Below are 68942 nucleotides of genomic sequence, written 5' to 3' on the forward strand. Positions count from 1 at the left end.
GTTTTCCCAATACCATTTTTTGGAGAGACTGTCTTTTTTCCATTAGATAGTCTTTCCTGCTTTGTTGAAGATTAGTTGAGCATAACAGTTGTGGGTCCATTCCTGGGTTCCTTAGAATTTACTAGAATCATTTTATTTTTCAAAGCAAGAAAGTCAGGCAAGAATGCAGAAAAACATTCTACTGGAGTGAGAACCAAAATTGACCATATGAAAATGACCATATTGAAAGGCAGGGAAGATACTTGGATTCAATTATACCTGGAAAAGCTGTCCTTTTTAAAATGAAAATAGCAAGTTAATGGCATTTTAATAATTGCAAAAACATTTATAGTTCTCATGGCACTTTACATCTATAGTCTCATTTTATTTTCACAAGAAACTTATGAAGTAGTATTTTTTTTTAAGGAAGTAGATACTATAATACCCATTTTACTGATTAAAAAAAAAACAACTGAAGCACAGAAAAGTTAAGTATCTTGCTAAAGTCACACAGCTAGTAAGCATTAAAATGGGGATTTAGAGGTAGCAGTCTCCAGAGGGTGCTTCTAAGAACTATATTTTATCTCAACACAAATCACTCAAAACAAACTTTATGCTTTTTAACTGACCATAGAGTGGACCACAGTGAAAGACAGGCCATTGTTGGTGATTTAATCTTACTGTATCTTATATCCATGGCCAAACACTAGAGAGAGGTGGTATAAGTCTATGGATATTGCTGAGTTTCACAAGTTCCTTTGTGCATTCAAAATTGATTATTATATTGTTTTCTGTTGCTGTTTCTCTCCAATAACATGTGTTCCTCACCATGTGTGTGTTTTAAGGAAGGTTATTAACCTCAGTTAACCCATGTCATTAAAGAGTTATTATTCATCATGGGCATTACCAGAAATGAAGGCTTTTTGGCAAGAAGTCGAGAGAACTGTTCCCAAACAGAATATCTAATGTGTATCTGTGCTTCAGGTTGAATACAAATGAGTTAAGACATGTGGAAGACACAAAGAGAATTTCCCCTCAGGGTTCCTCAGAACACCCGATTAGCACATAAATATGTCTGCTGCACATGGAGGAGTGTACATCATTTACCTTAAACTTGTTTATTTGCATTTCTTCAGTACCAAGGATAATCAAAGATTTAAATTCTCATTCGGTGGCATCAACTATCTGATAGAGTCACTTCATCCACTTCAAATTAATTTTAGAGGGTTTCTTTGTAACATTTAATGACATTAAGAACAAACACAGAGATAATGCCCAATGAGGAAGTTATGTGAAGGTGATAAAAAAGATTGAATAATATTGGTCATACTCATAAAGAATGTTTATATAATCCCCACAAAATAACTTCTCTTTTGTTACTTAAACCCTTAGCCAACTCTTTCCCCTTTTCTTTATGTTACTGAGTCAAACTAACCTTATTGAACATAAATTCTTGGCTCTGTATCTAATTTTGAGAGGCATCACTTATGTGGTTGATTTCAATCAAAGTCAAAGCCTTAAATTCAGAATGAAAAAAAGCATATTTTTAAAGTTATAAAGTTCTCGGGGATCTGTGCTTTCATCATTTATATTCACCTATTATATAGTTCCTACTAATATTTTTTTTTAATTCTTAAAAGATTTTTGGGAAATGCTTTCTCAACCCATTCCTAACTGTCTTCCCTAGGCAGTAAGGACATTTAATCCTTTGGTTTGGCCAATGGGTGGAAAAACTGGAAGTCTTCACCCAATTTTAATTTACGTGACAACAGGGAATTAGGTTTGTTAATCAGACCTATAATGGTGCTGGGCATACAGTAAGTGCTCAGTAAGAACCTGTTGAATGAATTACATGTTACAGAAGGATTAGATCCATTTTACGTAATCCTAAGAAAACTCAACAAGTGTGATAGATGTAATGTTTAGGAATGTATTCCTAAAAACTATCATCAGGTTACTTAAAGGTGAGAGGAGCTTCCTCAAAGAAGTTAAGAAGGAAGGGTTTTGGTTCTGTTTTTGTTTTTTTAAGATTTTATTTATTCATTTGACAGAGAGAGACACAGTGAGAGAGGGAACACAAGCAGAGAGAGTGGGAGAGGGAAAAGAAGTCTTCCCACTAAGCAGAGACCCCCATGTTGGGCTGGATCCCAGGACCCTGGGGTCATGACCTGAGCTGAAGGCAGACACTTAATGACTGAGCCACCCAGGCACCCCAAGAAGGAAGGGTTTTAAGAACAGGTTGGGCCAGAGTAGTGATACGATAAAGGGAACTTTAGCATTGATAAGTGAAATGGACTAATAATAAGTTATATTTAACTAGGAATTCTGAGAATCCATATATTCCTGGGTAAAGTCAAAAAAGGAGTCTTCATGTCCCTATCCCCATACTCACAAATACCTTTGTATCTACAACCAGTTTCAGAGGAAGCAGGTCTCTTGATCAAGACTTTATTCTCTAGAATCCCAGCTTTGCTTTATCTCTTCTGAGGCCCTCTGACAGAAAGGGAGTAATTGGCTCAAGTCTGTGTCTACCACCTGATTCCTTACAGGTCAAAGCCTGCTCAGGAGTTTCCTATGTTGAAAAGACTTTATAGAGGTGTCACTTGAAAAAGTGTTCCTTGGGTGCGTGACAGGTAGAGGCGGGAGAAATCAAAGTGAGGGAGATGATTAGGGGCTGTGTGACAGCTGTTGAGGGCTCCATCATAGGGAATCTTCAGGCTTATGTTAAAGAATTCATATGTCAGTGTGACATTTAGCAGTTGATTCTTGTGAATGTGTCTCAGTGAGGAAATTACATACTGGTAGAGTTCCATATATCCTCTCTCTTACAGAACAGCTCTGTTTTAAATCAGTGTTATACAGTAGAGTTCCATGAAGCATTAATTTGAGAAAGGGTTTTCAGCCTCTTCAAAATGTTTCTTTCCCCTGCTCAGGCTAAACATGGTGGAATCCTCAACACTTTCTTTCACATTCTGCACCAAATTCATCGGCAACATCTGTCAGCAAGGACTTCAAAATATATTCTGAATCCAATTATATATTTTGATCTCCTCACCAATTCATCAGCAACATCTGTCAGCAAGGCCTTCAAAATATATTCTGAGGCCAATTATATATTTTGATCTCCTCACTATTAGCATCCTAGTCCAAGCCACCATCATGTCCCACCTGAACTTCTGCAGTGGTCCCCTAACAAGCTTCCCTACTTTTACCCTTCATGCTACCTTCTCCCTCTACCACTGTCTATTCTCTACAGAGTGATGCTTTTAAAAAGATCTCTCCATCCCACTGATCAAAACTCTATAATGGTTTCCCTTCTCACTCAGGATAACATAAAAGGGTCCTTATAGTGGCTGGTTAGGTTATGAACAGTTACGTGACCTCGGCTTCTCTCCTCTGCTTGCTCACTGCATCCTCGTCACACTGACCTTCTCACACGTCTGTCAACATACCAAATCTGCTCCCACTTCAGGATACTCATACTTACTGTTCCCTTTGTTTATAGTACTTTTCCCTCAAACATTTGCATGACTCCATCTTCACTTTGTTGTGTCTCCATGGATGCCATGTTTGCAGAGATATCTCCTCTGATCACCTTAATCCCACCGCACCCCCATATTTATATATAGATTTTGTGTTGTTCACTGTCTGTCTTCCTAACCAGGAGACATGAGGGCAGAGAATGCATCTTTAGTCCCTACTACCTAAAATAGTGCCTGAAACAAGTAGATGCTGAATGAACATATGTTGACTGAATGAATTGAATCAAAGGTGTCTTATTTAACAGTGTGTTTGGCAATCATAATAACCACAAAATCTTTTTCAGGCAGAAGATGTGATCATTCTAATGCAATTTTTTAGTCATCCAGAAAATAAAAGATTTTGAAGAGCCTGGTGTGTTTTTGAAGGACACACAAAAACTATGGAAATGTTTTCCATATTTGTAAGAATTAAATTACCAAATATTATTGTTCATGTAGCTGCTTTCACAGAGGTGGACCTGACCTTGCCAATATTATAGTATGGGAAGAGCTTGCCTTTGGGTGCTTAGAAGATGGCAACCATGATTTTGAAGATAAGCTATAAAGGGGAATAGATCTTATGCTGGATCTAGAAATCATAGGTCTAAAAAAAAATTTTTAAAGACGTTTTGGAAAGCTCATGAAATTATCACAAATATCCTAGAATGTCCTATATGCTTTTGTATTCTATTACATTATGTAAAGAGTATTTAATGGGGTTAACATACCCATCCCCCTGCAATGTACAGACTTATTACACATTACAATCAAGGAGCAGGGTGCTATCTGATTTCTGCCTACACTCTGAAACTTTGCCCTTCTCCATTACCTGCCAAACCAGTAATCTCTAGCTGATAGAGAACCCAATTTTGATGACTAACTCATACTTGAAATTCCCCCATTTTCCCACCACTTTGCTAGTTCTTTACATTGCCGTAGTCATTTACTATCACAGTTTTAAGATATGTTCTCATGGGCCTTTTGAACAAAACCAAGGGCATTTCTTGTCAGAGTCCTTGCATTTGTGTTCCTAGTCTTTAAAATTCTTATCAAGTCTAAAGCATCATGAAAGTACGTGTCATCACTATTTAAATGACTGTACTACTGATTGATTGATTGTAATTTCTTTACTTAAGTACAGCTCACATACAATGTTACAGTAATTTCAGGTATACAATATAGTGAGAGTCAGCTTCTCTATATATCGTGCTGTGCTCACCACAAGTGTAGCTACCATCTGTCACCATGAAACACTGTTACAACTGTATCATTGACTATATTCCCAATGCAGTGTCTTTTATTCCCGTGACTTAACTCATTCCTTGCCTGGAAACCTGTATCTCCCACTCCCCTTAACCCATTTTGTCCCACCCCCTGTCCTCTGGCAAACTTCAGTTTGTTCTCTATATTTATAGGTCTGATTCTGCTATTATTTCTCTGTTTATCCATTTGTTTCGTTTTTCAGATTCCACATATGAGTGAAATCATATGGTATTTGTCTTTCCCAGTCTGACTTATTTTATTTAGCATAATATTCTTTAGGTTCATCCGTGTTGTCCCAAGTGGCATGTCCTCATTCTTTTTTATGACTGCAAAATATTCCATTATACATACACACACACACATAAACACACACCATATCTCCCTTGTCCACAATAATATATCTGATAAGAGTTTAAAAAGTAAAATAGATAAAAAATTTATATAACTCAACATTAAAAAAAAAACCCACCATTTGATTTAAAAATGGGCAGAGGAGTTGAATAGACATTCTTCCAAAGACATATGAATAGACACATGAAAGATGCTCAACATCATCACTAATAATCCAGGAAGTGCAAATCAAAACTGTAATGAGATATCACCTTATACCTGTCAGAGTGGCTAAAATCAAAAAGACAAGAAATAACAAGTGTTGTTAAGGATGTTTCAAAATGGAACCCATGTGCATTGTACTGGAAGAAATGTAAATTGGTGCAGACACTGTGGAAAAGAGCAGGGCTATTCCTCAAATTAAAAATAGAAATACCATATGATCCAGTAATTCCACTACTGAATATTCATTCACCCAAAAAAAAACCTCTAATTCAAAAAGATATATGCACCCCTATGCTTATTTTAGCATTGCTTAAAATAGCCAAATTATGGAAGCAGCCCATGTGTCCATCATAGATGTCTGTATTATTTTAAATGCTGCAACAACACAATGAGGACAAAGGAGAGTTCCTCTTCTTTACTACCCACAATCTGAAGAGGTTTTGATTCACATTTTCTAGCATTGGCAAGTCTTCCCATAAAAAGAGATTTCCCAAAAAGAACCGCACTACCATCAGCTAAACTAAATTAGACTGTTTAAGTCATTAACATGGTATTCCAAAATCTCCTAAACTCTTCTAACTTCTCATCTTCTATCCAAAATGCATGAGTTGTTTTCTTTTGTTGATTTTACCAAGTTTTTATTAGCATGGTGGTGAAAAATACTATTCATTGGTTTTCTTTGACTTCCCAATAAATTCTGTGGTCATATACCTATTTAAAAAGGTGCTTTTATGATAATGAGAAGTTGTTCTACTTGCAAGCAAGGAGGAAACAGGAGTAGGATGTATTTAACCACTATCACATGCTGGAGAACGCCCTTGACCTTCAAAGGCCCTGATCAGTCATCACATCTTCTAAGAAGTCTTTCCTGTATGCCTTTTTGTCCCTTTCCTAAACAACCTTTATTATTCAATCCTCCATGTTTACTCTGTAAATCTGTTATTTTTTCTATGACACTGTATTGATTTTATTATTTTATACTTTTCTACTCTATCATAATCTCCCTGAATACAAAGTATATTTGTTTTTAAATTCTTATATCCCGGGGCACCTGGGTGGCTCAGTGGGTTAAAGTCTCTGCCTTCAGCTCAGGTCATGATCCCAGGGTCCTGGGATTGAGCCCCACATCGGGCTCTCTGCTCCGCGGGGAGCCTGCTTCCTCCTCTCTCTCTGCCTGCCTCTCTGCCTAGTTGTGATTTCTCTCTGTCAAATAAATAATAAAAAATTAAAATTAAAATTAAAATTAAAAAAAATTCTTATATCCCCACTGCTAGGAATATATTAGGTACATAATAAAAGTTTCTTAAGTAGAATTGAATTAAGTATAGCAAAAGGACATATAACAATCCAGCTGACCAAATCATGCATCATGTGGGTCTGGGTACAGTCCAAATTCAGTACTAGCTTTGTCTAAAAATACTTGACATATTTTATATCAATAAACTAATTATAATTATTATGGTAGTGTGATAATGTAACTTTGGGACCTTTAACCATGAACTCAACAGTCACATAGTAAGACTACGGGAGACTAAAAGTACTGGAAAAGTTTCTAGTCTATGTGGAGGTCAGAGAACTTAGATAATAACTGAGTTTACAAGGAATGGAACAAGCTTTGCTTCTGCATCAACAAATAAAATACTACAGTATAAATAATAGAGACATTTCATTTATGTAATATTTCTATTAGTTATTGTTAAATACCTATTACATATATATGTATGTGACCTGAAAAGCAGATTACAATTAGTAATTAGTAATTAGAGAAGCTGAGAATTAGTCTATCAATGTTAACACCAAGAGTAACACCAATGGTAAACCAACAAATACTTATTCAATAATAGCACAAATGCTTTCCAGTGGTATAACCTTAGAGAATCAAGCACACACACACACACATACATACACACACACACATCAACTGTAATATGAAGTCTAGAAATGGGAAAAGTAATGTCAATGTATTTCAGTAATGAACTGTTTCAAATCCCAATTTCATAACTGAATTAACTAAAACAGATTAAAGTTTTAAAAGAGACAGTGTAGGGCACCTGGGTGGCTCAGTTGGTTAAGTGACTGCCTTCAGCTCAGGTCATGATCCCAGAGTCCCGGGATTGAGTCCCGCATCAGGTTCCCTGCTCAGCAAGGAGTCTGCTTCTCCCTCTGACCTTCTCCCCTCTCATGCTCTCTCTCTTTCTGTCCAATAAATAAATAAAATCTTTAAAAAGAGACAGTGTACTGTACCAAAACACATGCTGCAAAGTGTCTCAAATTAATGGCTTAAGTTATATCAAGCAAAATGACAGGCAAAATATAAATCCCAATTATGAACTTGAATATTAATTATTTTAATTATTCCATCTCGATAATGTCCAGTAGCTGTGTTTGGTGATTAAGGAAGTTTTACTCTAGCTTAGGAGTATCTCTTACCTTGTGAGTGCCCTCTTGTGACTGGTACATTCCACCTGAACCATATATGCTTACATATATTTCTTTAAAAAAAAATATTTTATTTATTTATTTTGATAGAGAAGGAGAGAGAGAGCACTTGCAGGGGGAGCTGCAGGCAAAGGGAGAGGGAGAAGCAGACTCCCCACTCAGTGGGGAACTCAATCCTAGGACTCTGAGATCATGACCTGAGCCAAAGGCAGATGCTTAACCAACTGAGCTACCCAGATGTCCCCGCTTACATATATTTCAATTTAACTCTTTAAAAGGATACAAATGGATTAACTTTGAGAATTCTGGAATAAGAATAATTTAGGCACAAATAGACTATCTTCATTTTTTTACTATTTAACATAAAAAACATACATGCCATTTAATGTGCAGAAATATAATAAAGGGGGCCTACTTCCTTCTGCATACTTCTGCTTAAACTATGCTACTTAGAACTGCAATTTATCTGCTGTAAAAGTCCCTATTTTAAGAAAAGTTCTGTAAAAGCAACTGGGAAAAGCAACTCAATTTCAACTGCTTAAATAAACTTCCAAAAAGTTCAAGACTGAACTCTCTGAGAAGTGTCATATGTCCAATAGTCAGCCATCTTCTATACAATAATCTTAGAGCTAAGTTATTGAGAGGAAGCAAGCTTTCTCACCTATTTATTTAGGTATGACTACAGTGCTTATCATCAAAGAAACCACCTTTAAAATAAGACGTAACTCTGAGACTTAATTGTTAATTCTACACAAGTGGCATGTTGTAGGGGAGGCTGTATTAGAGGTTGTGTTTGTTCTCTTCATCAGACCATTTGTGAGACTGTCTGCAGAGAAAGGTGTAAGATTGAACTTTTTTATGTACATCGTTTCGGTCTGGGATAATGTACTTAGTCTGCCATATATACCAGAGTTAAATTATGAGAATGAAATAGCTGGTCTCTGGCGGAGAAGTTCCCAGGGAACTCTTTAGAGCCATTATCTGTTTGCTACAAACTCGTGAGTCTTGTGAAGGTGAGCCTGGCTGGTTTTCAAAAGCTAGATGTTTTGGGGACTCCTCTCTCAGGTTTTTAAAAGTTGGGATGCTCAATGTGGGATTTAAACCATTTGCTCCTCAAGAAAAAGCTCCAGGTTTTGCATTCTCTCCCAGTTGTGGGTTGCCATGCCAGGGCTAGGGTTTATGGTGAGATTATATCTCAGCTTCTCCTACCCACTTCCATGAGGTTTCCTTCTCACTTTCTGAAGTGCCGTAGTTGCTCAAGTAGTTTTCAGGTTTTTTCAGAGTCCATTGTTCCATATGTAGCTGTAGGTTGTGTGTGTCAGTGAGAGAAGATGAGCTCAGGATCCTCCTGGGTCGCCATCTTGAACTGGAACCAAGAGTTGCGTCTCAGAATTCTTTAGCTTTTGCATGCAAATGATTATTCGGATCTAGAATCTGGACTGTGTTCCTCTCATTCATCTTTCATACATTCAAAGAACAGCAACATTTATGTCAGGAATAAAAAATCTTCTTTACCATGATGCAATGTTATCATGATTTACTGTGTGTCTATAACCCCCCAAATTTGACAGAATTTTATTCTTGTCATTTTTTGCATCTTGAAGGGCTCAGATAAAAACAACCAAATCGCCAAAACTTAGGAAAAAAACGAAGTGAGAAAAAAAATGTGACAACCAAAATATCCACAAACTAAATAATCAAGAATACTTAATACCACAGATTTTATATATGGAGACTTCAATTAGGGTGAGGAAGGAGGTATTGTATATGGGGATACTAATAAATTTTTGTTTGTTCTGGGCTGTGTGGTGTCAACTTTAACAGTTGTTTTTATTAGAGTCATGCAAACAGGTGTCAGTGACACAACTGAAATAAAATAAGTCAAAGAGAAAAAGGCATTAAATGTGTACTTTCCATTTGGCTCAGACCCAAGTGTAAGGATAGCACATTGGTCATTATTAACAACATTGATGTCTGAATTGAAATCACTGTCTTTTCCTTTAATCTTTCTCATCTTTCCAGGAGGCACAATCATTTGGACATCAAAACAAGGGAGCCATTAATCCTTTCCTTATCCCACAACTAAGTAATCAGCCAACAAAAGTCAAGAATTGGAGCTAAATCGATCTCTTCTCCACCCCACTGCTTCAGCCTTGGCTCAGGTCCTCATCATCCTCACCATCTTTCTCCTGGACCTTCAAAATAACCTTTAAACTGGTCTTCCTGTCTGCACTCCTGCTCTAATCCTCAGCCTGTGATTATCCGAAATTCTCAGTCTGATTCCAGCTCTTACTGGCTCCCTGTCTTCTGCAGAGTCAATTTCAAACTTTTTGCTTTGGGTTATGGGACTCCTCATGACGCAATCAGTCCACCAGCCTTAGCGTATCCTCTTTCTAGTACAGTAGTGCTGAGAAAGAATGCAATCATGCACATACTTTGGAGACCACAAATTCCTTAAGGGCAAAAGCAGTATTTTACATTTTCACTCCCAGTACTAATTACAGTAGCACCCCCCGACACACACTCCCTGTTTATTAGAGACTTCACTTTCTGTAGTTTCAGTTACCTATGGTCTACCTGAAGCAGATGATCCTCCTGATTTGTCAGAGGTAGTAGTACCTTGATGCTAGTCCCAGTGCTTATATCACTCATCTCACTTCATTTCATCACAGAGGCATTTTTTTCATCTCGCATCATCACAAGAAGAATGAGCATGGTGCAGTAAGATGTTTTAAGAGAGATCATATATACATAACTTTTATTACAGTATATTGTTATAATTGCTCTATTTTATTATTATTGTCAATGTCTTACTATGCCTTATTTATAAATTAAACTTTATCATACATATGTCTGTATAGGAAAAAACAGGGTTTGGCACTATTCACAATTCCAGGCATCCACTGGGGATTTCAGAACATATTCCAAGTGAATAAAAGGGGACTACTATATTAGTAATGAATACCATTTCACATCCTTAGCATCCCCCTTTTTTTGCACATGTTAATTTTTTTCTGTTCTTTTCTCCTTTTTTATGCCTGGAGAACTTTTAACAGTCAAAGTTTAATCATGTCACCTGATAAAACATCCTGACACAGACCTCCAAAAAGTTAATTGATTTCTATTCTTGCATCAAATTTTATTTTGGCACATTTCACACTATATATTAATTACTTGATTCTACACCTGTATCCTCTTATAAAAGAGTGAGTTTCCAACAAGCAAAAAGTATATCTTAAAATCTTTCTATCTCTAGGCATCTAGAACTGCTCCTGAAACATTATTGTAGTGTGGTAGGTACCATCCTAAGAATGCTATTATCTCATTTAATGAATAAAGTTTACCATAAATATTGTTAAATAAGATTAAAAATATAAAAACATAAAATATCTTACTTGAATGATATTAAACATTGAATGTTATTCTGTTATTTGGAAAATAAAGTTAATAAATTTTGATAAATAATCAAAAGATTGATAATCTTAATAACAAGATATTTTGAGTGGGGAGGTAGTACATGAGTAGGGATAGGTAAAAGTCAAATGGAAATAGTCTTCTTCGGGACTGGAGTCTTATCAAATACAATTCACAATTTCTGATTTCATTGGGAATGCTAATAAAATACAAAGAACCATAATCAGGTCTTCAAAAGTAATGTTGCTACTTTCAAACGAAATCATTAAGAAAATTCTTAAGATTATTAAAAAAGTATTCATATAAAGTTTTTTTTTAAATTTTAATCAAGTAAAATTGATGAGATTATTATATAATTCTGTTGCTAGAAAATCCCTTATTAAAATATGAAAATGTTGTTTATAAATTACCTTTTTTAATAACTTAATCTTGTGTTTCACCATTCAAACTTCAAATTGCTAATATGTCAGACAAAATGCCATAGGAAGATATTCTCACTTGAATGTCAGTATCAGTAGAACTTTAACCAAAATTTGTATTGTGATTGGGGTATTGGGAAAGTGTATATGTATTAAATCCTTGTGTTCTTTTCAAGATCTAAGTATCCTATTATTAGTTAGCACTATAAACTATTTTTTTAGAGGAATGTAACAAATGAACATAAAGTGGAATCATAATGACTTTCTTATTGTTTTATCATTGTTTCTATTATCACAGACCACTTGAATTTTCAGAAGCTGATTACCCACGAGTTGAGTATCAAAGAAGACAGCAGTTTTGGGATCCTATACGTCTAGCTCTTTTCACTTTGGCAATTGTAGCAATCATAGGAATTGCAATTGGTATTGTTACGCATTTTGTTGTTGAGGGTAAGTATCCAGGTCACATTTCTATTGCCTAATGCTAAGTGCTCTATGACTTAATATCTTGAAATTCTCTCGTATAAAAATACTATTTGCATGATATTAAAATTTCAATTACTAATCTCTTATTGATGTTAAATTATTGTTTGCTCCAGTATTTTCAATGTTACATATTTCCAGCCAGTGAGACTTGCAACAAACATTATTACATGGATAGACACATCTAAAAGCCATATAGTTTTGGGGAGCCTGGGTGGCTCTGTCAGTTAAGCATCTGCCTTCAGTTTAGGTCATGACTCTAGGATCAAGATTACTGTTCAGCTGGGATTCTGCTTTTCCCTCTCCTTCTGCCCTCACCCCCTCTAGTGCGCTCTCTCCTCTCTTGCCCTCTCTCTCAAATAAATAAAAATTTTTAAAAGTGATAAAGCTTTAAAATGAGAAAGAAGAGTGAAAAGCTTAATCTTTAAAGACAAATCACACCATATACCAAGTTTCATATTTTTTCTCCAAAACCAATATAAGGCAACTGCTTAAGCTATAGCCAATCAAATAATTTCCTTGATTTGCTTCTGCATCTTCTCTACACAAATCTCCCCTCACTCCTGTTGGTGGAGGGCTCCTGATCACTTTTGGTTTGGTCAAAACCAAAAGTGGAATTACTTTTTGTTGGAATTACTATTTGTTCACATTAACTCTTGAAAATGTGAATGTGCCCCAGTTTATTTTTTTTTTGAAGATTTTATTTATTTGAGAGAGAGACAGAGAGGGTGATCAGAGGGAGAAAGACAAGTGAAGTCCCCACTGAGCAAGGAGCCTGATCCCCAGGACCCTGGAATCATGACCTGAGCTGAAAGCAGGTGCTTAACCAACTGAGCCACCCAGGTACACCAACCTAGTTGTTCTTGTAACATCAACAAATAGTTATAGTTGAAGCTATCCCTGCTAGGCTCACCCAGAAGGGGTTATTTACATGTCCAGAGCAAAGATAGATCAGTGGGTGGCTAAAGATTGCAGTAGAAATAAAGAGTTCTCCAAGGTCACTGAGAAAGTGTGGCCAGGGAGGAAGAAAGTTAGAATATGGTTCCACAAAGCCTAAAATGGGGTTTCAGGGAATATGATTAAGGCTGAAATACCATCAAGATTTAAAAAAAAAAGAAAAGTAAAAAGACCCTTAAAAAGGTAGCTATTAAATATTACAACTGTTGTCCTTGACAATGGAAGTTTCAGTGGTGTGTCAAGAGTAGACTGCAGAGAACTGAGAAGTGAATAGGCAAAAAGTGAAAACAATAAATACTAATATTTATTAGCAGCATAGATAAAACTGATAGCCTGTTCAATGCATCTTCATAACACAGCTTATCTAAGATATATCTATGTTACAGTTCTTTGAGGAAATTGATAATTTTTACATGACTTTCAGCAATTGCTTTCAATATTTATCTTCCATTTTGCATCTCCAATTATATGAAAATTTTGATATGCATAAACACTATAAAAGAAATATTCTAACGTGTACTTGGAGGCCTGAATTTTCTATTTTAGCTGGATACAATGATACAATTACAAAAGGTTTGAAAAATATCCACAATAGCTTTTGTACCAAGAAATAAACTGCATTATAGTAAACCTATTTCCTGAGGTTGGGAAACTAGAAATTGATTATATTTAAGCATGTATCTTTTATTTATGTTTGCCTTTCAGATGATAAGTCATTCTATTACCTTGCCTCTTTTAAAATCACAAATATAAAATACAAAGAAAATTATGGAATGAAAAGCTCAAGAGAGTTTATAGAAAGGAGTCATCAGATTGAGAGAATGGTAAGCCTAATAGAAATTTTAAAAGTTCATGTGTTTTTCTGTTTCACTTTCAGTGTGGTTGCTATAAGAACTTAGTTTCTCCATGCCTCAAAGTCTTCTTGTGCAAAATGTGGATAATATCTAAGCCATATGGTTGTGAGGATTAAAGAACTTAATATATGTAAAATATTTAGAATAATGTTATATACCATTAAACATATGTAGATTAGAGTAGACTACTAATTAGCAACCAAGAAAAGTGTTGGTTGGAACAGATGTTCTTCCTATTTTTAATTCTTGATTTTCTGTCCTGGTTCATTTTCCTTCAACTTTTTTAACATTAGAATATATGATTTCCATGTTTGCCTTATCATTTTCTTACTTATGTTTAAAAAGCATGTAAAGCATCACATACAAGATATGCACCTGTAATTTTTATTTTGAAAGGGAAAGAAAGATTGGGGCAGGGAGGGGCAGAGGGAGAGGGAGAGAGATCATAAGCAGGCTCCAGGCCCAGTGTGGAGTCCAGTGCAGACTGGATCTCATAACCCTGAAATCGTGACCTGAGCCAAAATCAAGATAAAGACGGTTAACCGAATGAGCCACCCAGGTGCCCACATATCAAATTTTTATGTCAATCTCAAATCTAGGTATGCCGCTCATGGTTTCCCGTGAAAACTGTGCATTTATCAGGGCATTTCTAATTTTCAAAGTATATTAGCAAACTAAATCTTTACCTGTCATAGCAGAAAGCCAAATAGAATAGTCTTCCATTTTTGTCCCATGAAAACCATGTCTGTGGAGACCATAGATTTGTTTAGCAAAACACAGTATATTAGCCTAGAGTGTACCTCTTAAAGCTTATGAGAGTTATTCTGGAACAATGAAGGAATAGCTTTATAGAAAGAAGACTGAATTAGTATAATTATTTATCAGCTCATTACCTGGTTGTTGATGTATTGGATCAGCGTCTTGAGGACCTCCCTGGGAGCCATGGGCTGGTAAATCTTCTGATCTTCTGCCCTTTCCACCATCATGTACTTCTGCAGGATGAAGGACTTTAGTTCATCTTTTTGAGGGCCTCTGAAGCATCTGGGCAGGTCCTGGTTGGGGCCATTCCAAGATGGAGGCCCCTCCTCCTTCCCCTTTAGCAGCATTTGCACAACTTCTTCCAAGTCTCCCTGAGCTTTGGCCAGCACCCACTTTGTCTGCTCCACTGAATAAGGAGGGAACACCTCCAAGAGTCCATGCACCCCGACAGTAGCTCCTCCTCAGCACTGGCTGCCTCATCCTGGGTGTCTCCAGCAGCAGCATATAGGAGAAGCCTTAGCCTCTTTTTTGAGCTTTTCAGGCCACTGCAGGGACTATGTGGAAAAGGGCACCAGACTGTGGACTTCAGAGCTCTAAGTTGGCAGGTTCTCTTTTTTCCTGGCACCACTGAACTGCCGTGAGAGTTTCTGCATCATGTGCTCTATTGTATCCCTTGGAATGTAAGCAAAGCCAAGCACATAGGCCATCATCATCACAGTGAAGTCCTCCATCTCAAAGGAGGATGAATTTTATTTCTTCCCTTATGATTTGGATGGCTTTTATTTGTTTTTCTTCCCTGATTGCTCTGAGATTTGCAACACTGGGTTAAATAGAAGTGGTGAGAATGCACATCCTTGTCTTGTTTCTGATTAAAGGAAAACTTTCATTCAGCTTTCTCCCATTGAGTGTGTTAGCTGTGGACTTGTTGTATATGGTCTTTACTATGTTAAGGCACATGTCTAATTTGTTAGGAGTTTTTAATCAGTAAAGGATGTTGAATTTTATCAAATGCTTCTGTTCCTATTAAGATGATCATATGATTTTTATTCTTCATTCTGTTAATGGAGTGTATTACATTTATTAATGTACTTATGTTGAACCATCCCTGCATTCCAGGGATAAATCTCACTTGATTGTGGTGTGTGATCCTTTTATGTGCTGTTAAATTTGGTTTGCTAGTATTTTTTAGGACTTTTGCATCAATATTCTATCAGGAATATTGGCCTGTACTTTTCTTGTAGTCTCCTTATCTGGCTCTGGTAGCAGGGTAATGCTGGCCTCATAAAAAGAGTTTAGAAGTATTTATTCCCTCTTCAATTTTTTGGAAGAGTTTGAGATGATTGGTATCAGTTCAAGAAATGTTTGGTAGAGTTCACCAGTAAAGCCATCTGATTTTGGACTTTCCTTTGTTGCAAGATTATTGATTCTTGATTCAGATTTCCTTTCTGTTATTAGTCTCTTCAGTTTCCCTCTATCTTTATAACTTTGTTTTGATAAATTTCGTGTTTCTATGAATGTACCCATTTTTTTCTATTTTATCTGATTTGTTGACTTACAATTGTTCACAGCAGCTCCTAACATCCTTTTTTATCTCTATGGTATCAGTTGTAATGTCTCCTCTTTCATTCTTGATTTTATTTGCATCTTCTCTCTTTTATCCTTAGTCTAACTAAAGATTTGTCAATTTTGTTTACCTTCTCCAAAGCCAACTCCTAGTTTCATTGATCTTTTCTATTATTTTTCTGGTCCCTATTTCATTTATTTCTGCTCTGCTCTGTTATTTCCTTTCTTCTGGTAGCTTTGGGCTTAGTTTTTAGGGTTTTTTTTTTTTTCTAATTTCCTAAAGTATAAAGTTAGGTTGTTTATTTGAGATTTTATTTTTCTCTTTTTTATTAAAAGATTATTTGAGAGTGAAAGACAGAGATAACTAGTGAGAGAGAGCATGAGCTGGGGATGGGGGCAGGGAGAGGGACAAGCAGGTTTACCACTCACTGAGCAGGGAGCCTAATGTGGGGCTGGGATCATAACCTGAGCCAAAGGCAGACACCTAACCAACTGAGGCACCCAGGTGCCTGATCTTTCTTTTTTCTTAATATAGGTGTTTATCACTATAAGCTTCCCTGTTAGAACTGTTTTTTCTGCATTGCTCAAGTTTTTGGTATACCGTGTACCCACATTCACTTATCTCAAGATTTTTTGCCTTTTTAAAAGAATTTTTTGCTTTTGATTTCTTCTTTGATTTATTGGTTATTCAGGAATGTGCTGTTTTATTTCCACATTTGTGTATTTTCTTACTTTTCTGTTGTTTTTGATTTCCAGTTTTATACCATTGTGGTCAGAAAAGATAACTGAAATAACTTCAATCTTCTTAAATTTATTGAGACTTATTTTGTGGCCTAACATATGATCTATCTTAGAGAATGTTCCATGCACACTTGAGAGAAAAATGTGTATTCTGCTGCTCTTGGGTAGAATGTTCTATTCATGTCTGCTAGGGCCACTTGGTTTATAGCATTGTTCAAGTTCACTGTTTCTGCATTAATTTTCTGACTAGATGATCTATTCATTGTTTCAAGTGGACTATTGAAATTCTCTACTATTATCTTATTGCTGTCTATTTCTCCCTGCATTTCTGTTAATATTTGTTTTATATATTAGGTGCTCCACTGTTAGGTTCAGCAACAGTTTTTTGGTTTTTTTTTTTAAATTTTATTTATTTATTTGACAGACAGAGATCACAAGTAGGCAGAGAGGCAGGCAGAGAGAGAGGAGGAAGCAGGCTCCCTGCAGAGCAGAGAGCCCGATGCGGGGCTCGATCCCAGGACCCCGAGATCATGACCCGAGCCGAAGGCAGCGGCCCAATCCACTGAGCCACCCAGGCGCCCCCAAGTTTTTTACAGAGAGTTATTTTCTCTAGTGTCATTCTCTTCCTCAAGGCCCATCTGAAATCTCACAGCCAGATGTGTGGTACGGTTTGCCACAGAATGGTTTTGTTTGAATAATGGATTTATTTTTTAATATGTGCTCCATTGTTTTCAGCAGAGTTAAAAAATGCCTAATATAGTAATTAAAGCAAGATAACAATTGTTTTTTTTAAATGAGGAGTTATTGCTTTCATTATGTTAAAATCAATGAGTGAAGTATGACTATTTAATTCAAAGCAATACAGCAAGGAATTACTGAGAACTTATTCTAAAACTATCACTGAGCTAGATATCATTCTAACAGACTGATCCTTACTTTCCCCTTGGAGACATTAGGTAATTAGTACACTCCTGGTAGGATTCCTCACCTGGGGGACAGTGCTCTGAAAAAACAATTTTTTTAATTTTTTAAAATTTTTTAAATTTTTTAAATTAAATTGTTTTTTAAATTGTTTAAAAAACAATTTTTTTAATTTAAAAATAAATATATTTTTATATTATAAATTTAATATAAATATAAATAGAAGTTCTAATATTTTTTACATCCTCAATGAATCATTAGCATCACTTTGAAAATCAATGCTCAGAATAACCAAAAGGTTAATACTAAATTACATCATAGATGTAATTGCACCCAAAGGTGAGAGGGCTGGGCTGTTTCTGTTATACCAACAAGGGCTGTCCAGGCAAGGTGAAGCACAAGGCAAGGTGTCCAGGCAAGGTGAAGGGCAGGCCTCTGTAGAATTGTTGGTGTGAGCTGTTACCAATCAACGCTTATAGAAGCTGGAGCATTTGTGCGCTTGCCCAGTAAACGCAGTTTTACCAAACAAATATTTGCTACAATTCCTCTTTCACCACAATTCGTCATCTGTATGTGAATTCAGCTTCTTAATAAATTTCTTAAGAGGAAAAAAATTATTTGTTTGTAAGTTATTAGAGACAATATAATTCCTGTTGGTCTAGGCCTCCAGATCATCCAAGACATGATCCTGATTTTACTTCTTTTACTTCTATTGCTCTGTAAATTCCCATAATAAATGGGACAGTTGGGGTAGGAAGTAGCAGAAACCCAATGAACAAGTCAAAGAGGAAGGAAGGAAGAGAGGGAGGAAGGGAAGGAGGAGAGATGATGGGAAAATCTAGAGATTCATTTGACTTCGGGTATGGTGGGATTCAGAGGCTCAAACTATGTCTTCAGGCTTTCTTCAAGCGGCAGATGATATAGTTTACATCTACTCTATAGTCACATGTTTCCAGGTATTAACTGAAAAAGATAAAGACAATTTTCCATAATAGTCCTTGGAGGAAAATTTGAAGAACCAATCTAGTTGGCCAAAGTTGGAATACCTCCTCAATCTTACACTAATCAGTATGACCAAGAGACTAAATCTGTGTCACCTTTGTGGTAGATGGGAAAAGGGGCAAGTTTAGCTCCGTCTGGACCATATGGAATGAGTTCCCTGTAGGAAAGAATGGTTCTCTTAGCAGGAAAAAAAAAGTTGGGGGGGGGGAGTACTGGTGAATATACAATAACTCTAATTCTAAAATTTTAATATCTAACCCAGATATTGCTAAACCCTAGACTTGTGCATTCAGTGGTCTTCTTGACATTTCCCACTTGGATCTCTCATAGGCATCTTGATGTTATATCTAAATCCAATCCTTAAGTTGTTCTCTTTCTCACTCTCCAATTCCTATTTTTTCCACTCAGCCAATAACATCACAGTCCATCTAGTTGCTACAATAGCATTTTCCCTTATCATCGTGTCTACAATAGCATTTTCCCTTATCATCGTGTCTAATCCATTCACAAATGAAGTTTCTACTTCTAATTCACTGTCTCCATCCTGGACCTAGCTAATGTGTTGCCTCATACAGGCAGCTTACCACAATCTTTGCCTCCATTCAGGCTCTCTCTATTATCCTGTCTACATAGCAACCAGATCTTTTAAAAATGTATTATATATTATTTTGCATAAAATTTCATAGGTGGCTTTCACATGTACTTAGCACAAAATCCAAACTTTTCATGAAGTCCTCCAAGGAATTTAATTCTCTGGTTCTGACTATTCCTCCAATTTCTGCATTCTCCTCCTTGCTCATTGTTCGCTAACCATACTGGCCTTCTTTTTGGATGCTCTGCACATTCTGTTCCTTCCCCCTGGAAGATCATCCCATGATCTTGTTCTTTTGCTTATTCCTTTTGATATTTCAGTTATCGCTTAAATGTCCCTCCTTGGAGAGCACTTAGTCAATATATACCCCCCGGCAATTATCCTGTATTACTTTACTATATTAGTAGTTACATCTTATAATTAATGTATTTTTGTTGATTACTGTCTATCCTTCTATTCTGTGAGTCCAGGGACCACAATTTTTTGCTTAATAACTTTTATCCAGTGTTGCCACAGTGCCTTAAACATAGAATATTCTTAGTCGGGGCGCCTGGGTGGCTCAGTGAGTTAAAGCCTCTGCCTTCAGCTCAGGTCGTGATTTCAGAGTCCTGGGATCGAGCCCCACATCGGGCTTTCTGCTCAGCAGGGAGCCTGCTTCCCCCTCTCTCTGCCTGCCTCTCTGCCTGCTTGTGATCTCTGTCTGTCAAATAAATAAATAAAATCTTTTAAAAAAAAGAATATACTTTGTTGATTGCATTGAGTGAATAAATAAATGAGAAAAAAAGGGAGGAGACAAAAAAAAACGGGAGGAGACAGAATATAGTGGAAGAGTTATGAAGAGATGTATTAGTGGGCATATTTTTCTTCACAATGTTGTTTATGATTAACCGCAACTGGAGAATCAATTACTTAATGAAAATGCTATTGTACACCTATTTTGTGCAAGACCATGAAGGATGCCAAGGTCTAAATAGTACAGTTTCTTCCTTATTGGAGTTTATTTTTTTTTATTTAAATTCAGTTAGTCAACATATAGAACATCATTAGTTTCAGATGTAGAGTTCAGTAATTCGTCAGTTGCATATAACACCCAGTGCTCATCACATCATGTGTTCTCCTTAATGCCCGACCCAGCTACCCCATACCCCCACCCACCTCCCTTCCAGAAACCCTCAATTTCTTTCCTATAGTTAAGTATCTCTTATGGCTTGTCTCCCTCTCTGATGTCTTCCTATTCCATTTCTCCTCCCTTTCCCTATGATCTTCTGTGCTTTTCTATATTCCTCAAATGAGTGAAACCAGATGATAATTGTCTTTCTCTGATTGACTTATCGGAGTTGTAATATAGTTTGTGTATAAAAGTTGATGCATGGAAAATAATATAAAGTAGATAGATAACAAGACAATATGGCAATATGAGAGGTGTCACAGTACAGAATATAATTGTCAGATGTATATGACATGAACTAAAAGTATTTTAGGAGTTCAGAGGAAGGGAAAATCCCTTTGAACTAACAGGAAGTTTTCTTGGAGAGAAAGGGACAGGGATTTGTTTTATTGGTGTATTCACCCTCTGTTGTTACATATTCCTCTGACAATAGCAGAAAATCTGCAGAACTTGCATGACTTATTTTCATGGGTGGACCTGGAAAGGGATTCCCCAGCTGGCATCCAGTAACTACTGATCTTTCATGAGGACTTAATCTGCATGTAGTTCCCAGCCAGCGGGAAGGTGCAAGCCCAAGCTTGTGGAGGATAGTAACTGGATGTACTATTAGAGTCACACGTATTTTCAAATATGTCATTTTGTTTTTTGATGCTAGAGTTCAAACTAAGGACTTCACGTAGGATCTGATTTTATGGTGAACTTTTCCCCCATCTTAACTTAGACTCTCTTATTTTAAACAGAATAATCTCTAAAAAAAAAAAAAAAGAAAATCTATTCTTAGGTTTGGACTGTGAAAAGGGAAGGATTCAATTAGTTTTTGTAATTTGGACTAAATGTAATGTTACTGAGTTCTCTGTAGAAAAGTATAAACAGTACATTAATTTTCTCCAGAAATTGCTGACAGTGATGATTAGGTGTCCAAAAAAGGAACAGTCTTTAGAAGCTCGAAAAAAAGTATCTCTCAAGAGATGATATTTTATGAGGTTTTGATTCTGGGAATAAAAGGTGTGTCTGAGGTCTTCTTGCAGGGTTTCCTTCCCCAGGACTCTCTGCCCACCACCAATCTGAACACCCGTCATCTAAGTATAAGGGTTTTCAGTGTTACTTACTATACTTAAGAACGAGCACAAGATCTAGATTCCCCAAGTTCACATGCTAGAACCAGCACTTATAATGCCACCTCAGACAAGTTTACTCAAGTGTCCTGACACAGTTTCTTTATCTTAAAATGAGGCTGATGAGAATTTTAGAAATATGTTACTCCTACGGTGGTATGGGGTTTGAACAAAGGAACTGGCTCAATGCATACCCTGTACTATGCACTTAGTACATGTAAGCTATTATCAGTGGTCACACCAAATACTGTACTCTACCAGAATCTACCCATTTTTAAGACAGAGGTCAACTCCTCAGGGAACGATCATCTTGCTAATAATCACATTTTAGTTTGAATAGTTTCTTAGCACTTCCTTATAGTCTGATATGATCAGAATCTCTTTTTTTTAAAGATTTTATTTATTTATTTATTTAACAGACAGAGATTACAAGTAGGCAGAGGCAGGCAGAGAGAGAGAAAGCGGGCTCTCTGGCGAGCACAGAGCCCGATGCAGGGCTCGATCCCAGATCTCCAGGATCATGACCTGAGCTGAAGGAAGGCAGAGGCTTTAACCCACTGAGCCACCCAGGGGCCCCTGATATGATCAGAATCTTGATCTTTTCCCCAAACGCCATTATGTGCACAGTTCGGAATTTCAGAGGGCATTTATATAAAGTGCTGATGACCTCAACGTCAGGTTTTCTCCCTGTTCCCTGAAATATGAAAATAAAATGAGCTCAGAGAAGCGTAGTGAAATCATAAGTGACCGAACTCAAAAGTGATCCAAACCCCTGGAACGACCATACAAAAGAGGGTCACCCCTGGAGTCTCCTGGCTCCTTCCTTGCTTTCGATTTCCATGGATTTCTGTTTATACTTGTCAACATGATTTGCAGATAAAACAAAACAATGTGTTATTATCTTCTTCCCTTTACCATATTGTTGATTCTTAATTCATTTAATTTTTCATGGATTTATTCAAACATGCATCAAGTCTTTACTGTGGGTCAGGCAGTGTTCAAAACACTGAAGGTAAAAAGACGGATCAGACACATTCCCTACCATCGTACAGCTCACAGTCTAGAGTGGGAAAGCACAGCAGTAAACTAGCATGACAACCACTGTAACAGCCTCACGTGCAAGACGCTGGGGTGGCCCCAGTGAAGGAGTGCTGAACTTCGAGGAGGGCAAGTCACAGATAACTTATTTGTCCCTCAAGTGTCTGGGTGCTAAAAGAATTGTCATTTAAGACTTGCCAGAGGAAAGTGCATTGTAGGGAGAGGAAATGAATGTGCAAAGCCATAAAGGTGTGAACCAGTCCAGTGGGATTGGGAAAGAGCTAGTCTTTCAGTAGATAAGAAAAGAGGCTTTGAAAGTAGAGGTGGGGCAAGGGTTAATGAAGGCATAAGACTGTGGAGCTGGCACCGAGGGAGATACCGGACTTGAAGCAGGAGTATAACACACTCAGATTTGTGCGGTGGGAATATCACCCTGGTTGGGAGCGTTGTGGGGGAACAACTGAGAGGAGAGAAGACAGCGGAATCACAGAAACTTGCCAGTGAGGGGACACTGCAGAGGCCCAGGCATGAGTTTTGAAAGAGCTGAATTCAAACCACAGCCGTGGAATTGGAGGAAGGGAGGGAGATTCAATATTTAGTTGATAAAATCTACTAAGCATTATTACTAGTTTAAAGGAGTCAGAGAGAGGGAGAAATCTTGTGGGGAGGGAGGCAATATTCTATCCCTTTCCCAAAGAATGTCATATGGGGAGGGGGGCTAGATTGACTGGGAGGTGGGCCTTACATAAACTTATGTGGACCTGTAATTTCTGATTTCTGACTCAGTCCAGTGCTTTTTACTGTGAGACACAGCTTCAACAGTGGGAATTAGGTTTCAGGAATTAGGTTCCAGGAAATCGGCTCACTGAGCCTCTAAACCTTCAACAGCTCTGGCTGGAAAAGCTGAGTAATAAAATTCTAATGGTATGGAGTGTGGTGAAACTTATTCCCAAAGTTGGTCCCAGTTGTGAAAGCCTGCCTGCGACTCAAAGGTGACTAACCAGTGCAGGTGTCAGAGTCAAAGGACAGGCATTGTTACTCATCGTGTCAAATGCTTTAGTAACGGGATAATCATTTAAGAAAGCAATGAGTTGATACAAATAGTGGGCTAGTTTCCATATTTGGGAATAAGACAAATTTAGGGTGAGCTTTCTTTTTTTTTTTTTTTAAAGATTTTGTTTATTTATTTGACAGATAAAGATCACAGGTAGGCAGAGAGGCAGGCAGAGAGAGAGGAGGAAGCAGGCTCCCTGCCAAGCAGAGAGCCCGATGCGGGGTTCGATCCCAGGACCCTGGGATCACGACCTGAGCTGAAGGCAGAGGCTTTAACCCACTGAGCCACCAGGCACCCCTAGGGTGAGCTTTCTTAAATGTGAGGATGCTGGGGCACCTGGGTGGCTCAGTCTGTGGAGTGTCCGATTCTTGATTTCAGCTCAGGTTGTGATCTCGGGGTGGTGAGATCCGTCTCCGCATCAGGCTCCTCACTGCGTGTGGAGACTGCTTGGGATTATCTCTCTCTCCCTCTTCCTCTGCCCCTCCCCTCCCTGCAGGTGTTTACTCTCTCTCTTCCTCTCAAAAAATTAAATTAAATTAAATTATTAATTAAAAGTGAGGATGCTAAAAAAAAAAAAAAAAAAAAAAAAAAAAAAAAGTGAGGATGCTGCCTTTAAAAGTAGCATAGATACTTAAATTAATTTGACACTAGTCAAAATGAACATTATCAATAGTTTACTGTACACCAGGCAAGGTGTGAAATGTGTGATAAAACATCATTTCATTTAATCTTCAAAACAACTCTATGGGGTAGATATTATTTTATCCTGTTTTATAGAGACAATAAAATTACACAATTTTGTTCAAGTTATTTGTTTATGCAAGGATTAGAACCTCTTTTAGTCTTATCACTATGATAAACCAGTTCCAATCTGGGAATAAACTGAAACCGTCTTTGCCTCAACTCTTTAGAAAAGACAAGGAGTAGCATTTTTTTTTCTTTTTGACAAATACTTCTCTTGTTTATTTGTCTAACCAGATGTCTAGGATATTTCGACGTTCTGGAGGGAGTCGGTTTATCAAATCTCATGTCATCAAACTGAGGTATGTAAATTTAGTTTGCAACTTCAAACCTGTACCCGTAAGAAGTAGTCCATCAGCAGGACTTCCCAGCTCCTCCAAGCAAATCTCTGCAGGAAGACAGCGATTTCATTAACCCTGAGCAGTGCAGCTTCTACTGCGTAGACATTTTCCAGTTACAATAGGAAGATGTAAAGTGCTCTATGTGAAGAGTCCGTGTCAGTTATCAGGCAGTGGAAGGGGACGAATGGCACCGGTAAAGGACCTACTCCTTCAGCTCAGGGCTCAGAGGAATTTAGGACAGCTCTTTTCAGTTCTCCTCATGCTAAGCCTAGCCAACAACAGCAGATGATGACTTTCCCTGCAATAAGGTTTTTCTTTAATGCCACTGGATTTTTATTATTATTTCTAATACCTTTTCATTTTTTGTTCTGATAAAAGCCAATATGCATAAATTGAACATATATTTGTTGTAAGAGACTCAAATGAATTATTAGAATCCATCTCAAATATACTTTTTATATGATGTCCAAAATGCTTGGCATTTGCTGGCATAATATATCTTATTTTCTACCTACTTTGATAAAAAATTTTAAACTTTTTCTGTGGCTATCAATCAATATACGAATATAAGTATTTTTAATACTTATTTGTCTGCTTCACTTCTTGATGGTAGAGTAAATATACATGTGGTTAGGGAGCCCCTGCCTTTTCTTCTCTCCCCCTTTCTCCCTTTGTTCCTTCCTTACTTTGCTTTCTCCCTCCCTCCCTCCTTCCTTCCTTCTTTGATTCTTTATCTGTTTTAAGGTTAAAATCATCCTCAAAGGTCAACTGGAGGCTTTCTAGACCTATACATTATAGTATAATATGTGTTCCCTTTATCAAAAGATTTCCTTTAATAAGTGCTTTATCTAATTATCCACTTACCAAACACTTTTAACTGACCATCAAATCCCCCCAAATAAATGGCTTAACACAATAAAGGTTTACTTCATTTCCAAGGCAAAATTCAAAGAGTCAAAAGTGGCACGAGGGACGTGGGTGCTGAGGGAGATGTGGAATGGAAACTGCCTACTGGAACTTCAGCATCTGGTTGGCAAATACAAGAAGAGTGAAAGCATGGAGGGTGGTGTGAGAGGTGTCAGGGACCAGGCGGGAGGTGGGGTACATCTTTTCTGCCCACATTCCACTGCCCAGAATTCACTAGCGTTTTGATAAACTGCAAAGGAGGCCAGCAAATGAAATCTACCTCTGTGTTCAGGAGGCAAAGGTAGCTGGGTTTCATGAACACAGAGCATTGTCTCTCCCATACCACTGCTGAAAAATGATGTTGGTTATGATGGCTCAGAATGTCATGAAAAGCAAATGGTTAAATATATATAAAGCATGATTTCATGAACATCTCCTTCTCTCCCACTCCCCTGCAGACGATGAGCCACCTAAGAGCAAGAACAATTTTTTCAGCTACAAAACTGAGCCAGTATTTCTAGAGATAATTTAGAAATCTGATATACACAGATTTCATCTGTTGTTTTTTAAAATTCAGTGTGAATCTTAATAGGTAAGAGTAGTTAATGATGAGAGAGGTGGCTTTATCTCCTTTTTTTCTCTTCAGTCCAGATGAACACGGCGTGAAAATTCTTATGGTGCTCATGTTTCGATACCCATCTACTGATAGCACTGAGCAAATCAAGAAAAAAATTGAAAGGATTTTATATCAAAGTCTGGAGACAAAACAATTGCCTTTGACTATAAACAAACCATCCTTTACACTCACATGTAAGTCCTTTTACTATCTTTGTGGTTCCCTTGTAATCCTATTTTTCATAAGAATTTAGGTCAGTGTCTTCCATTTTAAGACTTCACCACTGATATACACATATCAGTGTAGAATAAAACTAAAATAAAAAATCACTATAAGGCAAACTTTAATTTTAGAAATTTATTTTCATATTTGATTAGGGCTTTTGCTAAGATTTCTAAGTTTTATCCAATAAAGCGTGTTGGATCTTTTCAAAAGCATGAGTGGATAAGTATTATTTTATGCCATTTTTTTAAAGATTTCACTTATTTATTTGACAGACAGAGATCACAAATAGGCAGAGAGGCAGGCAGAGAGAGAGGAGGAAGGAAGCAAGCTCCCCGCCGAGCAGAGAGCCTGATGTGGGGCTCGATGCCAGGACTCTGAGATCATGACCTGAGCCGAAGGCAGAGGCTTTAATCCACTGAGCTACCCAGGTGCCCTTATTTTCTGCCATTTTAAGGAAGCTGAGACTCAAGGATTAGCAAGCCTTAGGGTCAAAACTAAAGCACAGGTGTTCTGACTCCCCGAGGTCTTTACAGGTCACGTCCAGGGGTTATCTTCTACAGTATCAGGGAAACAGACATCTTTATGAAGGTTAACTCCCGGAGGACAAACCATTGACATGATCTATGAAGAGGTTCTCTAGATTATTTCCAATTTAAAATGATGTTTCATTCATTTCCTCATTTATTCCTTACAAAAAAAAAATCAGAAAAGTTTTGGTTTTTCCCAAAAGTAGAAGAAAATGAGGTCAAAATGTTCAGAAATTGAAACTACCTCACAGCTAGTTGGAATCCAAGCAGAAAGGCATAATAATGTGTTTCAAATGATAAGTCTCAAGGTCAGTACACAGTACCTACTGTGCCTTTTTAGTTCCTTACCCCTCCCCCCAAACACTAGCCTAAGTCTCACACACAGGTGTTCCAGTTGTGTTCACTGTTCTGATTAAGTACTTCAGCTATTTCTGATCTATTACCAAGAAATAAAGCTTGCCTTTTGGACTGGAAAGTCTTTTCCCTTTAAGCATCCATGAGTTTAAGAAAAAGATTGTCTAAAGGTAATTTCTCTGTTGTTGGAAATCAGGAAAATCCTTAAAATCCATGTTGAGATAGAAACCTCACACATAGGGCGCCTGGGTGGCTCAGTGGGTTAAAGCCTCTGCCTTCGGCTCAGGTCATGATCCCAGGGTCCTGGGATCGAGCCCTGCATAGGCCTCTCTGCTCTGCAGGGAGCCTGCTTCCTCCTCTCTCTCTGCCTGCCTCTCTGCCTAGTTGTGATTTCTCTCTGTCAAATAAATAAAATATTTAAAAAAAAGAAAAGAGGGTCACCTGGGTGGCTCAGTGGGTTAAAGCCTCTGCCTTCCACTCGGGCCATGATCCCAGGGTCCTGGGATCGAGCCCCGCATCGGGCTCTCTGCTCAGCAGGGAGCCTGCTTCTTCCTCTCTCTGCCTGCCTCTCTGCCTGCTTATGATCTCTCCCTCTGTCTAATAAATAAATAAAAAATCTTAAAAAAAAAAAAAGAAAAGAAAAGAAACCTCACACATATTAATGACAACTTTCATGAAGTAATTAGAAATAATGAAGAGTATGGTACCTACCTTAAGTATTAATTATATTCCAAAGTAAAACAAAACACCAAACCAAAACAAACAAACAATGAAACTAAAATGAACAAGAGAACTTTGAAGGGAAAAAAGATGTCAGAGAAGGGAAGCATCAAGTGTTATGGGTGGGTTCCTGGTGCCTGAGCTTCAACCTTCTACAACATCCATCTTGAAGAAGAATCCTCAGCCAGAGAAGGCCACCAACTTGCACTGAGTGAATTCCTATCCTTTGTAGACCAGGGCTGGAAATTGGGCTGTGAGGGACCTATTACGCCCTTATTTCCCTGGAGCTGCCCTTTCAACACTGGCCATCAGGCATACAACTGACACACATTGGCTGGTACATCTAGTATACCGAGCACCAGCTGTGATGGGAATTGGAGTTGCATCCTCGAGTTACACTGAAGTTCCCAAAGAAGGCAACCAGGGACATTTATCTTTAGCATTCTTTACTAATTTCCTAATTTCTTTTTCAGATCTCACAGTAAAAATCAGAAAACAAAAATGCTTTCTTTACATTTTACAATAAAATTATACATTTTGGACCAAATCAAATCAGAATTATGTATATATCAGTTGGCTATGAAAAATATCATACTCTTGAAATATGGATGCTCTGGATAATAAACGTTTCTTATAGTGACCATTTGAACAAAATCACATAAAAACAGGAACATATTCTTCTACCAACTAATTCAATGTTTTCTTTATTCCAGCTATCGACAGTAAAAAGATGAGGAATCTTCTCAACAGCCGTAAGTTTCCAAAACCAATAATTAACTATCCATTTTGTAACAAAGATAATGAATAAAAGCCACAGAAAAGTTAGAAGTAGAATTTATAAAGCCTTTTTTTGCTCACCTACTGTTTTTGTAAACCAAATACTTGGTGTTTTTATTACTGCTTACTTTTAATATTTAAAACATTTAAATTTTAAAATTTATACCAAATACAACATCGAGGTTTTTTTAAGTTTTTCACATTTATTTTAGAGAGACAGAGAGAGAGATACAGAGAACACAGTGGGGAGAGGCCGAGAGAGAGGATGAGAGAGAGAATCTCCAGCAGACTCCCCACTGATCATGGATCCTGATGCAGGGCTTGATCCTAGGACCCTGAGATCATGACCTGAGCCAAAATTAAGAGTCAGTAGCTCAGCCAACTGAGCCACCCAGATACCCATACAATTTCAAGTTTTATGACTTGCAGGAGGTAGTAAAAAAAAAATACATATTATTATTGATATTATAAGTTTTGTAACTATCTTTCTAATGTTGTATTTTAATATTCTCTCACAACTCAATAGAACGTTTTAAAGTGGTAACTAGTTAGGTTTTCTTCTGTTACGATTTCTCAGTTTTCTTGTATTCTTGCTGAAATATCTGGCATGTACATTTTCTGCCTTCCTGCTTCCATTTCCTTTAACTCAACTTCTTATGAGATTATTGGGTCATAAACTTTAACTATAAATTCTATACACATTATTCCATTTTTTACTAGTGTTTTGTTGTAGAGAAGAAATCTAAAACTGTTGCATTTTTTTATTCTTACATAGGTTACCTTTTTTGTTCTGGGGTGAATGTAGGAAATCTTTTTCCCTATAACTTTTTGCCAAGAGAGTGAGATGTAATCATATTTTGCACTGAATTTTGACTAGATATTATGGATGTTTTCAATCTGTATATTATTTTTTCTTGTTCTGGAAAAATGTTCTTCCATTATAAATTTGATGATTTCCATTCCAATTGTTCTATTTTTGTTGCTGTTCCTCAGGAACACAGGTGATTTATTTTAATTTCATTTTCTGCCCTCCATGTCAATCATTATTTCTAAGATCTTACCCATTATGTACTCCCCAAAACCACTTATCTCGGTTGTCTAGTGTCACTTTTTGTCTTCTTCCATGTGAATTTTATATCTCCTATGATGTGTTTGTGATTTCTTGAATTTTATTTAATTACAGACAGCTTTTATGTTATATGTACTCTCATCACTGTATATTTTTTTCCCTTATGTTTGGCTGCTTTTGTTACATTAAGATCATGTTTTCTTGTGCAACTGGCCTGATACCAAACACATGTCCTAAAATTTTTTGTAGAAAATAACTTTCAGAGATGTGTCTGTCTTCTGATTTTATATATCATCTGATTTGGGGGGCCCTAACCATGCCATACAGTTGGATGCAGGCTTAAGTTTTGATCTTAGATGCAGATTTATGAAAACGACATCAACCTCCCAGTTTGCACCACCGAATATAGCACTGATGTCAGTGCTCTTCCATTCACTGTTTAAATTGCTTTCATGGGGCGTCTCATTCTATTCTTGGTGCCATAACCAAATATCATGGACTGGGTGGTTTATAAATAGCAGAAATTTATTGCTAACAGTTCTGGAGGCTGGAAGTGTCAGATCAGGATGCCAGCAATGGTAAGTGAGGCACCTCTTCCAACTCACAGATTTCAAGTATCATCATGCCATGAGCAGAAGGGGTTAGGGATCTCTCTGGAAACTCTTTTTTTTTTTTTTTTTAGATTTTATTTATTTATTTGACAGAGAGAGATTGAGATCACAAGAAAGCAGAGAGGCAGGTGGAGAGAAAGGGGGAAGCAGGCTCCCTACTGAGCAGAGAGCCGGATGCCGGGCTCGAGCCCAGGACCCTGAGACCATGACTTGAGCTGAAGGCAGGGGCTTAACCCACTGAGCCACCCAGGTGCCCCTCTCTCTGGAAACTCTTTAATAAGGCAGTTGGACTCTTTAATAAGGCATAATCCCATTCATGGGACTCAGGGCTCCACCCTAGTGAGTTAAGCATCTCCCAAAGTCCTCACCTGTTAATACAATGACCTTGAAGAGTCAGGATTTTAACATAAATGTGAGAGGTTCACATTCAGACCACTTCATGGAGTAACTGCATTTTCATAGAACTTCTCATCTTTTCTGTATGTCCTGATAGGATGGTGTGCCAGGGAATGTGGCTTCTGCCTACATACAGAGAAAGAAATTTTATGAGTCACAGTGGGATGGTTTAAACTATAGTTTCTGCTTGGCTAGGAACAAGTGCAGTGTAGCTTTATTTCCTGGGTTGAGGAATCACAATAGCAGCGAGCCAAAGGCTTTGTCAAGCTTACCAGGATTCCCCACACAATTCTGGTTCACAGGTTAGAGCTTGTGTAGTCCAAGAAATTGCTTTCAACCCCCTTTGGATATTGCAGTTATTACCAGAATTTGTAATTTTTTTCATGTCTTTCCATAAGTTTTCGTGAATTTGCTCCTTTTGCCTTTGAAAAATAGCATAGACTCAGATTTTTCATCTACAATATGAGGATGACACCTAACATAGACAGTTATGAAAATTGGAGAAAATATATGTAACACGACATATAGGGCCTGGCTCAAAACTAGTAGATATTATTTATATTATTGTTACTTCTATGTCTATTTTAAGAGGAAGTTGGGCACTACCAATATGGCATTATATTAACCCAGAAATCCCATTTGTTCAATTTTATGGTCACTTTAAACTGGAGATATTTAATTCTGAGAAAATTATGATGAATCTATAAATATGATTTCAGGCATATATTTTAACCTGTTTCTGAAAAAATTCCTTTTTGAAAAAACTAGTATTTTTAATAAAAATGTAAATAATTGAGGAGGAGTCAAGATGGCGGAGAAGTAGCAGGCTGAGACTACATCAGGTAGCAGGAGATCAGCTCGATAGCTTATCTAAACATTGCAAACACCTACAAATCCAACTGGAGATCAAAGAGAAGAAGAACAGCAACTCTAGAAACAGAAAATCAACCACTTTCTGAAAGGTAGGACTGGCGGGGAAGTGAATCTAAAACGACGGGAAGATAGACCGCGGCGGGAGGGGCCGGCTCCCGGCAATCGGCAGAGGAACGGAGCACAAAATCAGGACTTTTAAAAGTCTGTTCCACTGAGGGACATTGCTCCAGAGGCTAAACCAGGGTGAAGCCCACGTGGGGTCAGCGTGGCCTCAGGTCCCGCAGGGTCACAGAAGGATCGGGGGTGTCGGAGTGTCGCAGAGCTCGCAGGTATTAGAACAGAGAAGCCGGCTGCAGAGACAGAGCCGAGGACTGAACTCTCAGCTCGGGGTTACCTTGAACTGGTCGCGGGCTGGGTGAGCTCGGAACGTGGCTAGAGGCTGGGGATATGGGAGTGATTGGGTGCTGTCCTCTGGGGGCGCACTGAGGAGTGGGGCCCCAGGCTCACGGCTCCACCGGGCCGGAGACTAGGAGGCCGCCATTTTCATTCCCGTCCTCCGGAACTCTACGGAAAGCGTTCAGGGAATGGAAGCTCCCAAAAGCGAACCCGAGCCGATTACTTAGTCCGGCCGCCGGTAAGGGCAGTGCAATCCCGCCTCGGGCAAAGACACTTGAGAGTCACTACAACAGGCCCCTCCCCCAGAAGATCAACAAAATATCCAGCCAGGACGAAGTTCATCTATCAAGGAAAGTAGGTTCAATTCCTAAGACAGCAGGGCAATTCCAGAGGAGGAGAAAGCAAAGCACGGAACTCATGGCTTTCTCCCCATGATTCTTTAGTCTTGCGGCTACTTCAATTTTTTTTTTCTTTTTTCAGTTTTTTTTCTTTTTTCTTCTTCTGCTAAATTTTTTAAAACTTTTACCCTTTTCTTTTTTAACGTTTTTTGACTAGTTTATCTGAATATATATATATTTTCTTTCTTTTTTATATTTTTTCTTTATTTGTTTTATTTTTTAAATTTTTTAAATTTTTTTCTTTTTTTTTTCCTGAACGTCTTTTTATCCCCTTTCTCCCCCCCACAATTTGGGGTCTCTTCTCATTTGCTTACAGCGCATTTTTCTGGGGTCTTTGCCACCCTTTTAGTATTTTATTTGATCCTTCATATCCTCTTATCTGGACAAAATGACAAGGCGGAAAAAATCACCACAAACAAAAGAACAAGAGGCAGTACCGAAGGCTAGGGACATAATCAACAGAGACACTGGTAATATGTCAGATCAAGAGTTCAGAATGACGATTCTGAACATTCTAGCCGGGCTCAAAAAAGGCATGGAAGATATTAGAGAAACCCTCTCTGGAGATATTAAAGCCCTTTCTGGAGAAATTAAAGAACTAAAATCTAACCAAGTTGAAATCAAAAAAGCTATTAATGAGGTGCAATCAAAAATGGAGGCTCTCACTGCTAAGATAAATGAGGCAGAAGAAAGAATTAGTGATATAGAAGACCAAATGACAGAGAATAAAGAAGCCGAACAAAAGAGGGACAAACAGCTACTGGACCATGAGGGGAGAATTCGAGAGATAAGTGACACCATAAGAGGAAACAACATTATTAGAATAATTGGGATTCCAGAAGAAGAAGAAACAGAGAGGGGAGCAGAAGGTCTATTGGAGAGAATTATTAGAGAGAATTTCCCTAATATGGCAAAGGGAACAAGCATCAAAATCCAGGAGATGCAGAGAACCCCCCTCAAAGTCAACAAGAATAGGTCCACACCCCGTCACCTAATAGTAAAATTTACAACACTTAGTGACAAAGAGAAAATCCTGAAAGCAGCCTGAGAAAAGAAGTCTGTAACATACAATGGTAAAAATATTAGATTGGCAGCAGACTTATCCACAGAGACCTGGCAGGCCAGGAAGAGCTGGCATGATATATTCAGAGCACTAAACGAGAAAAACATGCAGCCAAGAATACTCTATCCAGCTAGGCTATCATTGAAAATAGAAGGAGAGATAAAAAGCTTCCAGGACAAACAAAAACTGAAAGAGTTTGCAAACACCAAACCAGCTCTACAGGAAATATTGAAAGGGGTCCTCTAAGCAAAGAGAGAGCCTAAAAGTAGTAGATCAGAAAGGTACAGAGACAATATACAGTAACAGTCACCTTACAGACTAATAATGGCACTAAATTCATATCTCTCAATAGTTACCCTGAATGTTAACGGGCTAAATGCCCCAATCAAAAGACACAGGGTATCAGAATGGATAAAAAAACAAAACCCATCAGTATGTTGCCTACAAGAAACTCATTTTAGACGCGAAGACACCTCCAGATTTAAAGTGAGGGGGTGGAAAACAATTTACCATGCTAATGGGCATCAGAAGAAAGCTGGGGTGGCAATCCTTATATCAGATCAATTAGATTTTAAGCCAAAGACTATAATAAGAGATGAGGAAGGACACTATATCCTACTCAAAGGGTCTGTCCAACAAGAAGATCTAACAATTTTAAATATCTATGCCCCTAACGTGGGAGCAGCCAACTATATCAACCAATTAATAACAAAATCAAAGAAACACATCAATAATAATACAATAATAGTAGGGGACTTGAACACTCCCCTCACTGAAATGGACAGATCATCCAAGCAAAAGATCAACAAGGAAATAAAGGCCTTAAATGACACACTGGACCAGATGGACATCACAGATATATTCAGAACATTTCATCCCAAAGCAACAGAATACACATTCTTCTCTAGTGCACATGGAACCTTCTCCAGAATAGATCACAGCCTGGGTCACAAATCAGGTCTCAACTGGTATCAAAAGATTGGGATCATTCCCTGCATATTTTCAGACCACAATGCTCTGAAGCTAGAACTCAATCACAAGAGGAAAGCTGGAAAGAACCCAAATATATGGAGACTAAACAGCATCCTTCTAAAGAATGAATGGGTCAACCAGGAAATTAAAGAAGAACTGAAAAAATTCATGGAAACAAAAGATAATGAAAACACAACAGTTCAAAATCTGTGGGACACAGCAAAGGCAGTCCTGAGAGGAAAATATATAGCGGTACAAGCCTTTCTCAAGAAACAAGAAAGGTCTCAAGTACACAACCTAACCCTACACGTAAAGGAGCTGGAGAAAGAACAAGAAAGAAACCCTAAACCCAGCAGGAGAAGAGAAATCATAAAGATCAGAGCAGAAATCAATGAAATAGAAACCAAAAATACAATAGAAAAAATCAATGAAACTAGGAGCTGGTTCTTTGAAAGAATCAATAAGATTGATAAACCCCTGGCCAGACTCATCAAAAAGAAAAGAGAAAGGACCCAAATAAATAAAATCATGAATGAAAGAGGAGAGATCACAACTAACACCAAAGAAATACAGACAATTATAAGAACATACTATGAGCAACTCTACGCCAACAAATTTGACAATCTGGAAGAAATGGATGCATTCCTAAAGACATATAAACTACCACAACTGAACCAGCAAGAAATAGAAAACCTGAACAGGCCCATAACCAGTAAGGAGATTGAAACAGTCATCAAAAATCTCCAAACAAACAAAAGCCCAGGGCCAGACGGCTTCCCAGGGGAATTCTACCAAACATTTAAAGAAGAACTAATTCCTATTCTCCTGAAACTGTTCCAAAAAATAGAAATGGAAGGAAAACTTCCAAACTCATTTTATGAGGCCAGCATCACCTTGATCCCAAAATCAGACAAGGATCCCACCAAAAAAGAGAACTACAGACCAATATCCTTGATGAACACAGACGCAAAAATTCTCACCAAAATACTAGCCAATAGGATTCAACAGTACATTAAAAGGATTATTCACCACGATCAAGTGGGATTTATTCCAGGGCTGCAGGGTTGGTTCAACATCCACAAATCAATCAATGTGATACAACACATTAATAAAAGAAAGAACAAGAACCATATGATACTCTCAATAGATGCTGAAAAAGAATTTGACAAAGTACAGCATCCCTTCCTGATCAAAACTCTTCAAAGTGTAGGGATAGAGGGCACATTCCTCAATATTATCAAAGCCATCTATGAAAAACCCACTGCAAATATCATTCTCAATGGAGAAAAACTGAAAGCTTTTCCACTAAGGTCAGGAACAAGGCAGGGATGTCCATTATCACCACTGCTATTCAACATAGTACTAGAAGTCCTAGCCTCAGCAATCAGACAACAAAAAGAAATTAAAGGCATCCAAATTGGTAAAGAAGAAGTCAAACTATCACTCTTCGCAGATGATATGATACTATATGTGGAAAACCCAAAAGACTCCACTCCAAAACTGCTAGAACTTGTACAGGAATTCAGTAAAGTGTCAGGATATAAAATCAATGCACAAAAATCAGTTGCATTTCTGTACACCAACAACAAGACAGAAGAAAGAGAAATTAAGGAGTCAATCCCATTTACAATTGTACCCAAAACTATAAGATACCTAGGAATAAACCTAACCAAAGAGGCTAAGAATCTATACACAGAAAATTATAAAGTACTCATGAAAGAAATTGAGGAAGACACAAAGAAATGGAAAAATGTTCCATGCTCCTGGATTGGAAGAATAAATATTGTGAAAATGTCCATGCTACCTAAAGCAATCTACACATTTAATGCAATCCCTATCAAAATACCATCCATTTTTTTCAAAGAAATGGAACAAATAATCCTAAAATCTATATGGAACCAGAAAAGACCTCGAACAGCCAAAGGAATATTGAAAAAGAAAGCCAAAGTTGGTGGCATCACAATTCCAGACTTCAAGCTCTATTACAAAGCTGTCATCATCAAGACAGCATGGTACTGGCACAAAAACAGACACATAGATCAGTGGAACAGAATAGAGAGCCCAGAAATCGACCCTCAACTCTATGGTCAACTAATCTTCGACAAAGCAGGAAAGAATGTCCAATGGAAAAAAGACAGCCTCTTCAATAAATGGTGCTGGGAAAATTGGACAGCCACATGCAGAAAAATGAAATTGGACCACTTCCTTACACCACACACGAAAATAGACTCCAAATGGATGGAGGATCTCAATGTGAGAAAGGAATCCATCAACATCCTTGAGGAGAACGCAGGCAGCAACCTCTTCGACCTCAGCCATAGCAACATCTTCCTAGGAACAACGGCAAAGGCAAGGGAAGCAAGGGCAAAAATGAACTATTGGGATTTCATCAAGATCAAAAGCTTTTGCACAGCAAAGGAAACAGTTAACAAAACCAAAAGACAACTGACAGAATGGGAGAAGATATTTGCAAACGACATATCAGATAAAGGGCTAGTATCCAAAATCTATAAGGAACTTAGCAAACTCAACACCCAAAGAACAAACAATCCAATCAAGAAATGGGCGGAGGACATGAACAGACATTTCTGCAAAGAAGACATCCAGATGGCCAACAGACACATGAAAAAGTGCTCCACGTCACTCGGCATCAGGGAAATACAAATCAAAACCACAATGAGATATCACCTCACACCAGTCAGAATGGCTAAAATTAACAAGTCAGGAAATGACAGATGCTGGAGAGGATGTGGAGAAAGGGGAACCCTCCTCCACTGTTGGTGGGAATGCAAGCTGGTGCAACCACTCTGGAAAACAGCATGGAGGTTCCTCAAAATGTTGAAAATAGAACTACCCTATGACCCAGCAATTGCACTACTGGGTATTTACCCTAAAGATACAAACGTAGTGATCCGAAGGGGCACGTGTACCCGAATGTTTATAGCAGCAATGTCTACAATAGCCAAACTATGGAAAGAACCTAGATGTCCATCAACAGATGACTGGATAAAGAAGAGGTGGTATATATACACAATGGAATACTATGCAGCCATCAAAAGAAATGAAATCTTGCCATTTGCGACGACGTGGATGGAACTAGAGTGTATCATGCTTAGTGAAATAAGTCAATCGGAGAAAGACAACTATCATATGATCTCCCTGATATGAGGACATGGAGATGCAACATGGGGGGTTAGGAGGATAGGAGAAGAATAAATGAAACAAGATGGGATTGGGAGGGAGACCAACCATAAATGACTCTTAATCTCACAAAACAAACTGGGGGTTGCTGGGGGAAGGTGGGATTGGGAGAGGGGGAGGGGGCTATGGACATTGGAGAGGGGAGGCGAACCATAAGAGTCTATGGACTCTGAAAAACAACCTGAGGGTTTTGAAGGGTCAGGGGTGGGAGGTTGGGGGAACAGGTGGTGGGTAATAGGGAGGGCACGTTTTGCATGGAGCACTGGGTGTTGTGCAAAAACAATGAATACTGTTATGCTGAAAAAAATAAATAAAATGGGAAAAAAAAGGTTGATATCCAGGATCTATAAAGAACTCCTCAAACTCAACATACACAAAACAATAATCATATCAAAAAATGGGCAGAAGATATAAACAGACACTTTTCCAATAAAGACATACAAATGGCTATCAGACACATGAAAAAATGTTCATCATCACTAGCCATCAGGGAGATTCAAATTAAAACCACATTGAGATATCACCTTACACCAGTTAGAAAAAAAAAATGTAAATAATTGAAAGTTCCATTAATAGGGGCTCCTACCTGGCTAGTCGGTAAAGCATGCCACTCTTGAGTGTAGGGTCATGAGTTTGAGCCCCACATTAGGTATAGAGCTTATTTTTAAAAGATAAAAATAAGGGTGCATGTGTGGCTCAGTCAAGTAAGCATCTGACTTGATTTTGGCTCAGGTCGTGATCTCTTTCAGGGTCCTAAGATGGAGCCCCATATTAAGTTCTGGGCTCAGCACAGAGTCTGCTTGTCCCACTTTTTTCCCCTCTGCTCTTCCCCTCCCTAACCCCCTCACCGCTTTCTCTCTCTCTCATAGATAACTAAATACATAAATACATAAATAAATAAAATCTCTGAACAAATAAAAAATAAAAGTCACATTAATAAAATATATCAGTATGTTTTCAGGTCTTATTGAGGTTGATTGAAGTCTAACAAATTCAGAGTTTGTTGCCAGGGAATCAGAATTTTTTTAGAAACTTAGACTTTGAAATTTTAGAAAATCAAAAATATCATGATTAAGACTATTTAAATTCAGGGCTTGCAAAGGCAATGTATAAATTCATGTCAAGGGAGAATCATAACCTGCATTCAGTACTGGGCTCTCTCTCAGGGGCAAGAACACACAAATTTGATGTAGATCCTCCAAATCTTATGTCACTTACCAGCTGGGCGACCTCTATCAATTTAAGTTCTCTTTCCAAGGCTCCTTTTGTGTTGTTATAAATAAACCTAAAACATTTAGTAGAGGATCTATATATTTTTAATGTTCAATAAATGTTTTATCTATTTATTCATCTATATAGGCTTAATAGACAGAGAAGTTAATTCCCGGGCTGTTAGTATTTCTTTTGAACCTCACAGGATCAGGTTGACCCCTATGGACTAACCTCGGATGCTGAGTCCTAGGAAGGGGTTAAAAACAGCAGGCACAATGGACTGCCAAAGCATCTGTACCCAGTGCAAATCAGCATACATTCTTTTCCTCCTCTTTTTCATGAAAACGATCTAACATTATATTTCTGTGACAGGCTGTGGAATAAGGATGACATCTTCAAACATGCCTTTACCAGCATCCTCCTCTACTGAAAGGATTGTCCAAGGGAGGGAAACAGCTCTGGAAGGGGAGTGGCCATGGCAGGTCAGCCTCCAGCTCAAAGGGGCCGGCCATCAGTGTGGAGCCAGCCTCATCAGTAACACCTGGCTGCTCACAGCAGCTCACTGCTTCCGCAAGTAAGTTCGAACGGCTGTTGTGAGTCTTCCTTGCCCAGTCATCAGCTGTCACCAATTCAACCTTGGGAAGAGTCCAGCTCAGCAGTTTCCCCTCTGCTCCATTCCGAGTGGGTCCTGCTCTGTCCTCTGAATGCATGACACTTGCTCTACACCTCCTTCACGCGCTCCCCTCTCTCTTTTCTCAGTATTTATGATGTTTGGTTTGTATCACTCTCATGGCTCCTAGCACGTATTTTCCTATATTGTCATGACACTAGTGTTATCTTTCCTACTATATCGTAAATTATTTTAGTATAAGGACTGACTGTTATACACATAACAAGTATAAACCCTTCCACGTGCTCAAGGAGAAAATTCAGTTGTTTCTGTTAATCATTCTTTTCTCCTGAGTAACATATACAGTTGGATGCAGGCTTAAGTTTTGATCTTAGGTGCAGAGGGCCTCTAACAGAGGGCTATCTATCCTCCCTCTGTCGACATCCGCCATCACTTTAAAAATAAGATAAAATAAAGGGTATCACTCTTGGAGCTCTTCCTTCAAGAACCCATGTGGGCTCTGTGGTCCAGAAAGGGGTGTAGATGACTGGAGGGACCTATCACCTGTCCCATTGTCCCCACCATTTTGAAGACTGGTCCTATACAACCTGATAGGAGTGTGATGCTTGGGCTTTCACAGCTATAGTTTTTAAGACTCAGCTGTGTTAATTCACATGCATAGACTTACCCAGGCACCATGTTGCCCCAGGAGGTCAAGCACACATCATCTTTTCCTCCCTGAGGTTTCTTTTAAATTCTCAAAAGATAAAAGCTCTGAGTAAAGCCCTGGCCAGTGGCACTGTTCACATTCCCTTTCAGAGAAAACTATGCTTGGTAATATGAGGAGAGTCTTGACCATTCTTCCAAGGGTAACACCCAAATTGTTCCAAGGTGGCTACACCTTTCTTTATGTGTAGAGGTGTGATGAGAATAAACTAAGGAATTTAAGGTGATTGTCACTCTCTCACTAGAGAAGAAAAAAGAGATTCACTTATATACATTTACAATCCTCAGAATAACTAACATTTTGCATTGGGGGAACTTGAGTTCCACTAATTAAAGACTTTCTGATTTGGGGGTTAACATAGTCCTCCAAGCTTTGTACTTGTTTTGGAGAGTGACTTCCATTTTAGTTTATGACAGACCTTTATTTACATAAATTTAACATAAATAAACCCAGAATGTCAATTTTATAATATCTAGTGAGGAATATAAGATACAGTGATTGAAGTACACATCTCAGCAGGCCCAGGGCAGCCTCTGTGTGACAACAGACTTAACAGGAACCAGCCACTGAGTGTGGTAAAGTAGAGATAACTGGTGACCTTCATAAGAGAAATCAGTATTATGGTATGATGGGGATGGGAATAAATTCAAGAGAGAATGGAAGACAGACTTGGATACTGTGAGGTTAGAGATTTTTTCGGAGCATAATCCCAATAGTTGGGAGAAATACAATCTCAGTCTCTTTTAAAGGATGCCCTTAAACATCACAAACCTGACCCTTTCATTTTTTGCAGAAATAAAGATCCAAGTCAATGGATTGCTACTTTTGGTACAACAATAACACCACCCGCAGTGCAACGAAGCCTGGGGAAAATTATCATTCATGAAAACTACCACAGAGAAACAAATGAAAATGACATTGCTTTGGCTCAGCTTACTACTCGAGTTAAGTTTTCGAATATAGTCCAGAGAGTTTGCCTTCCAGATTCATCTATAAAGTTGCCACCTAAAACAAGTGTATTTGTCACAGGTTTCGGATCCATTGTAGATGATGGTGAGTAGTTCAACCTAATATACTTAGTGCAAATTTGTCTTGAGCTCTAACAAGCTGTCCTAGGGAATCCATTTTCAAACTTTTCATGAAAATAATGTTGATATCTTTAGTGTATATGGCCCAGAGTAGAACTGGAATCTGCGGGTTAAAAAAAGGAAAAGGAATCAGGTCTCTTTCATTGAGTTCACAATTAATTATAGCAGTGGTGAGAAAGGGGAGAAGCTAATATAGAAGAAAAGAACAGACTGTTTCGGTGCTACAAGAAGGGACAAAATACTATGGGCTACAGGGGAGTAAATGATTCTAAATTGTACATTTCCCAGATGAAGAAACTCCTAGTTAACATACAGTTCAGATCACGATCTTAATGATAGCTTTTTTAAAAAAGATTTATTTATTTTAGGGAAAGAGAGTGTATGCATATAAGTGGGAGGGGGGCCAGAAGCAGAGGGAGAGAAGGAAAAAGAGAGAGAGAGAATCTCAAGCAGATTCTATACTAAGCACAGAGGACAACACAAGCTTTGATCTAACAACCCTGAGACCATGACTTGAGCTGAAACCTGAGTCAGATGCTTAACCAGCTGAGCCACATAGGCACTCAGTGATAGCTTTTTTCTTTTTTCTTTTCTTTTCTTTTTTTTTCCCTTCTTTTCTTTCCTTTTTTCTCCTTTATCTCTCTCTCTCTCTTGTCTAAATGTTTCCTCATTTTAATGAGGATTTCTGATGATTGTAAATGTCAAAGTGTTTTGTGAATGTTTTGAGAATTTTCATTTGGGTTAGTTAATTTAACATATATTTATTTTCATCTGTCTCAGCTCCTGGGTGGTTGAAAGAAACAAGTTTTATAAATGAAAGACCAGAACTGAAAAGTTTTAGTTATTAGCTCATTCCACTCTAAAGAGAGAGATTAGCTGAATGTTTTAAAGTGGGAAATAAGGAATGTTTAAGCTTCTATCAAAGATCATCCTGAAGAAAGTAAGAGACACATGCTAATATATCTTTATTTTTAAAGATTTTATTTATTTATTTGAGAGAGAGGGAGAGAGAGTACAAGCAGGGGGTTAGTGAAGAGAGAAAAGGAGAAATAGACTCCCTGCTGAGCAGGGACCCAGATGCAGGGCTGGATCCCAGGACCCTGAGATCATGACCTAAGCTGAAGACAGACACTTAACTAACAAAGCCACCCAGGTGCCCCTGGCTTTTCTTTACTTGACAAAACTCTATTATACATAAAATTTCCCAAATGCCCCATGCATGTCCAACTGGACTTTGTGAGATGTTGCTAAAAGTCTCCTTTCAGGTTCTCTGCCTTTATCACTAGTTTAGGACTACTCACCAACAGTTTCGTTCTGGAGTCCTAAGCTACATCCTTCCTTCCCATAACCACCAGCCTTGCTCTGTACTGGCATCAGATTGCTGGCATATCTTGGGCAGTGGTTGTTTCCCAAGCTTCAAGGCACCCCTAAATAATGCACATAGCACAGAATAGGGCAAATAGCTCTGTGCAACTCATGCACGGTTTATTTTTGACTATCTCAGAAAACAAATGTACTTCCCTTAGCCTTGATTTCCGTATACAGAAAGGGTACCAGTTGGTCAAGATGAGTGGAATGAACCCTCTCTTCACGGAAAAAAAAGTGTATACACACACTATTACATATAACTGTAGGGGTTCTAATAACTTGAAGATTCACAAATATGATATAGTATTGGGGTATGTATGTTTATAGTTCCTTGCATTTAGGCATTTATCATACAGAACATAAATTAGGCAATAAGTAATTATAATTAATGTTTATATTTTTGTGTTTTTGTGTTTTTGTTCCTAGGAATGTACAACATATGTGTTTTCCATGTTTTAGATACAGTTATATTCAAAGAATACATGTTTTGTTTGTGTGTGTATGTTTGCTTGTGTAATAGGACCCACACAAAATAAACTTCGGCAAGCCAGGGTGGAAACCATAAGCACTGATGTGTGTAATAGGAAGGATGTATACGATGGCTTGATCACTTCAGGAATGCTGTGTGCTGGATTCATGGAAGGACAAGTAGATGCATGTAAAGTAAGTCCAAAGTCAAGGTCAAAACTTGGAAAAGAAAATTTCCATTAGCTATTTCTAAATTTGGCATATATTTCCCCCAGGCGAGGAAAAAAAGTCACTTATTTCACTAAGAATTCAGTTTATTTAATAATCATAATATTAAAAATTCTTGTATTGAGTGTTTATGTAGGCCAAGCCAAGTGCTAAGCACATTATATATATTATTTCATTTACTATAGTGAAATTGAAGAGATACTGTTACGCCTATTTTATAAATTAGGAGATTAAAGTCTGTTGCTCCCTATTTCTGGTTCAAACAATTACTCTTCTGTTCTGTTTTGTTTTTGTTTTTTTTAACAAAATTGGAAACAAAAGACAGAGAAAGCTGTCCTCTGAAGACCACTTTATTCAGCTCTGGCATCATCTCTCTTGCATCTTGTTTTCATCCCCTGGCCTCCAAGTCTCTCTCTTTGTCCCTCTCACTCTTCAGTGACCTTGACACCTGAAACACATTTCCTCTCCGTCCCAAGACTGCAGTACTAACACAGACCCTTTGAAATGCTGGGCTCTAAGTTACTAGACCTCCGAACCCCCTTGATCTTCACTTCTTGTCAGTCACTATTTCTAGGGTCACATCTTGAACCTTCTCACCAAAAATTGTTGCATCTCCAAAAATACTAATTCCCCAAATCTTCCTATTTAACAATTATCTTCAATCCTTCCTGTGTGCATTTCAAACTATTCCTGCTCCCTAGTCCACACTCTATATTACACCCCAACCTACCAGTCCTCACCCCCAAACATACATGGCACACATATATAGATTGAATCCTTTCATTGTTTTATTTTGCCCTTTAGATTTTATCACCATCCAGTATACAGTATATTTTATTTAGATGGTTGTTTCTCCTGCTAAACTAGAATATAAACTTCATGAAGACACAGATTTTGAGGGGGTGTCTGTTTGATTTACTACTGTATTACCAAGAGCTAACACAGTGCCTGGCACAAAAATTTGTTGGCTGAATAAAATATCACTTATCTTCAACTTCATAAGGACCTACAGACCATTGCTTCTTTGCCTTATCATATTCCATTAGTCCTTTCTTCTACTGTCAATTTGTCCAACTTAGATTTCACTATTAATCATTTTCTGAACACTTCTGCTAATATTTCAAGTTCTCTTGTTGATCTCTCTTTTCAGTGTTTCTGTCTGACAAAGTCCCAAAGCTGGAAGAACTTAATTATCTAATCTCTCTTTCTCTCTGCCTATACCTATGAAGTCAAATGCTCCTGGAAAAAATACAACAGAACACATTGGTTCTACTATAGTAGGTTCTAGATAATAAAAGTGACAATCCTACTATTTTTGTTTGTTTTTTCCAAATCCACCTTTCTCTGAATGTTCCCAACATTTTCCACTTTCCCTAATTTCCGTGGGGTTTTTTTAAATCTTTTTGATCTCAACTGATGATTTTGTTTTCAAGTTTTCAAAGAAAAATATGTCATAAGCAGAGAATTTCCTCATCTTCCTAGCACCAAGCAGGCAGACCTACCTTCATATAAACCCATCTCATCCACCTTCAGCTTAGGTCACAACAGAAAAGTAACCTATTTTCTAGGCTGATCCCTTCTCTGCTCAGGTTCTTCTTGGCTTTGGGGGAAGTTTACATTAACATTATTTTCTTTCTTTTCATAGTCAACATTTCTCTTGTAGCTAGATCATTTTCTATTCATCTCTCTTAAGTTAGGTGGGAAAAAAAAAACAACAACAACTTTTTCTTGACCCATAACGCCTCCAACCAGCACCACATCTTATCTCTTTACTATGAAATATTGGGGGAAATGTCCATACCCATTATCTCAATTTTCTCACCTCCCTTCAAACCATCTCAATATAGTTTCTGCCCTGTCACTTCATCAAAACAGCTCTTCCTGAGGTTTCCACTGACCCCCCCCCATGACTTCCAATAAATGTATTTTTTCCATTTCATTTTATTTTATTTCTTTTCAGTATTCCAAAATTCATTTTTTATGCATCACACCCAGTGCTCCATGCAATACGTGCCCTCCATAATACCCACCACCAGGCTCACCCATCCCCCCACCCCCCTCCTCTTCAAAAGCCTCAGTTTGTTTCTCAGAGTCCACAGTCTCTCATGCTTTGTCTCCCCCTCCAATTTCCCCCAACTCACTTTCTCTCTCCATCTCCCCATGTCCTCCATGTTATTCCTTATGCTCCACAAGTAAGTAAAACCATACGATACTTGACTTTCCCTGCTTGACTTATTTCACTCAGCATAATCTCTTCTAGTCCCGTCCATGTTGGTATAAAAGTTGGGTATTCATCCTTTCTGATGGAGGCATAATACTCCATTGTATATATGGACCATATCTTCTTTATCCATTCATCCATTGAAGGTCATCTTGGTTCTTTCCACAATTTGGCGACTGTGGCCATTGCTGCCATGAACATTGGGGTACAGGGAGCCTTTCTTTTCATTACATCTGTATCTTTGGAGTAAATACCCAATAGTGCAATTGCAGGGTCATAGGGAAGCTCTACTTTTAATTTCTTAAGGATTCTCCACTCTATTTTCCAAAGTGGCCACACCAATTTGCATACCCACCAACAGTTTAAGAGGGTGCCCCTTTCTCCACATCCTCTCCAACACTTGTTGTTTACTGTCTTGTTAATTTTGTCCTATTCTTTTTTTTCCCCCACCTCTTAGCACCGTTTAATAATGATTACCTCTCCCTCTTTCTTGTCTTCCTTGACTTGTAATGATGTTCATCTTACATCTCTGCTTTTCTCTTTCCTTTCTTTTCAAGTTCATTCTCTTAATCCTAGCCATTAAATTTTGATCTATTCTGTCCCTGCTCTTCTTTTTATGCTATACTTTCTCTCTAAAAGATCTGACTTTCTTCCTTATCTCCAAATGCCATCCTTTGACAGATGATTCACAAATTTATACTTTTAGTCCCAACCTCCCCTTTGATCTCCAGACGTACATATTCAACTCCTACTTGGAAACTCCCCTAGGATATTTCAAAGGTATCTCAAATTCAGAATAGTACACCTGATTTTGCTTTTCTGCCTCCCCACCTGATTTTCTTTCTTTTTCTCTAGAAACAACATCTCCTATAATTCTGTTCAGCCCCAGATAGAAGGCACTCTAGATTTCTTTCCCTACCCCTTAGCCAATTGATACCTAATCCCAAGGATTTTACTTCCTTAAATATCTCTATCATCTCTTGCTTCCCTTTCCCTACTTTTTCCTTACCGCTCCCCCAAAGGAATTAGTCATCTAGCTAATTTCCTTATATTCACACTTATGCTCCTTTACTACATTAGTCAAATGAAAGCCAGGATGATTTCTGATAAGGTGCTAATCTGATCATGTCAAAATCCTTAAAACACTTCAGTGGGTTACCTTCTTTCTTAAGATAGAAAATATAACTTCTAAGAAAGATCCACAGGGTTCCTCAAGAGCTAGTTCTCCTGACTTCTTCAGCTTCATCACACACCACTTGCCCCCTTGCTGTTTTCTCTTCAGTCCCTCTTTTTTATTCCCCAGACATTTGCGTATACCAGGCTCCTCCATGCTTCAGAGCATTTGTAGTGTCTTTTGCTCTGCCTAGAACATGTTATATCACCACCTTCCTTTTCATGGTTAAATCATTTAGATATCAACTCAATTACATCTCATCAAGAAAAACTTTCTTGACCTCCCTGACCAGTCACATTCCCCTATGTATGTTTCCTTAGCATTTATCATAGCTGTCACTTTGCATTTATTTATGGGCTTGTTTAATGTTTTTATAACCTAAACTTCAAGTTTATGGTATGGGGACCATTCACTTTCAGTTATCATTGAATCCTGAATGCCCTTCAAAATGCCTGGGACACATAATTGGAACTCAACAGATAGGTGATAAAAGAACAAATGAATGAGGTAGAAGGGGCACAGAGAAGTTAAGTATCTTATCCTAAGTCACACAGTCAGTACTTAATAGAGCTAGTCCTGAAACCTGACAGTTCAATGACTAAGATCACTCTTTCAACCTCTACATGTGTATCTGTTTATTTACATAATTGTCCTTGTCCCAAAACAGATTTAAAGGGGCTTATATAAAATTAAGCAAGCAAGCATAAATTAGAATTAGGGGCATGAAAGACAAGGAGACCAAGAATCAATCTATAATACAGAGTCTACCTAATGATATTCAGAGAGCATCAAAACTTTCCACCTATTCTTGCAAATGTTAACTTCATATTTAATATTTTATATACGTATGTACTTACTAAGCCATGCATGAAGTGTCTAATCAAACTAACAAAAAAAAATCTAAGAATGTTGAACCAGGAAATAATGTAAAAATTCCACATGAATAAAGTTTAGTCTTTCTGGGAAACAATGCACTTTAATGTTTAGGACAAAATTGTATCTCAATTCAGAGAAACATTATATAATCTATCTCTAATCTGGCTGCCTATACCATGTACTAATTTCCTTTTCTTTTCCCCCCTGTGGAAGAGAGAGGATTGTAATGACCTTCCTCCTAAATTAGAGTTAATAATTTTAAATATATTTTTGGTTTTTTTTTCAAGGGTGATTCTGGTGGACCGCTGGTTTATGATAATCATGACATCTGGTACTTAGTTGGTATAGTAAGTTGGGGACAATCGTGTGCTCTTCCCAAAAAACCTGGGGTTTACACCAGAGTGACTCAGTATCGAGAATGGATTGCCTCCAAGACTGGTATCTAGTGTGAATTGTCCATGAACTTCATCCATGTCACATGAAGCTGCAATGCCTGCATATGGTATATAATTTATAATCCTGTGGTTTGGATCAGTGGTTTTTCTGGATGTCAAGAAATCCTGACTCAGACCAATCTAGTATCACAAGGTGGTCTTTGCATACAAGTGACTGAACTCCTTCTCTGCCCTGAGGGAGGAAGACACAGCAAACGGCAATAACACCAACTCCTCACTCACAAGAGAAACTGTGATACTTATTAATAAGATCAGTATTTATAAATGGTTTCCCCCACGGAAGACAAAGAACATCACTTTTCACAGGATATGAGGAGCTGCTGGGGCTGCCAAAAACCTACTGTCCCTGGAGCACCTGTAACTCTTGTTGCAAAATATCACTCCCTGAGAATTCGGAGTTTCAACATTCTGGGACTGATAGCTGGACATTCAATGGCTAGAATGGAGAAGCACGGATTTACAATATAACGTGAACTCCAGCCAGGGTTTGTGAATAATAATACAAAGGATTATCATTAATTAACAAGAAGAGTCGCCACTTAAAACATGTTTGAGTATATCTGATCTTACTGTTAATATTGTTATATTCGCAAAACTGGCTTCAGGAAGCATGTTGTATTGTTAAGAAACATTTCTGATTTATTCTTTAACATCATCTTGTCATTTATATATCAACTGAAGTTAGAAAAAAGGAAAAAGAAGAAACTTGGGAGCATTCTTCCATGTGTATGAGAAAAACAGATGGCACATAGGCTAGCAGAGTTGCTTTCAAAAAATTAACAGCAGGGAAAACACTCGTAGATTTTTGGTGGAATGAGCTATCCAATTATTTATTTAGAAATATCTACATCAGCAGATGGTAACTGGTACCTCTGTAAGTCTTTAGCTCTCTGACAGGTCAGATATCTATCATGTCAGGAGAATTGATTTGTATAAGCACTTAGGACAGTACCTCATATATATTAAGCACAGCATGGATGTTTCCTGTATATGGAAGAAAGGAAAGCTTCTGTGAGTTTTAAGATAAATTAATTTAATTTGTCAAATGAGTGAATGACATTGGGGCTTAAATATAGCCCAGAGTCTAGTGGTAGAGAGCACAGGCTTTGGAACCAGGCTGCCCAAGCTTAAATATTGGCTTTGCCCCATATGAACTGTGCGTCCTTGCACAGGTTTTTTGTTGTTTTTTTTAAAGATTTTATTTATTTATTTTACAGAGAGAGAGATCACAAGTAGGCAGAGAGGTAGGCAGAGAGAAAGGGGGAAGCCTGCTCCCTGCTGAGCAGAGAGCCCGGATGTGGGGCTCAATCCCAGAACCCTGAGTCCATGACCTGAGCCAATGGCAGAGGCTTAATCCACTGAGCCACCCAGGCGCCCCCTTGCTCAGGTTTCTTAACAACTCTCATCTCTACAATAGGAATAAAAATAGTACCTACCTCATATGGTTGTTATGAGGATTAAATGCATTGATGAAAGTAAAGCACTTGGAACAGTGTCTGTGCACAGTATCTCAATAGGGACTAGTTACTATGAATTATTATTAATGTACCTTGGACTCCATAAAACAATATACTTTTTAAAAACCGTCCCTTCCTTAGAATCATGTAATTAGTTTCAGAATACTTAAATTACACTGTTTAAAAAAAAACTTTAAGTGATCTACTAGATTTTCAGAATCATTTTTGATATCTCAGTATATTTGGGACTGTGTCTGCTCATAGGCACAGCTGCAGCTGCGTGGCATCTGTCACCAGGGCTGTGACTAGAGACATGTAGCAGTGTTCATCTTCAGGGTGCAGATGTGAGATCTCAAGTGCTAGATTTGTTCCGATTTATCAGAGAAAAATCTAACCTTTCTGTTTTTTTAATGACAAAGTTTTGTTAATTTCTATGTATGTGAATTTAGCAGCAATATATGCAAACAAGATAAATACAACCTTAAAAATTTCCTAGCTGTTATTTATGTCTTAATATTAAGGTAGAATTAAAGACGTCATCCATGTACACTTTCCTTTTAAAAAGAAAATGTCACCAAATTTCTGAGTTGATGACCACTATCAACTAAATATCAATAGAAAAAATCAGAAAAAAAAAACCAAATGTTTACACTTCCTTTTATATGCAGAAAAATATCCAAAGCTTTCTGGACAATATTTAGCAAATTTAAGATGTGTCTGATTGAAGAAAGACCTTTTTATATAAAAGGTAAATACAGTCTTTGGTAGAAACAGGAAAAAAAATCGGTCTACAAAATAAATAAATTTCTGCCATGTAAGTTCTATAACAATGAATATGTGCTTTTGTGTAACTATATTTACATTTCATAAGGCTGATAGCTTTTTTGCTAAGTACCTGTGAAACTGTACACTGATTTAAATAATTCAATGCTCAATTCAATTCAATAACATTTTAACACAAATGAGAAGAATAAAAACAGAAGGCCATAAGTAATCTGAAAAATGGAAAAGTAGATTTATTTTTGGAAAAGTACATTTTTAAAACGTGATTTATATGTCCTATTTTTCGTCTGATATCTGACATGTTGAGTGATGCTATCTCATGTTTTGGCTCTGCCCCATATGAACTGCGTGTCTTGCACAAGTTTCTTTTACCTCATGTTTGCCACCTACCAAATGGGACATTAAATGATCTACCTCATGGCATTGTTGTGAGGCTTTCCAGTTGAATAATAAATTGAAAAGTCAAAGAATGTTTAAAGCCTGCTAAAAATTGCTAAGTGTATCATTGTAAACTGTTACCATTACAGATGATGGTGCAAATATATTTAGACTGTAAAAGGGGGCTTTTTTTTTTACGGTGTTGATGTATTTATTTATCAATAGCATAGCCTTGTGAATTTTGCAAAAATATTGTGCATAAAAAAAAGCAAACTTGGTTTTGCTTCCTGTGTTGTAAATGTTACAGTAATACATATTTCAAACAAACAAACACAAAAACTACAATTTGTTTCATGCATTGCTTTAAAAGGTCAAATTCATTAAGTGGACAGTAAACATAATACAGCACATAATCCCTGTCGAATCCTGATGGAACTGGGGTGCCATGAGAACGAAAGCATTAGTTTTGAATGATAGAGCAAGATTTGGTCCAAGACTGGACCAAAATTTTTGCAGTGTTTAACCAACTCCCAGTGAAATTCATAATTCAACAACAATGACAAAAATACCTTAATGGGAAACTACCCTTTTCAACTGAATATATATGTCACTTTGTTAATATGTTTGTTTGAGGGAGAGGGGACATGTCTAAGGCATCCCCTCATGAAATCATGAAAATGAAATTGGCCTTGGCTAGTCTCGTCTTCTCCCCACTACTCTCATCCGAGTTATGGAGATGTCACTAGCCAGGAACACTGCGGTTCTAGAAGTCACTGGAATTAGATTGTTGCCCATCCATTGTTTCTCCTTCCAAAAGAAAGAAAGAAAGAAACAGAAAAGGAACGAAAAGAAAGAAAAGGTGAGATTTCACGTGGTTTTCAACAAAATATCACTGGACCAAAACAGTTTTATAATTACGACAAACACCACCACTTAAAAGTATATCCAACTACACCTGGGGATAATTTTAATGAGGCAAAGCTGTAGAACTCGTTAAATTGGCAGTAATTTAAAGCCTAAATATGGCATAAATTAAAAATCTGTACTGTTTTTAAATGAGGACCAACAAAAGATTTTTGAATTCAGCTAACATAGCAAATGTCTGTTTTTCTCTTTGGTCTTTTTACTGCCACACTAGAAAATTTGTTTTATAAGCAGATAAGACTACAAAAAGCCCATTAAAATGCAGCAAATTAAAATTTTTGATTAAGCTGTTTTTGTAAATACAATAAACATCCTTTTACAGGTTTCAATATTTTCCTTGCCTTAAAGTTTTAGCTATATTAATAAGAGATGAGAGCAAAGCAATCACATCATACCATTAAAAAATAAAATTTTGCTTCCTATTGCTTTCAATCTGTAAAATGGAACATTCATTTATCTACCTCATGATGTTTATGAAACTTTCCTGTGAATAATAACATCCAAAAGTCAGAGAATGTTTAAAACCTGTTTGAAAAGTGCAAAGCATATTACTGGATACTGGTATCAGCACAGTTGATGTCAAACTTCCCCTAAGATAGTTATTAAGTTTTTATATAATGTTACCATTTTCATTTATCAATACTGTTGCTTTGTATATTTTGCAAATACTATTGTTTTGTTGAAATTATGTATATCATTCGCTTGAAAAGAAATAATATATAATACAACTCCTATGAATGATTATTGACATTAATTTACTGCAAAAAGAAAAAGAGGCAAATGAAATTGTTTTTTATTTGATGACTTTAAGAATGATTATAATCCAGGGGCACCTGCATGCCTTATGATTTCAGTTCAAGGTCATGATCTCAGGGTCATGAGATCAAGTACCCCACTGCATGAGATCAAGTCCCCCCTCAGTGTAGTCTGCCTGTCCCTCCCCCGCCCCCCACCTGCATACCCTCTCTCTCTTTCTCTGTCTCAAAAAAATAAACAAAATCTAAAAAAAATAAAAATGATTATAATCCAAAGCATATTTTACTATAATATATTGGAGAACTCTATAATCAGTCTACTGGAATCATTTTTTTTTTCTACTGGAAACATTTTAAAAGTTATTATGTAGTTGACTATGGAAAATATCAAAATCAGTCCAAAGTGAGCATTTGACAAAGTATATTTTAAATACTCGACTTTGTAATATTTTAGTCTATATTCTGGATTATTAAAAAAATTTTAAGTAACAAAGCTATGCAATAAAGAGAATCCTAATCAGTCGTCATAGATTTCCTATGAAGATTTATTTTTATACATTTCGTTCCATTGACAGAATCGATCTCCCACATTTCATTTAAAAGTATAGTTTCACAGATAAGGAGATCATCCCATCAGATTTTCTTCTCTTTCCACCCCCAAAACCTAGGTATTCTCTGTAAATGATGTTCAGTTGCCCCCTTTTCAAATATTTTCAGAAAGAGAAATTTCATAAATGTATGGGACTTCCTTCCTAATAGTTTTAATCACCACCTTTCATCATCTGTATTGTCGACCAAGAAGAAGAGGTTGTAAAGCAACCACAAGTGTTTCTTTGGGGCCTTAGGGAATGCAATCCAGGAGACACAGTGCACAGAAATGAAGTGTGCTCCAGATTATGCTCAGGGGAGTGCAGTTACAATGACAAAAACCACGAGGTTACATAAATTGTTTTGAAGGAATTATGCTGACAGAGTTAAACAATCCAACACGTTTACTTACTGTTTAGCTAACAGATGTTAGATTATCTGTTTTAGTCCAAAGTGAAAGAGTGTGTTCCAGAATGTGGACCAGGTGCAACTGACAAGTTGCAGCTGACAAAGAATCCGTGGTGTTCCAAAAATGGAAAGAGGAAGCATGCGTAGGCCTGCTTTCTCAGGGTCTTCCAGACCCTATTTTGAATGACTCTATTAGCAATGCTTACTTCACCTTTGAAATCTTTCACAGTATTCAAAACAATCACTTTTTGTTAAACCCCAAACATATATTTTCCTGTTTAGATCATCGTGGAGATTACTGAATTCTTGAGATCAGTGTTCAATCCACGAGTGTTTTCCCTACAAGTGATAATCCTTAGGGAAAGAGAATTGGGAAGCCGAATGAACAGGCTGAGATGCCATGAAGGAAAGGGGAATTTAAACATGGAGAAGAGAGATAAATAGAATCTGAAAGTAAAAAATCAAACCTTTGGAAAGACAAATATTAAACACCAGCAACTTGATAGAAATTTTAGAGAAAAGGAAATAGTTGGTCTACTGAACAAAAGTAGTCTTTAAAGTAAAGAAATGGATGATTTATATATCCCCTTAAAAAAATACTACAGGAACATTATAACATACTTTTTGAGAGACAGAGGGAACGCCATGGTATCAGCTTAACTATTTCTACTTTTTTTATATTCCAATATTTGTGTATATTCTTACGTATATCTTAAAAAGTTGACATACAGTACATATAAAATTATGTCTTTTTTCATCTGAGATTACGTATTTTTCAGTGACTATGTAGTTTGGTATAATCATTTTTTAATGGCTACCTTTGAGTTGGTACATCAAATAGCTACACTCCAAAGACCTTGACCAGAATGATATGTTATTGTGCTGCCAACTAACTTTTATACCAGGGCCATAAACTATAAACCAAGGCGTCCTCCATGAACCCTCCTAACACTGCACTAAGTGAAGGGCACTGTCGTCACCCGTCCTTTCCACCTTTGCTTCTCTCCCATTATGCCTGGGGTTTCTTTTCCTTTTCGTCATATTGCTCTTTGTCTTCCCTCCTGGTTTAACATCTCTCTGCTACTGACTACATGTAACTAAAAGCTTCCAAATAATTGTGTAGTCTTCCAAAAATTACTGCTACACACTAATATAAAAACATATAGTATTATTTTTAGTATATAAGCTCATGCCTCTAGCTACACCACGAGAGGAGGAGGAGGAGGAGGAGATTCCTCCTCCTAATTACCGCCAACCTCTTGATCATTGCCCACATTTATTGAGGTAGTAGGTATCTGTTCAAAATAAACTCCTCTCTTGAACTCCTGTCTTCATTGTGGTCAATATCGACATCCAAGTGGATGATCCACACCTAGCCTCAATTCTTTGAAATCATAAATCAAAATGACTCTAACTTCTATTCCACTTCCATCATCTCCTCCTTGGATTTTTGGAGGAACTTCAAAATGATCTTCCTTCTTCAATCTTGATGTCCTATAGTCCATTCTCCTGCACTTCTATTTCAAATACCTCTATTTTCTCCATCTTCTACAGCAGAGATACTTAATATAGAGCCCAAAACTTGGACAGATGACATCCGGCGTGTTCAGGGTTATATGGTCGTAGACCCAAAACTTGGATAGAAACAACTGTCTTAACTTTATTTTCACTTACTTTTAACAGAAATTTACTGTTTCTTTCTATTATAAAATAGGCAAAAAATAAATAAAAATAAAAATAGTAACGTAAGCTACAGTGACTTTGTCACCAAGAAAGACTGTAGATGTCTTTATTTCATTTAACAGTTATTACATATATATCAAAAAATGTTTATGCTCATCACAACTTTGAAATTATGTTAAGACTGCTATATCTTGTGATTTAATATGTTAATAGAAAAACATATTTATTACTCTATCATAAATTTTAAAATTTTTCAATAGCAATATTGCTATATATTGGTTTCTCTATAATTCTGTGTATTCTATTTTATGTATCTAAAAAATATTATTATGAGAAGGGATCCAGAGTCTTCACCAGCCAGTCAAAAAAAGAAATGGCATAAAAAGAAATTAAGAGCCTTCCACCTATGGTGAAAAAACAAAATCCATTTTTTTTTGATGTTCAAAAATTTCATGATTATCCTTTTCCTGTTTTCCATTTTAATCCCTCATCTTGGTTTCTTCCCTTTAGTTTTTAAAAAGGTATTTCTAGGGCTTTAAATGCACTGTGATGTTATACATAACAAATACAAATAAATACAAATAAAACCTTTTGCATAGAAGCTTTTCCCTCCTTATTATTTTAGCAAGTTTTCTTTCTGAAACTGTTGTAACCACTAGCCATATCCCCAGAGTCTGTGATGTTAGATTTTCACTAAAATCTACTAAGACTGAGATATCATATCCATAATGTTACATTACCTGGCAAAAGGAATTTTGTAGATATGATTAAGGTTACTTATCAGTTGACTTTGAATTAATAAAAAAGGAGATTTTCCAGATAAGTCTAATCTAATCCTTTCAAAGTAGAGAATTTTCTCTTCCTGATAGCTAAAAAGTCATAGATTCTAAGTATGAGAAGATGCTATTTCTGGCTTGAAGATGGAAAGAACCATGTATCAGGGATTGCAGGTAGCCTCTAGGAGCAGGACAGCCCCGGCTGACAGGCAGCAAAGAAACAAGGAACTTAGTCTTTCTACAAGGAACTCAACTCTGCCAACAGCCTGAATGAGCTGGGACAGGATTTCTCACCATATTCTGCACAAAGGAACCCAGCTAAATTCACACCTTGCTTTCAGCCTTTGGCATAGCAAGCAGAGAACAAAGTTGAGCTTGCCTGGACTTCTGATTTTTATTCCAGAATAAAAATAGATAATAAGTGGCTATTGTTTTAAGTGCCTGAGCTTATAGTAATTTGTTACACATTAATAGAAAAATTGACAAAGATATAAAACTTTTATTTATTAGCTAACTTGAACATTCCATCCATATGCTCATTTATTGATTGTAATTATATGTTTTTGTTTTGCCAAAAACTTTTTTTCAAAACAAAAGAGGGATGGAAATATGAGTGACTATGCATTGTCAAACTGACTAAAAGACAGACTTAGTAAGTACTGAATGTCAAAGAGTTTGCACAGGTTCTGGGAAGTGCATTCATTCAAAGACATCAAAGTTTCTGGCCTCAAATCTTTCTCTCTCCAACAGGAGAAATGGATCTATAGACCTGAAAATAAGCAAAATGAAAACTAGATGCCTGCCTAAGGGAAAGCATGGGTCAGGGGCTATTCAGATAGTGTGAGAGCCAGGAGAATTAGAAGATATCATCCTGGAGGAGTCATCTTAGAACGTAGGCTTTCAAAGTCTACGGTTTCTGTATAGACAGATTCTAGTTAAATTATTTGAATCTTAAAGCCAGGTGAAGTTTGAATTGAGAACTGTGCTAGAAAGAAGGGAAAGGAAATTTTAGGTGTGTGGGTAAAGACATGATGGGGGAAAAAAGGACTGGATGGACAGAAAAGAAAACTTCAAGTCCAAGAAACTAAGAAAAGAAGTCAAGGGCTATCAAATGCTTCACGGAAACCTCTGATCCTGTTTCACACTTGCCTTTCAAGATGAACAGCGGGGCCTGAAGACGAGACTTGTAGTGACTCAACAAAAAGTGACACCCCTTGAAAGACAAATCCACGTTTTCAAGGGTGTTGGTTCGGTTTTGAATGCAATATTGTTTCTCATTTATTTTCATTAGCCAGAACCAGGAAATTCTTACTTCCTGCAGCAAAGACTTATCAAGTGATTCTTCACTTCAAACCCTGCTATTGGTTAAAATTCACCCATCCCAACTTGTTAAACTAGTTTATTCTAAATCCTGAAGCATTCTTTCTTTAGTCAGCTTACAAATCTGAAGGAATGCCCAGGATGCTGCTCATTCGACAAGAAAGCACAAGGCACACGGACTTGGAGGAGTGTGTTTCCCTGCAGTGTACGATGTATCAGTAAGTTTAACTTGATGTCATGTTTGAAAGAGTTGATTCAGGTTGTGGTTTCTTATTCTGAACATTATCCTTACTGGGAATTTAATAGACCTTTTTTTCCTTTATTGTTAAAGAAAATAATAACACCCTAGTAGTAATGTTAATGCTTTTTATTTTAGGAAACCATGCTAACAATTTCATATTTAGGATTTGAAAAGTTTAACAAGTTGGATTTTCATTGGAAATTTTAACATGCAAATGGGATAATCACAGAGAGAGGAAGGGAAAACAGAGAGCCTGAGGTAACATTGTGTAAATTTGTAGGAGTGGAAGGATGTGGCAAGGCAGAAAGTGTTTTCTCACTCTTATCAAGACTCTACAATATATAATATTGTTTGTGATATTTCTAAAGTATGCATTTAATTGACACATTGGAGAGGAAATACACAAGTTGTATAGGAAGTATTGTATTTACCGATTCTGAAATTGATAAACATCATTAAAGCTTCAAAAAATGAATAAGAATCTTAATGTCCTTTGAGAAATCCTTTGCTTTTTAAAATAAAAATTTAAAGAACAATATAAGAAAAATTATACATAAGAATGTAAAAAGCAGGTAAGATCAAATAATCTTAAAATTTTTGTATTTTAATAGATTTGGAATGAAGTCTATAGAAAATAAATCTTAGACATTTTTTAGTTCGCACTCCCCATCTGACCCATTTTACATTTTTCTCAACTTTGAACATTCTTTATGTACAAATATGAATCAATCAGTACAAATTACTCAAGATAATGAGGGAATTACAAATGTCTTTTCTAAAGATGTTTAACGAGAGGTTTACTATAGCCTTTGTTAATTGGATATTGTGTGTAAAACTCAATTCTTGATCACAATCCCCCAACAGATTTTATTCTCTACAGTCATTCAAAATGTTCCCCTTTCTGCCTGCTCACTTTAGAAGCCACACATTAATATATTTAGACTGTTAAAAGACAACACAAAACAAAGGAACAAAAACAACTTTTCACACTTAATTTGATTTTATTTCTATACTGGCGTACATTAGGATTTACTTTTTAAATAGAATGTAATAGAAGATAGAAGTGGGATGATGATCATTATTAATATTATTTTTATTTTTACTTAAAAATATCTCCATTCTGTAGGGGAAAAAAGTGGTGATTCCATATAATAAAGATAACTGAATTGAGCCTATCTTTTTCCTCTTTTTTGCTCTTCAATTTCTTTGTGCCTGGGTAGCTCAGTCAGTTGTGTCCGACTCTTGATTTTGGCTCAGGCCATGATCTCAGGGTCTTGAGATCGAGCCCTGTGTCAGTGTCCATGCTGGTCATGAAGCCTGCTTAATGTTCTCTCTCTCCTTCTCCCTTTGCTCCTCCACCCCCCTCACTCTCTGTCCCTCTGGGATAAAAAAAAAAAAAAAAAAAAAAAAAGAATTACTATGTACCAGTCACCATTTTGGGCATCAGAGGCATAGGGATAGGGATGAATAAGCATACAGTTTTAATTCAGTTTCTTTTAAGGCTCATGCAAATGTCAATTGTGTATTACAGCTGGTTAAAGGCAAAAGAAATCTATCAGAAAGATAAAGAGAGAAATGAAAGCGACACAAAAGGACACAGATGGGGAAAACAGGCTGAAATAAAAATCTGGGAAAAGCAAAAGACCTTCCTCTGATTAATAGACTAAGAAACCATTTAGACCTCTCCATTCCTATTTCTTGATAGTCTCAAGATTGTCAAAATTTTCTGATCTGGGTCCAAAATTCGTACAAATTCTACTGTCCGTATCCCTATTCAGATAAATCACTATATCTGCTTTATGGAGTTTTGCCATATTGGTTTTGGTTTTTCTTAGTTTTGAGGCTCCCAGGGATGGTAAGTGGTAAGGGTACTTGGATCAGCGGGGGCAGTGTTGAAAAACTGTCCCTACTCTTCCCATTGATAATCCATGTCTCAGTGTAGTTGAATCTCAGAGTTTTCTCCATTGAAGTATACAATAAACCTTAATTAGTTTTTGTCTCCTGTTAATAATGTGAAGAAAATATACCTATTCTTTTTTTGTACATGTTAGTACCTAGTAGAATTCTTGGCACGTAATATGTTAATTGAACAGTTTAATTGTTCTTCAAATTTATGTGAGACTAATATCCAACTAACTCATCAGGTACGGGTTATTTGGAATTTCTCCATTTGACTTAACTGGATTTCATATCTCTTTCAAGACTTTTTCCACAGAAATATTTTCCACAGAAATATAAACAAATATTTTATTTACTCTTCTAGTAAGTCACTCTGTATTAGTGATAAAAATTAGATATAGTGATATAAATAGGTGTAAATACATTTATAATTTTAGTCATTGTTTTCTTTCCTAAAACTGAGTAACTACGAGATAGATTCCTTGGATTATCTTATTCCTACAATGAGGTTTTGAGTAATTTTACATTTCTCTCTGTCTCACACAAAAATATTAGTCACTTTTTTAATCGATCTATAATTGACATATAATATTGTCTTAGTTTCAGATATACAATGTAATGATTTGATATTTGTCTACATTATGAAATGATCACTACAATAAATCTAGTTAACATCCACCACCATACAGTTACAATTTTTTCTTGTGATGAGAACTTTTAAGTTCTACTCTCTTAGTAGCATCCAAATATACAATATAGTTGCTTTGCTGTACATTTCCATGACTTTATTTTATAAGTGGCAGTTTGTACCTTTTGATCACCTTCACTCATTCTCCTTGTCTCCCTTACTGCCTCTGGCAAACCCTTAGAGTCTCTTTTCATGTAGTAACACCCATTGATGGATTTTAAGTTCTTCCCCACATTGATTAATAAATCAAGTTTGGGTCTTATAACAATAGGCATAAAAAGATTGTTAGTTGATTTTTAATTTGGAAACCAAATTTGTCACTTAAATGACAGATTTCCCTCATCTTCTGTAATAGTGCCTTGGGCTCTCGGAATTCAGCACTGTCAATGTAGGACTAGGACGAGATAAAAAAAATGAGACAACAGATGGCCCCTAACCTAAGTAGGAGTGATTTGTATCTCTGAAGTCACATAATTCCAAGTTTAAAAACCCAATTAAAGTTTTATCAGAACACCCACACATTATACATGGATATACATTTGTATTTTCCTTTTTATATATTTTTTAAAAATAAGACTTAATAAGATATAAACATCTGTTTTTCTATGGTTAAATATTTTTATAGGAAAATGTCATTCTAGATATCTTTAATTTAAAGCTCTTCTATTTTTTTATTTTCCAATCTCGGTAAAATGGACACATATATTGTAAACAACACTGTAATAATGAACATCCTTCTGTCTAATTTTGCACACATTCGAAATTGTTTCTTTAGGATAAGTAATTTGCACTTTCACAATTTCTGGCATGGCATTCCTTAACAAACTTCTCTACATCGTAAACTTTTCTTTTTGCATATCTTTAGGACACATTATTTTTTACAACCATCTCAAGTAAGGGTTCACTGTTGAAGATTTACTCTTTGTCCTCCTGACTCTCTGATGCAACCTGGGACCATTGCTCTCCACATCCATGTAAATGCTCTTGCAAACTGGCTTGTTTCTCTGAGCCTCATATAGTTTACTCTCTGTTCTCTTTCCTTCTGTATGGTGGTCCCTATGGATCCATGAGTATGCGCCCCACCCCCCGCCTTAATGAAGACTGGCACATGCTTCCCCATCTCTTTCTCTACTTTAAGTCTTGCCTCTACCCTAGGAAACATCAGGGCCTATGCTTGATCTACAACATCTTAGTCATTTATTTCCTTGATATCCTCATCTCTATAATATTCTCTTCAAGTACTACTCTCATGTCTACTCCTAGACTTTGTCATGACTTGGAATTACACTTTGTGAATCATAACTTTGGACAACTATCCATATTCTAACCTTCCTTCTTGAAGTCTTAGTTAATGCATAACTTAGCTAAAAAATACCCTTAGCTAATGCATAAGTGTATTTTTTTTTAATTCATTTTCTTTCCTAATCTCTAAATTCTTTTTTTTTTGAAGATTTTATTTTTTAAATAATCTCTACACCCAACGTGGGGCTCGAATTTACAATCCCAAGATCAAGAATCGCATGCTCTACTGACTGAGCCAGCCAGGTGTCCCCAAAATTTGCCAATTCTTCATACCCATCAGTTGCCACCCCCATCACACACATACATGTTCTTTTTTGTTTTTCTTATGATCCTTATGTTCATCATTTCAACAAATTTTTGTGAAGATTTTTGTTTATTTGAGAAAGAGAAAGAGAGAGCACCCAAAAGAGCACAAGTGGAGGAAGGAGGAAAAGGAGAGGGATAAGCAGACTCCCCACTAAGCAGGGAGCCTGATGCAATGGGGGGTCAACCCCAGGACTCTGGGATCATGACTTGAGCCCAAGGCAGACACTTAACCAACTGAGCCACCCACGTGTCCCTCAACAAATTTTTAATGATGCCAAACCCCATTAAATTCTATTGTCCTGTGTTTTTCATCACTCAAACCTGGATAAATTCTAGAGAGGCTATGGCTATCTGAGCAATGACTCACCCCTGCCCAGACCACTGAAAAATGCACAGAAAATTCACAAGAAAGTCCACAAGTGAGGACTGAGCAGTAACCAACATTCCTATTACATCCCCCTCATCTGTACTTCCATTTTCCACAATGACTATCTCCACCTCCTCCAGCACCTTCAAATTTCCAATTCTTACCACCCGCCCTCTCACGTTTCTACTAATGTGACTGAACAATTACATGAAAATTCCTTCAACTTCCTGACATCGAACCAACAAACCTATCTATATCCATTCAACTCTAAGAGGATGCCTACAGTGCATCCAAGTTCTCTAAACTACTAGGTTTAACCATATGAAATATCAATTCATGACCACTTTTGACCCCTACAAATGGGAATTTGATATGCAGGAACCCAAGTTTAGAATCCAGGATCCTTCAAATATCCTCCCAAACTCAAGATCTCTATTAGCTAGTTAACAGCACTGTAAGCATCTGCAAAACTGTTCCATTCATAAGACAAAAAAATTCCTCCATCAACCCCATACGCCTTGCTGACTTATCTCTCTGTTCCCATCCATAGTCAAATTCATGGAAAAAAAATTATATCTGCTGTCCTGTCTTTTCACTCCCAATTTTTCCTCAGATCCACTAACATTTGCTTTATAATGCCATTACTCTGTTCTTTCTCCTGTCGTGGTCACAGTGATTCACTACTGCTTAACTCTATGGGTTTCTTAAAATTTTCATCATATTCGATTTCTCAACAGCACATGACACTATGGATCAATCCTTCCTAGAACATAAAAAAAAAAAAAAAAAGAACATCCTCTATCTTTCATTGTCATATCACATTTTGCCTTCCTCCTTATTTCCCTCTGTGGTGTTCAGACTTTTTATTCCTTGCCCATATCTTAAATGTTAGTTAATCTTCTTTAAGATTCTTCTCAGAGTCTTCCTTGTTTCCTATTATTTCAACAGAGAAAAGTCTCGAGCACCACCGAATGCTAGGTGATAAAAATACAAAAATGAATTTGATACAGTATCTGGCTTGTTCACTGCTATAATCTCAGTTCCCAGAAGTACCTGACATTAGTATAAACTCAGTAATCATTTTTAAATGCTAAAGTAAAACTGCTAGATTAATAAAATGGAAAAAAAATGCATATTGAAGAGTTTTGTTCATGTTTATAAGTTAACCTACTTACTCCTTTTCATATTTGTAACATAAACTTTCCAGTTTGACACTCAACTTTCATTTTAGTTATGAAAAATGGATAAACAGAAGATTTGATCCATCATTAGCTTTTCCCCTCATTTTTTTTAAAGTGGTCAGATTACTGTTTCCTTTGATGATGTCGAGTTCTACATATCATTTTGTGAATATCTCATTCAAAAATATGGAAGCAAAAAGTAAAAATCAGTCAAGATCATGTGGAATGACTTATATTTCTTAGCTCCATGAAGTTTATAAGCAAAATTATCAATTTTTTATCAATGGTTATTATCGAACAACTTAAAACAGTGAAAAAGACAAAATGTATTCGAACAGGGAAGTTTTTAAAAGGAGAGGTCTTCTCTTGGTGTGGCATTTAAGTAAAACACAATGTTTTTTTGTTTTGTTTTGTTTTTAGTTCTTTTGAATAATGTAGGCATAGTACAATATTTCAAATGTCCCTGTAGGAATCAGTAGTGTGCAATAATTATTTTTTATAGACTTGTCAAAGAACAGTTTGTAACCTGGATGTACATTGCCTAATCCATCCACAGTTAACCTTATTTCATGAATTCGCAGCACAGTCTGTATGCTGTTTCCCAGTTTATTAGCCATCTGAGAAAAAATACCTTCCAAATTTCCTAGATATTGACATATGACTGAGTAAAATGCAGTCTTGATCCTCAGTTTTAGTAAATGAACCAGACATCAAATTTCAAACTCATACACAGGGGTTGTAGTGAATGGATACTGAGAATATTTCTTATGCAAACCAAGAATATAAGTACTAATAAGATGAAATTAATGTTATTTTATTTCAACAATAAGAACAATGAATGTACTCGACTTCTACCAAGGACAAGCCTATTAATTGGGTACCTGATAGGGGGTTAAAGGAAACCTGATTTCTGGTAAAGGAAAGATTGAGAGAGTAAATAGTAATAAATATAACACAATTTTAAAATGAATAAATGTTAAGTACAGGTATAATCAATGTCACGTCAGCAGCGTTACCTAAAAGAAATACTTGTGCTGATGATAATATGAAATGACTTTAGGTAGGATTTATTTTAATGTATGATTGAGAAAATAAAGCTACTCTATCAAACTCAGTATTGGTGGGTATTATTGCTTAGGGATTGGCTATATTAAAAATAAGTTCATTTTAAAAATTTAAGAAAATTGACATAGAGATAGTGCTTACAGTGAAAAATTATGATATTGCAACTGAAATTTGGAAAACAACTCAAAACAACTAATTTTAAGCAGGACAGAATTTGAACACTTCAAATAGAGCACTTGAATAAGGTCTTAAAGATGAGTAGATATTATATAAATAGGGAAGTGGGAGAGGGCAATTTTAGACTAGGATCATTAGACTAACAATGCAGAATGCCTCCTTGGTTAATGTAATAGTTGTTTTGATTTGTTTTGTTTTGTTTTGTTTTTGACCAGGTTGACATCTTCAAGAAAATGCAGATTAGAAGCCCTACTTTTTAAATCAAATCCTCATTTTGTGTGTTTATTATGAAGGGTACTTATATGCTTCAGCGCTCATAAAAATATATCACAAACAAGGAAGACATTTTCTTTTATTTTTAGGTTTCATTGTTGCTTTTTATAATGACTGCAATTAAATATGCTTTGATAGTAAAAACCTGAATTTGCCAATCCTTTCAAGTTTATCAAATGGAATTCTCTGTAATTATTGCAATTCAAGCTCAAATGCCGACTCTCTGGGAAAATAATCTTGCCTTCTCTAAATATTCTCTATTTTATAAAGAACTGATAAATTAAAATCCAGATTACTGAAATACTCCCATTCCAAAATAAATAGCAGTTTGGAGCAAATAGCATGGAAGAAACACAGGTTGAGGGTCAGAATACCTGAATAAAAATTCTTCTAGTTAATACCTATGTGTCATTAGACCATACGTAAGACCTGTTTTTACCACTGTACTGATATTTGAGATAAACACCATGAAAACTATAAAATATTACAAAGTTAAAAGGTTATCATTGTTAATGGGCTCAATGAAGGTGCCACTGAGAATGTATTAGTAGGATTTTATAATGACCCTAATGTCAGATGCATTGTATAAGAAATGATCAGGTGATTTTTCTAGAGGTTTATAATACTTCTTTGACTTGAACTCCTACTCAGATTTCAGAGAACAGACCCAACAGAATGGTTAATTGTGTCCCACTTATAAGTGAATTGTCTCTTCCCCAAAGAATTTTATGTCTCTCCAACAGGAATAACCATTTTCTGGCCTCTCCCTCTTTTTGGGGTGCTGTGAAGGTCACAGCCCAGACAGCTAGTGATCTCACTATCTCGAGACATGTGATTCAAGCATGCTTCTCCTACATGGTCTGCTGACCAGTTCAACTGTAAGGCCATAGTTGATATGGTTACTCCACAAAGTACTAGAAGCTCTTAATTGTTGTCATGTACTACTTTTCTGATTCTTGGGGTTCTTCCAGATCTTTGTACTGAGGCTGAAAATAAAATTGTTCTTTAGTATAATTCTGCTCGCAAAATTTACCTTCCCAAGCTTCTATTTTTCTAACACACCCCGTTGGTCATTGCTGTAGTAATTTTGGATTAAGACCTGTGGTCCACGGAGGAAAATGCTCATAAGTAGAAGATAAGGAACTTAAGTGGGCTCAAATAATTAGTACTTTTATGTTCTTGAGTAAATTCTTATAGCCTCAAGTGAAAAATGAGCAAATAATATTTACTATGTGAACTTTAGTAGATGTGGGATGGATCAAGGGTTACAGGGTAAAGCTAAAGCTCTTTAAAAACTCTGAAGTGCTATATAAATGAAAACTATTATCATCATTATTATTATTGTTAGGGTGACCTCTGCCTCACCCTTCTACCCTTCCACTTCACCCTTTGTTCTCCCAAACCTGTTTGAAATAAGGTGGGGCATCTTTGAGTAAAGGACCACTCCCTATCTTCTCAGGGGCCCTAAGAGTCTCTAGAACCACCCTCACGAGGCTCTGATTACACTGTGTAAATTTTATCAAACACAGACAGAAAGAACTCCCAACAATTAAAGATAGCTTATCAGATATATAGAAATGCCATTTATATTTAACTGAAGTAATACAGTCATCCTTGGGCAGGTATTTTGCCACTGAAATGTGAAGATGAGTAATAGGAAACGAGATGAGAGAACTATCTGTACACTTGGTTACCACATCGACAGGACTCTCCCAAATGAGTGTGATTGCTGTGCAGTGACTGGACTGCCTTGGTCAGAGAAAAATGTTTACACTTTTTTTTTCTTTTTCTTTTTTTCTTTCTTTCTTTCCTTTTCTTTTCATTTCTTTTTTTTTTTACACTTTTCAAACCATCCCATTTTGTTCAGTAGGATCAGCAAGTCGTCTTCATTCAAGCCTGATAGCAATAGCTAACATCAAGCAAGCACTTGCTCTTTATTCATTCTCATATCTCTGTAGGAGTCATCTGCATTTTCCAGATTAATAAATTCAGGCTCTAATAAATGAGGTGAGGTTACGTGACTAGTGAGTGCAAAGGCATTTTGTCTGAAAACAAACAGGGCTCTTTTCCAACCCACACAGGTGATCAACCTCTCTTCAGAGAGCTGGTGAAGCTACTGTGATTAAAGCAACCTCTTAAAAAAAAAAGTAATGTAAGAAAAACATTGCCCATTTTTTGTTGAAGACTATGAGATACATGCAGGATTGGCTAGAAGAGGTGAAATATCATGCAAAAATTCAGAAAATAGTGTAACGCTGTGTTGTCCTCAAACATATTCTTAAGAGCCTGACCCATAAGAGTGCATGATGCATACATTAAGGTGCAACCCAATAAATCAGCTACTATCAGGTTCTTCTTCCCATGAGACATCAACCCAGAGACCCTCTTAATATGGGACAGATCGTATACAGGACAGATTAAACAGATGAGTGGGATATTGAGAAAACCATCTGGGCAATTAGAGAAAGTAGGAGATTTTCCTCTTAATTATCTAGATAATGTCTTAATTCTTGACCTCTTTTCGAAGTGATTCTGACAAATTGTAGGAAGACAAGACTAGAACCCAATATTTTCACTCCTTATTCTATATACCCTTCACTTAAATTTCAATGTCTCTGAAGAAAGCAGAGCAATGTCACTTCAAAGAAGAATTTATTGCCCACATTGGGACAAACACTGTGTTAAACATTACTGTTGTAAGTAGAAGAAAGACCGAGAACACGGGCACAGAAATAAGAGATTTAAAAAAAAAAAAAAAGGCACAATGGTGATAGCTGATGGGTTAATGGATGCTATCTTCTAATTATTTCTATTTTCTCAGTGAAATGGTTTTAAGGCCATCAGCTGAGGGTGAGATGAAAGAGAAGCTATTAAAGATTTGAGAAGAGAAGTTATGAAATAATCTTCTATTTCTCACAGTAGGAGAAAGAGAGAATAACTAAGGAAGTATGATGTCTAGGAAGCACTGAGGCCAACTTGAAGTCAGTGCTCCTGCAATTTAAAATGAGACTCATCCGCAAAATTGAGTATTTTTTACCCAGCCATATTTGTATAAACACAAAATAGGTGAAATTTGTTTTTAACCATGGTATATGATTATGATATATAGAGAGTAGACTACAAGACTGAGGGTGTAATGCCAGGAATGCCAGGAATGAGTATAATTAGGGACCATGGGCTTTATGCCAAGTAAGAGAGCAATGCCAACATGAGGGTGATGGGAGACAGTGAAAACATAGTAGGATGTGTGGTTTATAAGTCCCAGTGGGGTACTAAGGCAGTGAGTTGGAAAAAAGAGTGGTGGTAGTTGCAGAGTTGGGTGATTAAAATTTAGATTATGGAGGAATTGACTCTATTGGCAATGACAAGACATACAGCATTGTATGAGACTGGGCAGCTGAGGTGGGGAGAAGGACAAAGTGGCACAGATAGCCAGAACATGAAATAGAACATGACCAAGTTTGTTATATAGCGAAATATGTAGAGGAAGCTTCAAGGTTGCTTCTAACTGGAATGGGATTGCAGTGAAGGGAATTGGACCTTAAAAGAGGGAGAAAGCCTTGAAAGGTTTCCATAAATGGTAATGCCAGCAGCTGCAAAAAGAGGAGGTTAGAAACACAGAGGAAGAGAGAATATTTGAGGCAGAAAGGGTGTGTGTAAGGAACAGAATAGCACATATGCAGGGAAGAAAGAACCCAAAAGTAAGATAGACACAGTAAATGAAAGACACTACCTATATTTAAAGTTGTCCAGTGGGTTCCTATAACTCTTAGAATTATCAGTACTTTGTCACCACCTTCAGGTCCATGATCTGATCCTTGCTTGTCTCTCTGGCTGAACTTTTTCTCCTCTTTCTTGGATCTACCATGATCCGGCACTCTGGCCTGATTTCTTTCAGGAACTCAGGAAGATCACCTTTGT

General features: G+C 37.0%; 1 protein-coding gene across 1 annotated transcript; it reads left to right on the plus strand.

The window, feature by feature from the left end:
• The first annotated feature begins 10470 nt into the window (after positions 1–10470).
• LOC123936790 (transmembrane protease serine 11F) lies at positions 10471–48441 on the plus strand. The gene is made up of 10 exons (XM_045997373.1): positions 10471–10478; positions 11889–12040; positions 13736–13854; positions 24816–24880; positions 26472–26635; positions 28981–29019; positions 39608–39809; positions 41366–41625; positions 43549–43691; positions 48283–48441. The coding sequence occupies exons 1-10, from the start codon at positions 10471–10473 to the stop codon at positions 48439–48441; spliced, it is 1311 nt and encodes a 436-aa protein (XP_045853329.1).
• The last annotated feature ends 20501 nt before the right edge of the window (positions 48442–68942 follow it).

Source organism: Meles meles, chromosome 2 (assembly GCF_922984935.1).
Source record: "Meles meles chromosome 2, mMelMel3.1 paternal haplotype, whole genome shotgun sequence".
In the NCBI taxonomy this organism is placed as follows: Eukaryota; Metazoa; Chordata; class Mammalia; order Carnivora; family Mustelidae; genus Meles; species Meles meles.

Coding starts and splice junctions, on each gene's coding strand:
- LOC123936790 (XM_045997373.1), top strand. Junction 26,636..28,980: donor ACCATCCTTTACACTCACAT/GTAAGTCCTTTT, acceptor TCTTTATTCCAG/CTATCGACAGTAAAAAGATG. Junction 43,692..48,282: donor GACAAGTAGATGCATGTAAA/GTAAGTCCAAAG, acceptor TTTTTTTTCAAG/GGTGATTCTGGTGGACCGCT.